General features: G+C 45.2%; 1 protein-coding gene, 2 long non-coding RNA genes and 2 pseudogenes across 3 annotated transcripts; all 5 read right to left on the minus strand.

The window, feature by feature from the left end:
* Positions 1 to 13,287: 13,287 nt before the first annotated feature.
* LOC147959534 (uncharacterized) lies at positions 13,288 to 15,504 on the minus strand. Its single transcript, XR_015611631.1, has 3 exons — positions 15,389 to 15,504; positions 14,269 to 15,223; positions 13,288 to 14,150 (listed from the first exon to the last, which is right to left on the minus strand). It is a non-coding gene; the product is annotated as an uncharacterized LOC147959534 (long non-coding RNA).
* Positions 15,505 to 17,978: 2,474 nt separating this feature from the next.
* Positions 17,979 to 19,864, minus strand: LOC147959535 (uncharacterized; annotated as a pseudogene).
* Positions 19,865 to 22,159: 2,295 nt separating this feature from the next.
* Positions 22,160 to 23,243, minus strand: LOC147959536 (uncharacterized; annotated as a pseudogene).
* A 383-nt stretch (positions 23,244 to 23,626) lies between these two features.
* Positions 23,627 to 24,475, minus strand: LOC147959537 (uncharacterized). The gene has a single exon (XM_087532705.1). It carries the CDS (start codon positions 24,473 to 24,475, stop codon positions 23,627 to 23,629), a length of 849 nt encoding a protein of 282 aa, XP_087388831.1.
* A 19,597-nt stretch (positions 24,476 to 44,072) lies between these two features.
* LOC147959538 (uncharacterized) lies at positions 44,073 to 48,480 on the minus strand. Its single transcript, XR_015612045.1, has 3 exons — positions 47,238 to 48,480; positions 46,406 to 46,499; positions 44,073 to 45,140 (listed from the first exon to the last, which is right to left on the minus strand). It is a non-coding gene; the product is annotated as an uncharacterized LOC147959538 (long non-coding RNA).
* Between the last annotated feature and the right edge of the window lie 23,609 nt (positions 48,481 to 72,089).

The following is a 72,089-nucleotide window of genomic DNA, read 5'->3' on the forward strand; positions in this document are numbered from 1 at the left end:
GTTTTATAAAATGCATAAATATTTTAAACTGAATTGAGACACAAGAGAAAATAAATAAAAGAAAGAAAATACGAAAAGGGTCAAGGCAACAAAAAAAAAGAGAAGAAGAGAAAAGCCCCCCCCTTCCCTGGGCCGTGGCCCAACTGAGCCAAGCCCACCTGGCCCAGCCGGCCAGCCCCTGGCCCGGCCCACCCCCTCACTCCCATAACCCCCCCCGCGGTCGGCGGAAACCCTAGCCGACCCCAATTCCCCCCCGATCCCCTTCTCCTCCCTCCCCCGCCGATCTGGATCGGGATCCGCCCGATCCCGTCGCCCCCGACGCCGGCGCCCCACCCCACCGGCGCTCGTCCTCCTCCCCTCCTCCCCGACCGGCCGCGCAGGACGCCCGAACCCCCCCCCCTCGTCGCCTCGGGACCGTCCCCGACTCCCACCTCGCCGGATCCGCATCGCCGGACGGCCGCCGCCTCGACCTCCTCCCCGCCGGACGCCCCCGACCGCCCCGAGCCCGTTTCCGAGACCCCACGCGTCCCCCCCCGTGAGCTCTTCCCTCCCCTGCTTCGCTCTGTAGCCGTAGGGGTCGACCCCCGCGCTCGGTCGCCATGGCCGGAGCTCGCTCCGGCGTCGCGCTCGTCGCGCTCCGGCTCGCGCCGACTCACCGCGCCCCACGTACCCCCCCTCCCCTCGCGCCTCCTCCGCTCGGTCAAGGCCCCCCCTCCTCTTCCCCCTCGTTCCCCTCCGTACCCGAGCGCCCCCGTCGCGGATCTCGTCGCCGGCGCCCTTCCGGTGACCAAATGGTCACGGGGCCGAGCCCCTGGTGCTCAGCGCGTCGCGCAGCCCCCCTGGCCTTCCCGTTAGCCCCGTAGCGCGATCCCGACGCGGTCCCGAATCCCACCGCCGCCTCCGCCGCTCGCCGGCGTCGTTTCCGGCCAAGTCCGGCCGTGCCTCTGCCACCGTTGGACGCGGCATCCCCTCCACGTTCGAACGCACCCGCCCGCGGCCATTTTTGCCGCCGGACGGCGAATCCCGGCGAGGTCCGGCGCCCCTCCGCCGCGGGAACGCTCCCCGGAGCTCCCCAACGCCGGCCGCCGACGTGGCCGACCTGGGGCCACCCCTGGGTCACTAACCCGTGGGCCCTAGGGGCCCGGCCGGCCTGTTGACCCGGTCAGCCTTGCTGACTGGACCGGCCATGCCACTGACCGCAGGCCCCCCCCCCAGAACGTTAAAAATAAAAATAAATGATAATTAAAATATTAATTAATTAATTAAGTAAATACTTAATTTAATTAATCCTGATTAATTAACCTAATGGCTAATTAACCTAATTAACTATTGTTAATTAACTAACAGAGTATGACGAACGGGACCCACCTGTCAGGTTGACCAAGTCAACCCTGTTGACTGCTGACGTCAGCATGACATCATGCTGACATCATAAATTCATTTTTCAAATTAAATAATTAATTAATTAAATTCCAGAAATTAATAAAATCTTTAGAAAATCATATCTTTTAATCCGTAACTCGGATTAAAATATTTTCAACATGAAAGTTGCTCAGGACGACGAGACGAATCCGGTTTCGCAGTCCGTTCGTCCGCCACACACCCCTAACCTATCGAACCCGCAACTTTCCCCCTCCGGCTCCTCTGCCCGAAATCACGAAACACCGGGAATACTTTCCCGGATGTTTTCCCCCTTAACCGGTACCACCTCATACCACGTTAGGGAACGCCTAGCATCGTTACTTGTCATGTCATGCTTCACTATGCATATGCTTGCATTATATTTATTGTTTCTTCCCCCTCTTCTCTCTCTAGACACCGAGACCGACGCCGCTGCTACCCCGTACGACTACGGTGTTGACGACCCCTCTCTCTTGCCAGAGCAACCAGGCAAGCCCCCCCCTTTGATCACCAGATATCGCCTACTCTTCTCTATACTGCTTGCATTAGAGTAGTGTAGCATGTTACTGCTTCCCGTTAATCCTATATTGATGCATAGCCTGTCCTTGCTACTACTGTTGTTACCTTTACCTGCAATCCTAATGCTTAGTATAGGAGGCTAGTATTTTCATCAGTGGCCCTACATCCTTGTCCGTCTGCCATGCTATACTATCGGGCCGTGATCACTCGGGAGTTGATCACGGGTATATACTATATGCTTTATACATGATACATGTGGTGACTAAAGACGGGTCGGCTTGTGGAGCACCCGCGAGTGATTCACGGATTGGGGGCTGAAAGGACCTTTGTCCCAACGGCCCTCTGTGTGGATCTTTGAGGCGGAGCGACAGGGCAGGTTCCGACCACCTAGGAGAGAGGTGGGCCTGGCCCTGGTCGGCGTTCGCGGATACTTAACACGCTTAACGAGATCTGGGTATTTGATCTGGGTCTGGCCATTTGGTCTATACGCACTAACCATCTACGCGGGAGTAGTTATGGGTATCCCGGCGTCGTGGTATCAGCCGAAGCCTTCTTGACGTCAGCGACGGAGCGGCGCGCGCTGGATTGGACTGGAACGCCACTAGGCTAGGTCTGCTTCCGGCCGCCCACGCAATGTGCAGGTGTGCTAAGGGCGATGGGCCCAGACCCCTGGGCGCTTAGGTTTAGACCGGCGTGCTGACCTCTCTGTTGGTCTAGGTGGGGCTGCGACGTGTTGATCTTCCGAGGCCGGGCATGACCCAGGAAAGTGTGTCCGGCCAAATGGGATCGAGCGTGTTGGGGTATGTGGTGCACCCCTGCAGGGAAGTTAATCTATTCGAATAGCCGTGATCTTCGGTAACAGGACGATTTGGAGTTGTACCTTGACCTTATGACAACTAGAACCGGATACTTAATAAAACACACCCTTCCAAGTGCCAGATACAACCGGTGGTCGCTCTCTCACAGGGCGACGAGGGGAGGATCATCGGTTAGGATTATGCTATGCGATGCTACTTGGAGGACTTCAGTCTACTCTCTTCTACATGCTGCAAGACGGAGGCTGCCAGAAGCGTAGTCTTCGATAGGACTAGCTATCCCCCTCTTATTCCAGCATTCTGCAGTCCAGTCCACATATGATACCCTTACTCCATTTGATACCCATGCATATGTAGGGTAGCTTCTTGCTTGCGAGTACTTTGGATGAGTACTCACGGTTGCTTTCTCCTTCTTTTCCCTCTATCCCTTCTACCTGGTTGTCGCAACCAGATGTTGGAGCCCAGGAGCCAGACGCCACCGTCGACGACGACCCCTACACCGGAGGTGCCTACTACTACGTGATGCCCGCTGACGACGACCAGGAGTAGTTAGGAGGATCCCAGGCAGGAGGCCTGCGCCTCTTTCGATCCGTATCCCAGTTTGTGCTAGCCTTCTTAAGGCAACCTTGTTTAACTTATGTCTGTACTCAGATATTGTTGCTTCCGCTGACTCGTCTATGATCGAGCTCTTGTATTCGAGCCCCCGAGGCCCCTGGCTTGTAATATGATGCTTGTATGACTTATTTTTATTTGTCGAGTTGTGTTGTGATATCTTCCCGTGAGTCCCTGATCTTGATCGTACACGTTTGCGTGTATGATTAGTGTACGATTGAATCGGGGGCGTCACAAGTTGGTATCAGAGACGACTGCCTGTAGGAACTCCCCTTCCACACTCCTTGGCCGAAGTCGAGTCTAGACATTGTAAAAACTTTTACTAACTTGGCTGTGTGCCTTACGGGCCCACGTCGCCATCGGGTGGTACTAGGATCTTTTACTCCTCGACCTTTACTCTGGGACTCTGAACTCTCTTCTACTCGGGTTAAACGAATTTACTAACTCTGACACTAGGATCCCGTTACGACATTCACCCCAAAGTTGGATAAGCCCTAGTTATTCTTTAGGAATGTATTTGAACATTATCCACATTGTCATTTGACTCCAGTGAAAACATCTGTGTTTTCAGATGGAACCCACGAGGCAGGTCGTGCGCCACACGACGGCCATTGGTGCCTCAGGATCACCTGCTGTGTTGGCTGAGATGATGACCTATCTGGGTTATCGCTGGCACCCTGAGTACACCGTCTATGAGGAGTACCAGGACTTCAACCAGGAGCAGTACCGTGCCATCGTCCACCTCTACTCTCGAGAGTATGACTCCACTACCGTGCTGCACACTGCTCATGGTGTTGGAGTGACTATCGATATGGCGGTCCACGATGCTGCTTATGCTGCTCTGACACGTCTCCGTGGCGAGTATCAGGAGTTGGACACCTCCCCCATCAGGCACATTGCTATCGCATCCGATGATGGTGCGGAGGGATACTACACTGCTGCCTACTCCACTGTCACCCGAGAGCCCTTCTACCATCAGAACCTGGTTCTGCATGCTGATGGGCTGGATAGAGCTAACCGAGCTCTTCGCCACGAGTTGTACACCACCCGTCAGCAGTGTATCGTGCTCTGACGCTGTTGCACCCCTCTGTCCGCTCTGGTGATCTGTCGCGTTCTGCGATCTACCCTGGCCGGACCGTGATGCCCCAGGGCGTCGGCTGGCCAGATGTGGGAGGCTACTCTCCTGCACTTGGTCCTCTCCTGCCACCTGCGCATCGGGTTCCGCACCAGAGTATCCGCGGACCCCAGGCTACTCGCGTGGAGGTCTTCCCTTCGCGTCACTACCAGCTGTCGCGCTACACCTACCTCCGCAGTACCGCATGGGACTGACGTAGACTTGCTTATTAGGGTTAGATGCATTCGCCGCGAGCCTGTGTGCCTCCTATGATGTCTTAGCCTATGTACTGAACACTGTGTAACGAACTCTATGCATGATCTCTTCTGTAAGATATGCCGACTACTATGTGGTGTCTATCGTGCTGCTTTCGTTGTGCATGTTTCATCATGGATGACTCTTGTTTTTTGCAAATTTCTCAATGCTGAACTACCCCTGTTAAATATTAGCAGGATGGTTAGACCAGGTGGTCGTGGTCGTGGTGGCAACGCCCCACCACCGCCTGAGTACATGGCTGGTATGATCCAACAGCTTGAGATGAATCGCCAGTTCATGGAGAATATGATGGCTCAGTTTCCTCGCCCCAATATGAACCAGCAGCCAACCCCAGTGACTCTGCAGGATTTCATGCGCCTGAACCCAACTGTGTACCGCAGCTCAACTCAGCCTCTGGATGCTGATGACTGGCTCCGTGACATCACCTATGAGATGGAGTCTGCTGATGTAGCCCCTGCTAGCTATGTCACCTTTGCTTCCTTCTTCCTGAAAGGACCCGCAGCTCAATGGTGGTACAGCCACAGGCGTACAGTGCCAGTTGGAACAATCATCACCTGGCCAGACTTCCAAGCTGCCTTCCGTGCTCGCTTCATTCCTCAGGGAGTCATGGACCGGAAGAAGCGTGAGTTCCGCAACCTCACCCAAGGCAACAAAACTGTGGAAGCTTATCAGCGGGAGTTTCTTGACTTGTCCCGCTATGCTGAAGAGGACATTGCAACTGATGCACGCAGACAGGAGAAGTTCCGGGATGGCCTTCAAGCTGACATCAAACTCGCACTTCTAGTGCATGATTTTGCTGATTTCGCCACTCTGGTGAACAAAGCCATCAATGTCGAAACTGGTCTGCAGGAATACCAGAGCTCTCACAGGCGCAACCGTGACACGGGCTCATCTTCGGGCCCGTCCTCGCAGAAGCGCAAGATATGGATTCCCAATAGCTTGTACCAACCGGATGCACCTACCCCAAGGCAGACCTATGCTGCACCTCGTCTGCCTACTCCTCCGACTAGGCGGCCAAGACTCCCAGCTCCACCACCACAAGCTCCTGTTCCCACTCCCAATAATGGATTGTGCTTCAGGTGTGGACAACCAGCGCATCGTGCTAGGGAATGCAACCAGAACCCGAATCAACTGGCCCTTCCAGCAACTGGCCGTGGAAGCAACCAGCCCCGCAGCAACAATGCCAAGTCTTATGGTCGTGTTCATGCCAACCACGTTGATCTGAGCGAAGCTCAAGACCAGCCTGCTACTGTGATGGGTACCCTCCTCGTAAATTCAGTACCAGCATCCGTTTTATTTGATACAGGTGCATCGCATTCATTCATGTCAGAAGGTTTTGCATGCTTGCACGACATTAAATGTGAGAACATGGATGCTTCACTATTAGTACACACCCCTGCGGGCCAATGTCGAACCTCCATGATTTGCAACGACGTCCCTGTAGAAATCGAAGGACTGGAATTCCTTGTCTCTCCCATCGTACTGAAGTCCTGTAGCATTGATCTCATTCTGGGAATGAATTGGTTAAAAGCGCATACTGCTTCTATAGTTTGCGCCACTAAGGTCGTCCATTTGCTACACCCTTCTGATGAAATAATAGCTTATCAAGCTCATCTAGTTCAGAACGCCGAGGCACGACTTTATGCCTTGAACGCGTTGAACGCTGCACCACTCGAGGGCATTGAAAACGTTCCCGTCGTTCGTGAATTCCAAGATGTATTCCCTGAAGAACTTCCAGGGATTCCCCCTGCTAGAGCTGTCGAATTCATCATCGACTTGAAACCCGGCACTACCCCTATAGCTAAGCGACCCTACAAGATGCCGCCGCATGAACTCCTTGAGCTTAAGGAGGAAATCGACAAATCTCTTGTCAAAGGTTTCATTCGCCCAAGTTGCTCTCCTTGGGGAGCACCTTCTCTCTTTGTTAGGAAGAAGGATGGAACAAACCGATTGGTCCAAGACTACCGTCCTATAAACCAAGCTACCATTCAGAATAAATACCCTCTTCCTCGGATCAATGATCTTTATGATCAACTGGCTGGTTCATCAGTGTTCTCCAAACTCGACTTGAGGTTGGGTTACCACCAGATCCGTGTTCGTGAAGAGGACATCCCAAAAACCGCCTTCGTGACTCGGTATGGATCATATGAGTACACAGTCATGTCATTCGGCTTAACGAATGCTCCCGCCACCTTCTCTCGTCTGATGAATTATATATTCATGGATTACCTCGACAAGTTCGTCGTGGTTTATCTGGACGATATCCTTGTATTTTCCAAGAACGAGGAAGAACATGCTGGACATCTGCGTCTTGTGCTAGAGAAGCTTCGAGAACATCAACTGTATGCTAAGTATTCCAAGTGTGAATTCTGGCTCCCCAAAGTAACCTATCTTGGGCATGTCATCTCCAAGGATGGTATTGCCGTCAACCCTGAACGAGTTCAAGCTATTCTCGATTGGACTCCTCCGAAGAACGTCAAGCAAGTCCGAAGTTTCCTCGGTCTCGCCAGCTACTGCCGTCGATTCATCGAGAACTTCTCCAAGATTGCCAGGCCCCTGACTAATCTGTTGCATAAGGGTGTCAAGTTTGACTGGACAGACAAGTGTCAGGAAAGTTTCCAGGCGCTCAAAGACAAGTTGACTTCTGCCCCCGTGCTTGCACCACCTGATACTAAGAAGGACTTCGTCATTTACTGCGACGCTTCCCGCCAAGGATTAGGCTGTGTCCTAATGCAGGAGCGCAGAGTGATTGCTTATGCCTCTCGTCAATTGCGCCCTCACGAAGAAAACTACCCGGTTCACGACCTCGAGCTTGCTGCTGTCATTCATGCACTGAAGCAGTGGCGACATTACCTTCTCGGTAATCGTTGCGAGATCTTCACCGACCATCAAAGTCTGAAGTATCTGTTTACTCAGCCAGATTTGAATCTACGTCAGCAAAGATGGATGGAGACTGTTGCAGACTTTGACGTGGATATATCATATACCCCCGGCAAGGCTAATGTAATGGCTGATGCCCTGAGCCGCAAGTCTTACTGCAACCACCTCCAGGTCCACAAAGTTCAGCCCTCGCTTACCGAAGAATTTAGAAGGCTGAACCTCCATATTGTTCCTCCGGGATCACTCGCTCCCCCTCCCGAAGGTTTCCCCAAACAGAACCTCCATGTTGTTTCCAAGGGTTCTCTCAATACCCTGGTTGCGAAACCAGATCTTGTGGACACCATCAAATGGATACAGAAATGTGACGATGAAGTCCTCAAGATTAAGCGCGACCTCAAAAGGGGAAAGCCCTCATTCTTCACGATCGCCGACGATGGCGCCTTGTATTTCAAAGGCCGCTTAGCGGTACCATGTTCGAAGAAAAACCTAGATAAGACTAAAAGGGTTATGCAAGAAGCTCATGATACGCCTCTGTCCATCCATCCTGGTAGTACAAAGATGTATCAGGATATTCGTCAAAGATTCTGGTGGTCTAATATGAAGCAGGACATTGCTCGTTATGTTGCTGAGTGTGACATTTGTCGCCGAATCAAAGCAGAGCATCAAAGGCCTGCTGGGACTCTGCAACCTATCTCTATTCCTGAATGGAAATGGGACCATGTTGAAATGGACTTCGTCACTGGATTTCCCAAATCGCAGAAAGGTAATGATGCTATTCTTGTCGTCATTGACCGGCTTTCCAAAGTTGCCCATTTTCTGGCGGTCAAAGAGACAATCACTGCTAGTCAGCTTGCTACTCTCTACATGGCCAGAATTGTTTCACTTCACGGTATTCCACTGGTTATCAGTTCAGACCGTGGCAGTTTATTCACTTCAAGGTTTTGGGCGAGTTTCCAAGAAGCTATGGGGACTCATCTGTCGTTCAGTACTGCGTTCCATCCTCAATCGCAAGGGCAAGTTGAACGTGTCAACCAAGTTCTCGAAGACATGCTTCGAGCTTGTGTAATCTCATTCGGCAAGAAATGGGAGGAATCTCTTCCATATGCCGAGTTCTCTTATAATAATAGCTATCAAGCTAGTCTGAAGATGTCCCCCTTTGAAGTGCTATATGGACGAAAGTGTCGAACCCCTCTGAACTGGTCAGAAACTGGGGAACGCCCATTCTTCGGTCCGGATATTATCCAACAGGCCGAAGAACAAGTTTGCATTATTCGCGAGAATCTCAAGACTGCTCAGTCACGTCAGAAAAGTCAGTATGACCGTCATCACCAAGACATGGTCTATCAACCTGGCGAAAAGGCTTATCTTCGAGTTACCCCAATGAAGGGTGCTCACCGCTTCGGGATCAAGGGCAAGCTAGCTCCTCGCTATATCGGTCCCTTCACTATTCTCGAAAGGCGTGGAAAGGTGGCATATCAACTGGAGCTTCCGCCGAACCTTTCTCAGGTTCACGATGTGTTCCATGTGTCACAACTCCGCCGTTGCTTCAAGGATCCAATCCGAGCGGTGGATCATGAAGTGCTCGAATTGCAGCAGGACCTCTCCTATAAAGAGCATCCGGTCCGCATTCTCGACCAAGCTGAACGCCGCACACGTCAGAAGGCGATCAAGTTCCTCAAAGTCCAGTGGTCGAATCACTCTGAAGACGAAGCCACTTGGGAACGCGAGGATCGCCTGCGTGAAGAATACCCCGCGTTGTTTCCTTCTACCTCCTAAATCTCGGGACGAGATTTCTTGTAGTGGAGGAGATTTGTAACGCCCGGGTAATTAAGCTACAGTAATCCCACGCTAATGGAGCCATGTTACCTACGTTACTGTTGCTAATCGGTCGTTAGATCAAAACCGGACCAAGATTCAAATTCAAACTTTGGTAAATAATAAAAGTTTTCAAACATTGAAATAAAAATGTTCGGTTTGTACTAAATATTACATAGATAATTGTGGTGTAGGAGCCCCAGTTTTATAAAATGCATAAATATTTTAAACTGAATTGAGACACAAGAGAAAATAAATAAAAGAAAGAAAATACGAAAAGGGTCAAGGCAACAAAAAAAAGAGAAGAAGAGAAAAGCCCCCCCCCTCCCTGGGCCGTGGCCCAACTGAGCCAAGCCCACCTGGCCCAGCCGGCCAGCCCCTGGCCCGGACCACCCCCTCACTCCCATAACCCCCCCCCCCCCCGCGGTCGGCGGAAACCCTAGCCGACCCCATTCCCCCCCCGATCCCCTTCTCCTCCCTCCCCCGCCGATCTGGATCGGGATCCGCCCGATCCCGTCGCCCCCGACGCCGGCGCCCCACCCCACCGGCGCTCGTCCTCCTCCCCTCCTCCCCGACCGGCCGCGCAGGACGCCCGAACCCCCCCCTCGTCGCCTCGGGACCGTCCCCGACTCCCACCTCGCCGGATCCGCATCGCCGGACGGCCGCCGCCTCGACCTCCTCCCCGCCGGACGCCCCCGACCGCCCCGAGCCCGTTTCCGAGACCCCACGCGTCCCCCCCGTGAGCTCTTCCCTCCCCTGCTTCGCTCTGTAGCCGTAGGGGTCGACCCCCGCGCTCGGTCGCCATGGCCGGAGCTCGCTCCGGCGTCGCGCTCCGGCTCGCGCCGACTCACCGCGCCCCACGTACCCCCCCTCCCCTCGCGCCTCCTCCGCTCGGTCAAGGCCCCCCCTCCTCTTCCCCCTCGTTCCCCTCCGTACCCGAGCGCCCCCATCGCGGATCTCGTCGCCGGCGCCCTTCCGATGACCAAATGGTCACGGGGCCGAGCCCCTGGTGCTCAGCGCGTCGCGCAGCCCCCCTGGCCTTCCCGTTAGCCCCGTAGCGCGATCCCGACGCGGTCCCGAATCCCGCCGCCGCCTCCGCCGCTCGCCGGCGTCGTTTCTGGCCAAGTCCGGCCGTGCCTCTGCCACCGTTGGACGCGGCATCCCCTCCACGTTCGAACGCACCCGCCCGCGGCCATTTTTGCCGCCGGACGGCGAATCCCGGCGAGGTCCGGCGCCCCTCCGCCGCGGGAACGCTCCCCGGAGCTCCCCAACGCCGGCCGCCGACGTGGCCGACCTGGGGCCACCCCTGGGTCACTAACCCGTGGGCCCTAGGGGCCCGGCCGGCCTGTTGACCCGGTCAGCCTTGCTGACTGGACCGGCCATGCCACTGACCGCAGGCCCCCCCCCCAGAACGTTAAAAATAAAAATAAATGATAATTAAAATATTAATTAATTAATTAAGTAAATACTTAATTTAATTAATCCTGATTAATTAACCTAATGGCTAATTAACCTAATTAACTATTGTTAATTAACTAACAGAGTATGACGAACGGGACCCACCTGTCAGGTTGACCAAGTCAACCCTGTTGACTGCTGACGTCAGCATGACATCATGCTGACGTCATAAATTCATTTTTCAAATTAAATAATTAATTAATTAAATTCCAGAAATTAATAAAATCTTTAGAAAATCATATCTTTTAATCCGTAACTCGGATTAAAATATTTTCAACATGAAAGTTGCTCAGGACGACGAGACGAATCCGGTTTCGCAGTCCGTTCGTCCGCCACACACCCCTAACCTATCGAACCCGCAACTTTCCCCCTCCGGCTCCTCTGCCCGAAATCACGAAACACCGGGAATACTTTCCCGGATGTTTTCCCCCTTAACCGGTACCACCTCATACCACGTTAGGGCACGCCTAGCATCGTTACTTGTCATGTCATGCTTCACTATGCATATGCTTGCATTATATTTATTGTTTCTTCCCCCTCTTCTCTCTCTAGACACCGAGACCGACGCCGCTGCTACCCCGTACGACTACGGTGTTGACGACCCCTCTCTCTTGCCAGAGCAACCAGGCAAGCCCCCCCCTTTGATCACCAGATATCGCCTACTCTTCTCTATACTGCTTGCATTAGAGTAGTGTAGCATGTTACTGCTTCCCGTTAATCCTATATTGATGCATAGCCTGTCCTTGCTACTACTGTTGTTACCTTTACCTGCAATCCTAATGCTTAGTATAGGAGGCTAGTATTTTCATCAGTGGCCCTACATCCTTGTCCGTCTGCCATGCTATACTATCGGGCCGTGATCACTCGGGAGTTGATCACGGGTATATACTATATGCTTTATACATGATACATGTGGTGACTAAAGACGGGTCGGCTTGTGGAGCACCCGCGAGTGATTCACGGATTGGGGGCTGAAAGGACCTTTGTCCCAACGGCCCTCTGTGTGGATCTTTGAGGCGGAGCGACAGGGCAGGTTCCGACCACCTAGGAGAGAGGTGGGCCTGGCCCTGGTCGGCGTTCGCGGATACTTAACACGCTTAACGAGATCTGGGTATTTGATCTGGGTCTGGCCATTTGGTCTATACGCACTAACCATCTACGCGGGAGTAGTTATGGGTATCCCGGCGTCGTGGTATCAGCCGAAGCCTTCTTGACGTCAGCGACGGAGCGGCGCGCGCAGGATTGGACTGGAACGCCACTAGGCTAGGTCTGCTTCCGGTCGCCCACGCAACGTGCAGGTGTGCTAAGGGCGATGGGCCCAGACCCCTGGGCGCTTAGGTTTAGACCGGCGTGCTGACCTCTCTGTTGGTCTAGGTGGGGCTGCGACGTGTTGATCTTCCGAGGCCGGGCATGACCCAGGAAAGTGTGTCCGGCCAAATGGGATCGAGCGTGTTGGGGTATGTGGTGCACCCCTGCAGGGAAGTTAATCTATTCGAATAGCCGTGATCTTCGGTAACAGGACGATTTGGAGTTGTACCTTGACCTTATGACAACTAGAACCGGATACTTAATAAAACACACCCTTCCAAGTGCCAGATACAACCGGTGGTCGCTCTCTCACAGGGCGACGAGGGGAGGATCATCGGTTAGGATTATGCTATGCGATGCTACTTGGAGGACTTCAGTCTACTCTCTTCTACATGCTGCAAGACGGAGGCTGCCAGAAGCGTAGTCTTCGATAGGACTAGCTATCCCCCTCTTATTCCAGCATTCTGCAGTCCAGTCCACATATGATACCCTTACTCCATTTGATACCCATGCATATGTAGGGTAGCTTCTTGCTTGCGAGTACTTTGGATGAGTACTCACGGTTGCTTTCTCCTTCTTTTCCCTCTATCCCTTCTACCTGGTTGTCGCAACCAGATGTTGGAGCCCAGGAGCCAGACGCCACCGTCGACGACGACCCCTACACCGGAGGTGCCTACTACTACGTGATGCCCGCTGACGACGACCAGGAGTAGTTAGGAGGATCCCAGGCAGGAGGCCTGCGCCTCTTTCGATCCGTATCCCAGTTTGTGCTAGCCTTCTTAAGGCAACCTTGTTTAACTTATGTCTGTACTCAGATATTGTTGCTTCCGCTGACTCGTCTATGATCGAGCTCTTGTATTCGAGCCCCCGAGGCCCCTGGCTTGTAATATGATGCTTGTATGACTTATTTTTATTTGTCGAGTTGTGTTGTGATATCTTCCTGTGAGTCCCTGATCTTGATCGTACACGTTTGCGTGTATGATTAGTGTACGATTGAATCGGGGGCGTCACAGCGCCTTGGGAAGATCGCCGCGCTGCGGACACATAGTGCTCTTGTGCCCTTGCCCACGGCAAATCAAACATAACCGGCTCCTTTTAGCTGGCTGTTCATATGGCGCTTTCTCATGGCTTGTCGTAGGTCGCCCCGCTGGTCTCTTCTTTGATGGTGCCCCAAAGCTATCTGAACATTGCGAGACACTCTGTGCCTGATTTGTTGGACCAAAATGTTGCTTGTGCGCTATAGATGAACCTGCAGAATCACCCGACAACTCTCTGTCAGATAACCCCATGCCATCACGTACAATAGCCATCGGCTCCGCAATGCTTTCACATTTCTTAGCTGCTCCATGGCAAGAGTATATGCATCCACATTGTTGTCACCAAGTCTAACAATTTCAAGGCAAAGCAGATGCAGATTGTTATGTCGCCGTGAGGAGTACTTGAGAGGGCCTTGGTCTTTCTGGTAACGGAGAAGCTCTGGAGGCGGTATATCCATTGCATCCCTTGTCCAACGCTTCAACACGTGTTTGACTGGAACCTCCTGCAGACCAAGTTGGATCATCACTTGAGAATAAAAAGGCTCAGTGTCAAAATGTACCATTTTTTCTGATCTCGGTAATAACTTGTCTTGCAGACATAACAAAACAACATCATCAACAACAAAAACCACACCTTTAGTGCATGGCTGCACACCATGCCGAAATGCTCAAACATTCCACATTCACACTTGAATTCATCAGCAAGCTCATTGACCTGGACGAGGAATTCATTTTTACACCATTTGTCTCGAGAATCTTTCTTTACATGCCTTGCTATGTATTCACGGCGAGGCACAATTTCAATCAGAACACATGACCCACCCTCATATAGCATCTCGCCAAAATTTTCAAGCATAGCGCTTGTGTGGATGCATGAATCTCGATAGGTAGGTTCTGAGCTAGGACAACACCACCCTGCGTGTGGAGACATATAATTAGCACGTGCTGCACATGATGTTCATCACCATGAGGGCATGATTCATGGTAAGATAGAAAATGCATGTGGGTGAACATATAAACATTGTACTCTTACCAGTTTGGTTCTTTTCTCCTGATAACTCTCCTCAGAATCTCTGTCAAATTGCATCTTCTCATATTGCCTAACAAACAGGTGCATCCGCGATCCTGGTGGCACATATCTCCAGCCCGCATTGCGTTGAACACCTCTATTGTCTTTGTGGCATCATTGTCTGATTACTCTCTGTTAAGTTTTCCACAGAGTCTTCAGAGATCTCTTTGTGAATGGCACCTCCTTCACCGATCCAAAAAAACCGCCCACTAAGCTGTAAACCTTGCTTAGGCTTAGGACTCTGCTTGGGTTGGCGTCCCTCTCTTCTGCCTTGTCAATCCTAATACTACAATCTTCCAAAAATGGTGTTAACTGTATTTTCTAGCAATCCAGACCGAGATAAGAAGAGTAATTCTTAAAAAAATAGTACTAACCATTCATACAAAATCATGCATTAATTGTGGTTTAAAAATTGTGGTTTCAAGCTAGCATCAATACTATAAGAGGGGAATATTTTTTTCGTTTCTCCATGGGCAAACTCTCTTTTTTCTGACGGAGGGGCGAACTCTCCCATGGGGTGTGTTTTTGCTACAGGAAGTGCAGGAAGCTAGAATCACTGGTACAAAAGAAAAGTACTGACAAAACGACCATGTGTTTGTTACCGTCGACTCCAGCAGGAGCCCTTTGAATTGTTGACGATGACACCCTCCGCATCTCCATATTCTCTCACAGATGCAGCCATCGCACACTCAGGAGCCATGTCGTTTGAGTCACCAACGACCTCACTTTCGCCGTTGCAGTATAAGCCAACATTCGCCTCCACATCTCGGGACTGCTCTTCGTCGTCACTGCCATCCATGGATTCAGAAGAGATCACATGAGCGGAGCGCCCGCGAGCTTCATGGATAGAAGCAACCACAGACTCCACAACATCGATTCCGCCACCCAAAATATCACCCGCATCTACCCTAGGAACAATCTACAACACATACACGATACCCATCCAGTCAGATCCAACAAAACAAAGGGAGAAGAAGAACTCAAGAACCAATACCAAAATCAAGTAGCAGAATACCAAGTCAAAATAGATCTCCAATCGGAAGAAGTAAGAGCAAGATAAATAATATGGCAGTTTGGTTCTCACCCAGATTCTGATTCCTCAAAGAAAAACTCAAGGCCCTCCATGGCAAATCGCCGCTCCGCACAGCTACCACGGGAAGAGACGGATGTCCTGACGAAGGGAAGAAAAAAGACGGCTTCTTTGGTTAAACTAGCTGCAGCGCCAAATCGTCCCATCAAAGCGAGCATTAATATCGCACCAGCCACCGCTCCAGCTACATGTGCTATTTTTAAATCAGCCCAGCAGATGCATGAGGTGCCTGTACCCCGCGTGCCCCCGAGGCCCACGTAGAACGGTAGCACACCAGCCCATGGCACGCGTGTATTTCAACATATGAGCCATCGTATAAAATGAGCGAGAAAATAGGAGCACACATCGCGGTGCTATATTGCACGGTGCGAGATTACGGCCTGGAGGGTGCTCGGCCACCAAAACGCCACTCTCTCTCTCTCTCTCTCTCTCTATATATATATACATATATATATATAGTGTTACTATTCATCATCCAGGGTGCAGAATAAGTTATTCTTCACCCGAGGTAATCTTACGATCATTTCATAATTAAATTACGTTTCGAATTCAAATATTTACATTCCTATTGATTCACTACGTAAAATTTGACATAAGAAAATAAAAATATAAGTCATAAGACAAGAAAATTTGCAGTTTATGTGTATTTTAGACTATGTTTTTATGTTTGTAATTTTACATAACATAAAATATTTTTTACGGCGATTATATATTTTCTTACGGTTCCTTTTTGCGTCGAAAATAAGACAAAATTTACGGAACATAAAATTACGGTGCATTGATGGTAAAATAGAGGGGGGTGAAGAATAACTATTCCTCACCCAGGGTGACGAATAGCGCGACCCTATATATATATGATCGGTTCTACGAGAAATTCTATTTATATATATGCATAACGTGTACAATATGTAACATCGTAAAATACCAGCAAACGAAAAATAATTAAATGAAAAACAAAAATTAAAGGAAAAAGCTACCATGAATCCAAAACCCCCCAAACATCTTAGTACCGGTTGGTGTTACCAACCGGTACTAAAGGGCTCCTCGCCCCCGGCGCAGGCTCGTGCGACGTGGTGGCCCTTTAGTGGCGGTTCGTGCGGAACCGGTACTAAAGGGGGGGGGACCTTTAGTCCCCACCCTTTAGTGCCGGTTACAGAACCGGTACTAAAGGCCCTTACGAACTGGTGCTATAGGCCAGTTCTACACTAGTGCTTGTTCTTCCCCTCGCGCACGCCACGCCAAACCCGAGCGCGTCCAGAGCGCCGCCACGGTTGCAATCCTCGTGGGATCGTGCTCTGAAGCCGCCCCTCCTCCAAGACTTTGACCTATAAATAGCCCACGGCGTCCTCTTTCAAACCCCCCAAAACCCTACCTAAAGTCCCACTGTAGCCCACGCTCACCTCGAACTGATCTCGCCATCTGCCGCCGGCGTTCGCTACCCCACCCGCCTCCGGTGAGCAAAACCCTACCCTCAAAACCGGTCAGCACCACCCCTATATCCCGCGCACCCCGCTGGCATCTTTTCGCCACCCAGGACCCACAAACACCGCCGCCCCGATCATCACCGCACTTCACCGGAGCCTCGGAGTACCCGAGCTTCTTTGTCCTTGCCCCGGTCATCTCCGATGTCCCTGAGCGCCACCTACCCCACCCTCGACCTCGCATCACTCCTCCGCATCACCCGGATGCCTCCATCACCTTCCACGACGACCGGAGCCGCCGCACCGCCATCGCCCGAGTCACCGCCGTCATCTCCGTCTGTCGCCACCGTTCGTTGTAAGCGCGAGCTCCCCTCCACCGTTAGATCACGCATGTACGGATTAGATTAGATCCGTGAAGGGTTAGGTTATTTTCAATAGACCGGTTTAGTTTACGTTTTTCCCCGGTTTAGATCTAGTCAGTTTTACAAATCGGTTTTATTTATTTAGGTCGTATATGTTTCAGTTAAAGTTCGCTCGCGCGTTAGATAGTTTCAGACCGCCCACCTTTCGTCCCAGTAGCGCCCGTTAGTTTTTTTAGTTTTATTTTCGTTCTGTTTTAAAAACAGAAAGTTCCAATCTTGTAAAATATGTTTCTCTTAGGTTATTTAATATTTTTAGTTGATTGTTTTGTTTCGTAATTTGCAGATTTCCTAAAGTTTCTGTATAAAATAGTTTCGGCCATGTTTTAGTTTTTATTTATTTTTATTTATTTTTGAACAAAGCAAGGCACCCAGAGGGTGCCCAATTTCATTTCCAGCATTGACCATAGTACAGGAGATATTACATTGGCCTAAAGATTAGAAGAGGAGAACAGCCAAAACAGAGTTGCTGGAGGAAGAAGCAAAGATAGGTTGAAAGGAGATCAACCAGATGAACATCTACTAGCTTGGAAAGAAAAAAAGAAACATAGGGAGTGCTAAAGATACATAAAGTCCTTCACATAGAGACCATCTGATCAGAAGGAAGCACATGTAGCGCAGAGTGACAAGTGATCTCTCGGAGAAATAGCGAATCCTCGTCCTGTTAAATGTGGTAGCATCCTGAGAATATCTTTTGGAAGGAAAAGTCATAGAGATTTTAATCTGCAAAATTAGTACAGGATATTAGAAGCAGTACACCTTATGTAGATGAAAACCTGAAAGAGCAATGTTCTGCAAGGAAGAAATAACAGGGCAAGGAGCATTTGTATGGGAATTATGGGAACAGTCCATAAGCGCTCCGTAGTTGTTCTGAAAGACCTGCTTGGCAAGATTATGAGCCACCCCATTGTTATTCCTAGAAATATGAAAAATCTGAGCCTGCATATGAGACGTTAAGTTGAGAATATCAGCTAGATTTTTCCTAATATTCCAGGGCGCAGCAGAATGCAAGAAGTTCCTGGCAGCAATCACAGAAGCAAGTGTAAGACAATCTGTTAAGAAGACAGGATGTTGAATCTGCAGAATGTTCGTCAGATGTGATGCAAACTCCAGTGCAAGCACTTCTGCATGGAGAGGACTTGTTGTTGGCAGAGCTGAGGCTTGGACCTGAATGTTTATTTCTCCTTGGGATAAAGGAAGACAGAAATACACCCCAATGCCTGTTCGAGGCTGCCCATAGTAAATGCCTGGAGCTTTTTTAGTTTTAAAAGCAGCATCAGTGTAGATTTTTGGACCTTTCAGGAGGATAACAGACTTAATGGTGCTACCTTGAGGGGGCAAATGTTGCAACACATTCTGGTTGTTGAGGTTATTAGGTTTGCTCAAATCTAGCAGGGAATCATATTGCAAGTAATGATCCAAGGCAGCAGCTAAAATATGAACCTGGTAAGGTTGGTGCTTCTTACGCTCAAACAGGAAGTCGTTTCTAATTTTCCACATGCACCATAAGAAATTAAGAATATTTTTTAAAGAAGCATGAGGGTGATTAAAGGAGAGAAGACGAGCAATAACCAAATGCACAGAATTGAGGCCCTGAACTATAGCATGTGATCTAATAAACCAGGGCTTAGAGAACCAGGCTGCCCTAGCAAAGTCACAAAGGAAAAAAAGATGCAAATCATCCTCCTGCATGACACGTCTGGAGCAAATCTGAGAAATATGAACAGAAAAACGACCTGCTCTCATACCTGTTGGCAGAGCTCTTCTCAACAGTCTCCAAGCGAAAGTTTGAACCTTTGGCAATAGGTTTTTATCACGCCAAATAGTCGTAAGCAAGTTCTTGACCTCCGAGGACACCTGCATTGGAGCTGTAACAGAATTGTTGTGTATCTCCTGCAAACAAAGCTTGTAAGCAGATTTAGGAGAACAAAAGCCATTAGTGGCCAAAGGCCAGCAAAGAGGATCGTCGATGTCGTCGTGGATAATGTCTATAGCAACCACCTGAGAAGCAAAAGTTTGATCAAACAGATTAAAAATAAGGTCATGGTTCCAAGCTTTCTGTCCTGGGAGCCACAGGTCATTAACCAAAGAAGGATAAACAAATCCTGTGGTTTGAGGAATAAGAAAATCATGAATAGATCTCCAAAGAGGACACCAAGGCATGCTCCATAAAGAAATGTTGCCTTTAGTAAGCTGATAGAAGGAATGCTGAGTAAGCCTGGGAAGCATTTTTAAAATTGAAGCCCAAAAACCAGACTTAGGAGGAGAAGAAATTGCCCTCCAGATTGTAGTAGTAGGGAAATACTTAGCCCGAAGAATATAGTATAAGTGAGAAGAGGGGTTGTTTGCTAACCTCCAAGCTGCCGCAATGATGAGACTTTCATTGATGGCTTTAAGATTTCTAATCCCTAGACCTCCTTCTTCTTTTGAATTTGCTATATCTTTCCAAGCTCTGAGACACAGTCCTTTCTTGAGCCATCTTCCCTAATACCTGTCCACCAAAAAGTTCTAATGATAGCTGTGAGCTTAGCAATAAGCTTTTTGGAGAACAAAATGTTTGCCATGTAATAGACCGGAATAGCAGAAAAAACAGACCTAATAAGTTCCAGACGAGCTGCATGGGAGAGCATATTAGCTTTGTAAGAAGGCAGCTTGTTAGAGAACTTGTCAATCACAAAGTTGTAAGCAGAGGCTCTATTTTTAGCAGGTAAAATCAAAGGATGACCAAGGTGGATGAATCTATCATCAAGATTAGCAACTCTGAAAATTTGTTTAATATTAGTAATAACATTTTGAGGAGTATGAGTGCTAAACAGAATAGCAGATTTGTCCCAATTAGGAGTTTGACCGGAAAGGGAACAAAAGTGCTGAATCAAATCTGACATAGTCTGAGCCTCCTGTGTAGTAGCGTGACCACAGACTAAAAGGTCATCTGCAAAAAGGAGAGAATGAATAGGAGGGCAATTTGGGCCTAGAGAAATGCCTTGCAAATGATTGTCCTGAGCAGCTTCATTAAGCATGATAGAAAGTTCATTGATGGCAAGAACAAAAAGGTAAGGAGACATGGGACAACCCTGTCTGATACCTCTGTGAGACTTAAATTTGGGAGACGGCTGACCATTAATGAGGACAGAGAAAATGGGTGAGGAAATGCAAGCATGCACAAGATTGATGAAATGACCATGTAGCCCTTTACGAGAAAGAGCCGAGACAATGAAGTTCCATTCTAGACGGTCAAAAGCTTTAGCCAGATCTATCTTTAGCATGAAGGCATTGTGTTTCCAAGAGCTAAGAGTAAAAGAGTGATAAATTTCTTGAGCAACAATAATGTTGTCAGTAATCCGTCTACCCTCAATAAAAGCTTGTTGAGCTGGATCAACATAATCTGGAAGATGGGGCTTAAGTCTGTTTGCCAGAGATTTAGCAATAATTTTATAAATGACATTGCAAAGGCTAATTGGTCTATAATCCATGGGAACAAGAGAGACTAACTTCTTAGGAATGAGAGCAATGTTAGTGTCATTAATGTGTGGAGGCAGAATACCTGTGGCATAGAAAGAAGACACCAACTGCGTTACATCATCACCAATCCAGTCCCAAGTTGCCAGATAAAACTCCACATTGAAGCCATCAGGACCTGGTGAAGCATTTAGTTTCATATCCTTAAGAATCTGAAAAATTTCAGATTTATCAGGAACGGAATAGGTGAAGTCATCATTATGTTCAAAGGAGTTGAGTTGAGGAAAAGGCCTGCACACCACATCATTAGGAGAGGAGAAAATGAATCTGAAATAATTAACAAAAGTTTGCATGATAGCAGCAGGTTTATAATGAAGCACATTATTCTCATCTTTAACAGAACAGATTGTATTTCTTTTTCTATGCTTGATAACAGCCTGATGGAAAAACTTAGTGTTTCTATCACCTTTGGACACCCAATTCTTTTTGCCACGTTGTCTGTAATATTGATTCAGTTGATTGAGAGTAAACTCGTACCTGGCAATGAGGGATTGCTCCAAGTCTTGACTCTGATGGTGAAGAGGCAATTTCTGCAAATCATTGATTTTGGCCTCTAACATACTGAGAGTCTGCTGTAAAGGCTTCTTTTTTTACACCATGCCTTTAGAGTATTTGCCAATGAAGTTGATTTAGCTGTAAAAGAGTTAAGAGTAGTAGCTTTCCAGGCATTTTTAGCAAAAGAATTGAAGTCATCTTCAGAAAGCCACCAATTTTCAAATTTGAAAGACTGCTTAGGCTTGACAAAGTGACTATCAGTGGAAATCAAAATAGGCGCATGGTCACTAAGAATAATGGGGAGATTGAGCACTTTAGTGTTAGGAAAGTGAGCGCACCAATCAGAATTAACCAAACAACGATCTAGACGATGATGAATAGGCTTGGAAGTATTTTGTCTACCACGCCAAGTGTAAGCAGGACCACTATAACCAATATTGAAAAGGCCACAGTTCTTGACAATAGAACGAAAGGCATGCATACGGTAGTAGTTGATATTGCCATTACAACCGTCGACTTCATACAGGATATCATTCAAGTCTCCCATACAAACCATGGGCTTACCTAGATTATCATAAACAAAAGACGCTACTTGGTCCCAGATGACATTAATCTGCTTATGATAGGGGTCACCATATATACAAATGAGACAAAAGCTGACCCCAGACGCCACGTGAACTACATTAGCTAAAATATAGTGAAAAGCAGCAGTATGCACAGTAACTTTGAGCTCATCGGTCCACATAATCCAAAGCCCCCCTGAAGCACCTCTAGAAGGAACAACACAAGCATTAGCTACATCAAACCTATTAACAAGATCAGTAGAAGTAACCTTAGAAGATTTAATTTCAGAAACAAAAGTTACCTGAACTCTCGTAGGCCGCATAAGATTAGCAAGGTAAAGCATCCTTTCACTGCCAAGGCCCCTGCCTATACCTCGGCAGTTCCAAGCAATAGCTTTCATGGCGGAGGAGGCGCGTTAGGGCCTTGCGCCGCTTCCCAAGAAAGGTTGAAATGCATCCCTTCGCCTTGCTGAATAGAATTGGAGTTGTTAGGCTGTTGCTGATTTTCACAGAGATAATCTGCATCCCTTTGGCCAGTGGAGCTAATGTTATCTTGATCTTCCACCGCGGCTTCACCTCTGGCGCCATGTGTACAAGCACGAACATCCAGATCCATGTGGTGGAGGCGATCGATCCCAGGAGGAGAGATAGGACCTTGATAGGAGCTGTCCGCATCTGCACTAAGAGAATTTGAAGGCGTCCTGATTGGGCAAGGATCATAGCTTGCTCCTGCTTCATTGCCATGTTCCTGAGAGATTCTGCCTTGGTCAGCATGAACAGCGACACCCAGATTTTCCACAAGTTTGCCGCGGCCTCTGCACATAGAATTGCTGCCATCCAATGGACCGGTGTCACTGTCACGGTGCCAAGTGGTAGCACCATAGCTACGGCGATGAAACCCACCAAAAGAAGGACGCATACCTCCAGATCGCCCGACTGGGGGAACATCCCATTTACTAGCAGCAGATCGGCGGCGGCCTGTCGACTGAAATGCGCCGGCTTGTTGAGAGGATCCAGATTTGATTCTTGAGACGGAGTAAGCAGGTCGGTCTGCTCGAGGAGATCCTGCGGAGAGGTGAGAGGCGGAGCCCATAGGGCTAAATCCAGCCGGAGCTTCACCGGCCGGCCTGCCACCGACCGTGGGAAAGGAGGCCGCTCCGAGCGGTGGTGCTCCAAGGAGGCCCTGCCCAGCGAAGGCTGCGCCGGGCGCCAAAGGTGAGGCTCCAAGCAGACTCGAAGGAGCGCCCCCGACTGGTTCCTCCCTCTCGGATGACTCGAGTCGTTCTCCATTAGTGGAGAGCTCAAACCTTTTGGATGGGGGCAGAGGTGGATTTGGGAGCGCAGCAAGAGGTCGTTTGGGGAAGCATTTTGGTGGAGAAGGATTCTGTGGGTGGGTAGTAGTGATGGTGGCAGAGACAGAAAAATTCTCCATATTGGCAGTGAAAGCAGGGGAATAGCAGAACTGGGAAGTGAGAGGAGCAGACTGTGTTTGCAGAACTTGCAGATTTGGGGAGGAAATAGGATTTGCAGGATCGTGCTGACGAGCGGTATTCAGGGTTGAAGACAAAAGGGCAAGCGATGTGGTAGTGGTGAAATTACCGAATCGTCCTTTTGAAGACCGGACACCTCCAACAGGCTGTTGGGCCAAAAGTGGCCCAGAAGTAACTGGCAAGATATTCCTCTCCTTTCCAGAATTGGACTGTGGGCCGATTGGGTGGATCAAAAATGGGCCTGAAACTGAAACATTTGCCTTCTCCAGGACCGGCAAGTCGGCAGTCAGTTGAGCTGCTCTGTCAGACGCTTGAATAGAGTTGTCTACCGCTCTATCCCTGGCAGAGAAATAACTGCAGTAGGTAAGTGAGCAGTACCTCCACCGCCCTGAGTGTGAACAGTAGCTGTAATCTGATGAACAGTACTGCGAAGCTGCTCATCTTGTTTCTGAATCTCCTCTCTGGAAGAACTCCCTTTCTGCATGAACTGAATCTGCATGTTAGCTTCTGTCACAGAAAAATCATGATGCTTAGAGGTCTCCTTCATTACATCCTTTCCTTTCTCCAGAGATTGCTTCTGCAGCCTGACCAACTGAGGATTCTGAAAAGTTGAGAAAGCAGTCTGCTGTTCTTGAGCAAGATCATCTAAGACTCTAGGAATAAGCTCAGATTTATTCATCCAAGGACCCAGACGAGCTAAGGGAATGTGCTCCAGTTGAATTTGCAGTCTCTGCCTAGAGATTAGGAGATTATTCCTAGAAGCACAGTGCTGCACACTATGGAACATCAGACCACAGAAAGTACATATCCGTCCGATTTTCTCATAAAACAGATAGATCCAGGCAGCTGAATCTTTATGAAAAGAAACCCAAACTTTGTCTCTAACTGGATTGGCAACTTTCATTTTAACCGTACCCCACATATAGTCGGATTTGGCAGAAAGCATAGCTTGACTGAAAGGGTGAAATTCAGATTGCTGACCAAGACTATCTAAAATCTTGTACATAAGCTGCTGAGATCTGAACCGAGGAGGAACACCATACACTCGAATGGTAACGAAAACAGAATCAAACTTGTAATCCTGAATATCTTTTGTTCGATCATCAGGATCCATAAACTCTACCAAAAGATTGTCAGAACCCAGACTCCAAGGCTGACGAGTGAAAACAAACATGGCAGCATCCATGGTTTGGAAATGAGCAACAAAGATGTATTTAGAAAGCTGTGATATACCTTGATAATTATCCCTCCAAGCTCTTGCCATTGATTGCTATAGCATGCTGAGAGTGATAACTCTTGGGGATCCTCCTGTGACTGCTAGTTTCATCAGGATATTGTAATGAGAATCTTGCGGCTGCTCCTCTTTTTCTTCTTGGTGCATCTGGATCTGAAGAACTTGAGGATCTTGCAGCGATGCACTTTGCATGTCTATCTCAATCCCCGGATCTGGAGGTAGATTCTGAGCAGACAGCATAGGAACACGAATCAGCAGCTGGCTTCGTGAGTCTTGGCCTTCCATCTACAGACAGACAGGAGCGAAGGAGAAGAAGGGAGAGAGCAGAGGAACTAGGGATGTGCTTAGTGTTTCGGTCGAATTGGGAAGCTGGAGAGAAAGAAAGCAGGGGAGGTGGCAGGAGAAAGAGAGAGGGGAAGCGGCATGACGCCAGTCCAGAAAGTCCTATACACATGTTTTAGTTTTTAAAAATTGTTTTATATGAGTTTTAGTCAGATTAGTATTTCTGCTACAAAATGAGCTAGAATTAATATTTGGAGGCGGTTCTTTTTGCCACTACTTTGTTTTGTTATTGCCTAGCAGTAGGATTTTTGGGTATTTATAGATTTTGTTAAAATTAGTTTTACTCGAAAACAACTCTGTTTTAATTTATTTCACCTTATTGTTATTTTCTGTTGTTCTAATTACTCTAAAAATTATTTCCACCTCTGTTGTATTTTATTTCAGATAAGTTTTTGTAGTTTTAGAAGGTGAACTTTTATTTACAGAAAAATAAAATTTTTATTTCTTTTCTTCCTAGTGTTCTTTTAGTCATAATTAGAGTTTAGAAATAGCTTTTAATGTAATTCTTTTTGCACAAAGTTTTTATAATGTTTTCCCTTCTGTTAGTTAACAAAGCTTTTGTTTTGGCTCTATTTAAGAAAAAAATTGTGGAAGAAAATTATTATTTTTAAGTTGTCTTACTTGTAGTAAAAATCTTACTTTGATTCTTTAACTTCTTTGGTTTTATTGTTGAATTTCTTTGTGTGTATGATTGTGTGTTATTATAATTTACTTGCTGTTGTAGTAGAAATTTTATGATGGTATGCTTATTTGTGCTAAGTTTGACTCGATAGAATTCCCGGAGTGTGAAGCTTGCTATCACGAGTCGCTAGCGTTCGAAGACAGTCAGCCAGGCAAGTCTTGATCATGAAATTATTTACCTGTGTTTTATTGCATTAGTAGTATTTCCTCCCCACCATGCATGCAATAGGAGAAATTGAATAAGTCTTGAGCAGTATCATGTGGCAGGTTGAACCCAATTCCCCTTGTTACCATTACCCGGGACGATGTAGTCAATTGCTATGCTTTCGTAGACGGGGTTGGTTGAGAGACTCGTAAGGGAGATGTGAGAGCCAAGATGATACAACCCCATGACTTCAAGCTCAAGATGGACTTCAAATTCACTACTGGGTGGAGGACGGTTGACGGGCACCGTGGAGCAACCAGCGGATGGCCGGGATGCATGGAGAAGTGCCATGACATCTTGCGGAAAGCTTCACCCAGCCACGAAGAGATGGATGGATACACCATGACTGGAAGCTTACCTGTGCAGCCGCAAGCCATTATGGGCTCTGGCTTGGTCGACCCTAGGCGTGACTCTGGCCGGATGGTGCTACAAGATGTAGAAGAATAGTAGGATTGGATGGGCACCGACAGTGGACCAGACGAACTCTACGGAAGACCCTGTTTCGTTCATCCCGTCTTCAAACACTAGGCAGAGCAAGGACATAAACGAGGGAACGATTCTTGCGGGTAAAGTGCACAAGAATCTGCAAAGTGGAAAACTAATCGATTAGCCGTGTCCCCGGTTACGGACAACTAAGCCTCTGGAATTAGAGTATTTCAGAAATCACAACACTAAACATAATTAATTAATTTATGGGTTATTAATAATTTCGGGTATGAGACACTAGTTGGCGGAACCATCTCATTAACAACCAACATTTGGTAGTAGTTGCAAGCAAGTCCTTTGTTGTAGGGAAAATTGGCTTTTTCGCAAAAACATAAAAACTTAGAGCCCCACAACCAAATTGCATATAGTTTTAGAATTATTATTGTTTTTCTCTCTATGACTTGATGACATATTCAAAATGCTGACAACACGGCTGCAACGTCTCATGTTGTAGAGGAGTTTTCTGACCAGGAGTGAGGCTACGATCTACGCTCGGTGATTACCCTATGGAGTTGGATGGACTCTCTTATCGTCTACGCTTCCGCAACATTTAGTTTTTGTCATGAGTTGGCCTTCGGCCAAATTTATTCTATTGTAATAAAGACTCGATATGAGAATAGTGTAATAAATCAGGTGTGATTGTACTTTGAATTTTTCATCAATGTACTGTGTGTGCCAGCATGATCTTGGGATGGTACTCAGACACAGAGACTTGACCGATTTTGGATCGGGTCGCTACAGAGATGGTATCCGAGCACACGTTAACCGTAGTACGAAACCCCTAGGATCGGAAAGCCATAGGAAGAAACTATTTTATTTTATGTCCTTATTATTCCGTAATTCTCCCCTGTTCAATTCTAACTTCCCTCTAATTTTCAACATTCTAGATGGCCGTCGAGTTCACCCCAGTTCTGCTACCGGAGTTTTGCCAGCCGGATGAGACGATGCTTTTCGGCAAGAAGCTGGTTCAGATCGTAAAGAAGCTAAAGATTGCTCTGCCCTCTATCATCGGGAATCCTACCAATGCACTTCTGATGGATACCCGCTATAGGATTGAGGTGCACATTCCAGGGAGGACCTTCTATGACGCCCCAAGACCGGAGCTTCAGATGCCTTCCAGGGTTTCCGGGTTTCGTCGTGTGATTTGTTTGGTTCGTTGCATCATCTGCATTGCAACATGTCATCATGCCATCATCTCATAAATCTTTTGCAACTCAACTAAATAAATTGCATGGATCTTCGGTCCATTTAAATCGAGGGAATTCACATGGTGATTCTCTTTATAACATATCCTCCCAATATTACGGAGCTAAATAAAAATATTCCATTCATTTGGATTTACCGCAAACACACTTGCAAAATATCCCAATGCCTTTGTTATCTTAATTCTCAGTCTCCAACATGGCCATATATTACATTCATCATATTTCGGAGCTCTACCAAAAATCCGAACATTTTTGGACACCTCCATTTCCTAGCCCTTGTTCAAACCATTTGAATTAAATTTAAATGACTTTGAATTAAATCCTTGCAATCTTGCCTCTCCTATTTTTTGTGGACCATGCACATTTTGACGAGTCCATGAAAATTATCCACATGTCCAACTTTTTCCCCTAACCTCTCTTTCTTTTTCTTTCATATCTCTGTTTCGTTTTTTTCTTATTTTGTTCTTTAGAGTGAGAGAGAGAGAGAGAGAGTTAGCCCAGCTGCAGCCTCAGGCCTACCGGCCCAAGGTCCAGCTAAGGCCTCCCTAGGCGCATCTCCACCCTCTCTACTAGGCCTCTTGCGCCGGCCCACCAGTCCCGCTGCTAACCCTAACCCTCTCCCTGCCTGATCCCACGCACTCTCTCCCTCTCGTCCTCATCCACCGCCGCCAACACCCATTTGCACGCATCGAGCCAGGACCGTGCTCGATCCCCCCTCTTCGATCTCCCAGCGCCGCCTCCCACCTCGTTTTCCCTTCCTCTTGATCCCTCTCCTTCGCCCCGTGCTTCCTCGCACCAACGCCCGCTGACTCTCGCTCATCTTGAGCGCCCCAACACCAACGAGCTCCGTCGCTAGCAGCCTCGCCTCCGATCGCGCCAAGCGCCGCCAAGAGCCGCCTGCCCTCTGGTCCGTCGTCTCGTGCTGCTCTCCTACTGCGACTCCGCGAGTCCTGCCACTGGAGCGCAGAGCCCCTTCCTCGCGCGTCAGCCCCCGACGCGGTCTCCTGCCGGCCTCACCATGACCCGATGCCCGAGCGCCTCCTACTGCGAGCTCCACCAGGACCACGTCGCCGCCCCGCCTCCAAGTTCGCTGCCGCCAAGCGCCGCTGTGGCCATGCCCGATGCCGCCGGCAAGGCCCCGTTCCCGTCTCCGGCGCCTCAAGAGCCATGCCTGAGCCCTCTGCTCGAGCAGGAGCTTCGCCTCCTTGCTTCGCGCCAAGGCCGACGCCGGCCACTTCGCCTTCGCCTCCTATTGCCGGTGCACCGCCGGACCTTTGCCTCGCCCCATCCATCATGCTGCCTGTTGACCCTCCGTTTTTTTCTCGCTGTGAGCTTTTTCGGCCATGGACGGTTTGAGCCGTTTGCCTCCTACACATGTCGTGTTTCCTCCAAATCCACCGAAGTCCACCATGCAAAATAACCAAGCATCCAGGGACGCAAGGCCGCCTTTGGAGATCCCTTTCGCCAAGTACCACGCCCGGTGAAGACCAAGACAGAGACCTCCTTGAGCAGGAACGTTTTTGGGATCGTCAAGGCCACCTCAAGTTCGACTACATTTTGCCGCCTCGACCGAGACCAACAAGTACCACGACGACGCATCATGTTCATTTACCGCCGTCTTCGGAACCACTAAGAACGGCAAGTACCTCGGCTAGTACCTTGATGCCCGATGCATAGAAGAACGACCGTCACCGAAGACCCGGGTAGCAAAACGTCAAGTACCTATGACCGAAGAACGCCATGTACCTCTCCGAAAAACGAACATGTACCAATACATCCGGAGACCTCGAACCCGTCAAGTCCGACAACGATTGTGTACAACTACCGACGACGTGCATGTTGCCAAGTACCCTCTCCGGATCGTCATGTTCGACTACCGATAAACATGTACCACTACCGTCGCCGAGATCGCGAGAACCTCTACCGTCGACCCTAGAGCATGAGAGAACGACTAGTTCCACTACGAAAGTCCCGAGAACGTCTACTTCCCCTTCTCCACTTCGAACTTGATCCGTTCTGATAATGCACGCTCCGAAAGGTATAACCGCCGAGATGACCGCCCGTGAACTAATGCATGTGTGATGTATGAGATGCTCATGCTTGCTCCGTGCTCGAATTGTCGATGCACGTTGCCCCTCTTTTGCCTTGTTACCGTCGTCTCGTGGGACACCCGGTATCCGGGATCACTCCCCGTCACTCTTGCATGTTTTCGCGCACCCACACTTGTTCCTTTGCACTAGCATCTCATTTGAGTTGCCAGATCACCGGAATGTTGCCATGGTAACATTCCCGTTTCGCTGCCGTGGCACCCCTTTTCCTTCCGCCATGGCGACAAATGCATCATATCTTGTCATGTCTACTTTTCCTTAAAACTTGCATAAACTTGCACATGTCATCCGCATCATGATAACAACTTCAAGATTGGTTAAAATTGTTGTTTGCATTAAATTACTAATGCATATGGGGATTTACCGGGTTTGTTGTTTATTATACCCGGCCCCATTTAAATTGTTTTGTTTATTATACCCGGCCCCATTTAAATTACTAATGCATATGGGTATAGTTTTGTTATGTATCATCTCTTGACATGCTTAACAACATTTAATATTGGTGAGTACATAACCGAGAGAGAACTAAACAATTGATGTGGTGTTCCGCATATTGAGCTCCACTTAATTTGTAGTTTTGGTTGTTGCACTTTGCCATGTCATGCATATTCAAACCAGACATGCTCACTACAACCGGACATTAACAAATTCCCATATGCCCATAACCGCGGGCACGGCTTTCGAAAGATCAAAACCCTGCAAGGGTGTCCCAACTTAGCCCATCACAAGCTCTCATGGTCAACGAAGGATATTCCTTATCCCAGGAAGACCCGATCAGACTCGGAATCCTGGTTACAAGACATTTCGACAATGGTAAAACAAGACCAGCAAGACTGCCCGATGTGCCGACATCCCGATAGGAGCTGCACATATCTCGTTCTTAGGGCAACACCGGATGAGCGCTCCATACAACTAAAACCATCCCTCAAGTTTCCCCGAGGTGGCGCTGCAAAGGATTCTAGTTCGGACCAACACTTAGAGAAGCACTGGCCGGGGGGGGGGGGTTAAAATAAAGATGACCCTCGAGAGCGCGACTCCCAAGGGAAAAGTAGGTGGTGGTGAGGCAAACGGTAAAACCAAGGTTGGGCCTTGCTGGAGGAGTTTTATTCAAAGCGAACTATCAAGGGGTCCCCATAACACCCAACCGTGTAAGGAACGCAAAATCAAGGAACATAACACCGGTATGACGGAAACTAGGGTGGCAAGAGTGGAACAAAACACCAGGCATAAGGCCGAGCCTTCCACCATTTACCAAGTATATAGATGCATTAAAGTAAATAAGATATAATAATGATATCCCAACATATCCGTGTTCCAAACATGGACAAACTTCATCTTCACCTGCAACTAGCAACGCTATAAGAGGGGCTGAGCAAAGCGGTAACATAGCCAAACAACAGTTTGCTAGGAAAGGTGGGTTAGAGGCTTGACATGGCAATATGGGAGGCATGATATAACAAGTGGAAGGTAGCACGATATAGCGATAGAGCGATCAACTAGCAAGCAAACATAGAAGTGATTTCGAGAGTATGGTCATCTTGCCTGAGATCCTGCAAGGAAGAAGACCGAGTCCATGAAGAATACAAACAGACGTAGTCGAACGAATCCTCACAAACGCGACGTTATCGGAACTAACCCGAAGAAGCAACACCGGAAAGAAGCAAACAAATGGTAAACAACCATCACATAATCATGGCATGATGCACAACCAAGTATGATGCATGTCCGGTTAATGAGGCATGGCATGGCAAAGTGCATAAGAAAAACTACAAGTTAAGTGGAGCTCAATGTGCAACTCCGTTGCATATTGACGAAACACCACGTCAATTATTTAGTTCTCTCTCGTTTATGTACCCAACAATATTAAATGTTGTTAAGCATGGCAAGAGGTGAAGCATATGAAATCTACCTATCTAGGCAAGTTTAAATGAGGCCGGAACAACAAACAACAAGTCCGGAAAATCCTCATATGCAAATTATGGATTTGGTACTGTTCTGCCCTAAACCATATCTTAGATTTCTTAAACATGCTAAGTAAGGCCCCCATGTTAAACTAGGCATTTTTCTACCCCATTTACATATAAAGTTTGTTACAAACCGAGTTACGGTTAATTAGTTATGAAATAAATCATTTTAGCATGACATAGGGCAAATTAAACAAACAACATTTTAAACATTTTAAACATGCATGAAAGTTGGATATTATTAATCTACACAAAATTCTAAGCATTTTACATATAAAGTTTATTTAATTCCGATGCACGGTTCATGAGTAATTATATGCATGAAGGCTAGGGACTTTTCTGTAAAACTGCAGCTCACTGGATAATAGACAAATTCATTAAATGGGAATAAACATGGCATGGGATGAATCTTAGGCGGACTGGGCTATGCTCACATTGGGCCATTGGGCCGAAAGTGGAGAAAGCGGCTGGGCTGGCAGATCTGGTTGCTGGGCCGGCCCACGCGCTGGAGCTGGGCCTCACTGGAGAGGTCAACGCATGGCGTGGCATTCGTCGTCTCGTTCCAGCAGTTGCAGGAGGCAGCGGGACTTGCGGCGAGGGCAGACGATGGGAAGACCACCGGCGGCAGGGACGAGGTCGAGGGAGCCGGGAACGGGCGGATCTGGCCTGCGGCTCTCTAGATCCGGGCGACGGCGCGACGGGCGGAGCTTCACGCTGCACTACACACCGGGCGGCCATGGCGGGGCTCGGTTCCTGCGCGGGGAACAGAGAGCGAGATGAGGGAGAGGGAGGACAAAGGGAAAGAGAGAGAGAGAGAGAGAGAGAGAGAGAGAGAGAGAGAGAGGTGGATCTGGCCTAGATGTGGTCGCCGGCGGCGACTGGCACCGGAGATGGTCGACGGCAGGGGCGACGCGGAGGTGTGGTCAGACGGGAGGAGCTCAAGCTCTCCCGATCCTGAACAGGGACGACAGCGCGGTACGGGCGCCTCGGGCCCCGATCGGCCCGGGGCGAGCCGCACATGGGCCAGCAGGGCCACGGCGGAGTGGGGACTGAGGGGGTGAGGTGGCACGCCCTGACTGGTTGCAGGGGCGGCGCGGTTGACGTGGCGGCGACGCTGGGTGGCGGCTGACCGCTGGCGCGACGACAAGTGGCGGCGCATGGCTTGCTGGTGCTGAAAACGACACTGGCGGCGGCTGGAGGCTGGTGGAGGCACGGAAAAAAGGAGGGGGGGGGGTTAGCTGCTGCCCAAAATGGCAAGGGGGAGGTTTAAATAGGAAAGGGAGGTTAGGATTAGGGTTAGGAGGGGTTTCAGGGGTGTTTTCGGACCGTGCGATCACCACCGCACGGCTCCGGACGCAAGAAGGGGTACTAGGTGGGCTGTGTAGGAGGGTGTGAGATGAGAGGAGAGCAAAGAAGGCAGACCGGCAACCGTTTCCGGAGACCGAAAACGTCCAACGTTAGACTGACTATATTGTCGCTATAGTAATCCATTGGGGCATCAAACGGACTCTGAATGCGATGAACCTTGGGAGGCGGCCTAGTGACAACAAAACTACACCGCACGCCAACTTTCATCCCATTCCGAGAACATTTTCCGGCCACTTATAAAATACTATTTCAGAGGTGCCGCGGGCGCGTGCAAGTGTGTCTGGGCTCAGAACGGACAATGGAAGGAACTGGGAGACCCGGACAAATGCAAGTTTTGAAAACATGATGACGCAATGCACATGATGACATGGCAAGATGTGACACGCAAGCAAAAGACATGGCAACGACATCGAATAACTGGAAGACACCTGGCGCATCGGTCTCGGGGCGTTACAACACTCCACCACTACGAGAGGATCTTGTCCCGAGATCTAGGATGGCACCGGAGGGAAAACGGAAGCATGATCTAGGATGGCACCGAAGGGGAAGAGGTAAAACTAAGTTTCTTCTTTGATAAACGAGTGAAACCAATGAACCTTGAGAGGTTAAACAATTGGAAAAAAGAATACAATGGAGATGAACAAAGTTGAAAACACTCCGTTCAAAAAGAGGAACAAGGAACATTACTAGAGCCTTGTAGGTTGAAAGACATAAGAAAGGGTTGCAAAGACATGAATTAAGAGCTCTAGAAACAAGAAAGGGCATGTAGACACTCCGGTTGAAACAAGATGTACAAGGAACGATAAGGAACCATTACGACAACACTCCGGTTAAAACAAGATAGAGAAGGAATAAGGATGATATAATTTGGACAGCACTCCGACTGTAAATGGAAGGAATTGAACATGATTTTGACAAGATGAAAAGATACTTGATGAAATCAACAACACACTACCTCCGGAACTATTGAAAGAATGGCACAAGGGGTAAGAAAGATTTTCAGACAGCACTCCAGTTGAGAAGGGAGGCAAAACTTGATAAGATGAAAAGAACTTGAAAGGAGAACACCACACTCTGTTTAAATGGATAAGCAAGGAAAGGAACATGATCTTGAAAAAATAAAAGGATGGGTCGAAGAGAGCTACATCACAATGCCTCCGGAAGAAAGAATAGAAGATAGATCATTGGAATAAAAGAATGTAGAAGAAAATGCCAACTTCTGCCACAAAAGAGCTTGGAGAGTACCCTTCTAAGAAGGTTATAGCGGAATTGTTGGAAAACCAACAACAAAACGAATAAGCTTATAGTGGGCTTATGGAAAACGTCTCAAAATTATGAGGTGAAATTCTGCCACTAACGAAAGCAATAGATTGGATTGAGGTCAACAAGGAGATGAGAAACTTATTTCACCGGGACTATAAATGAAGAACTTGGGTCATTTATGAGCACCATAAATAGCAACAATCCTTAGGGAAAGCATCAGGTGAAAAATAACCCAATATAACTCCAACGAAGAGATTAATTGGTTGGAAAGATCTTGTGAACGAATTAAAAAATGATTGGTTTAAATATCTTATTCCTGACAACTTGTGAAGCATGAAACACGAAGGGAAATTATCAAGAATGACATAACACCACCTAAAAAGATAAGATAGAAAGAATTGCACTTCGGAAGGCAAGCTGAAGAATGCTTGAACTCCTCAAACAAAACATGTGTTGGGCACCATGTTTATTTTAGAGTATATCTTGGCGGATCTTAGCTCCGAGAGAAATCTTGAAGAACAATTGAAGAATGTAAAGTATCCTTGCAAACCATCATGTTGAGCCTTCTGAAGAACTTCGGTAATAAAAGAATGATAAAAAGGAAGTGAACGATGAAAAGGATAAGATTGAAGCCTTGCAATGATTGGATGGAGCTTTGTGATGAGATAAAGTGGAAACTTGGAACTCCGGAAGAAAAAGATAAAGCATCTCGAACCGAGAATGTGATATGATGAACCACTCCAAAAAGAAGAAATTATTATGCTTGGATGAAACAAGAATAAGAATTATGTTATGCGTATCCTTCACCAATTTAGATTGATGACAAGCAACGGATTTGGCATACTACTTATTCTAGTAGAAAGGATTAAGATAGATATAGCGCAAACTTTGGAAAATCTTCAATGAACCACCGGTAGGATTGAAACAATGAATTAATATGATAACGAAGGAAGAGAAATCTTGAATGAACCACCGTAAGAATTGAAAATGAAAGTAGCAAAGGCACAATTCACCGGGAGGAATTGGAAAACAAATGATGATACTTGATGGAATTTAGATACATGAGAACGAGGAGATCACGAGCGGATTAGAGAATAGTTGAACGATGCACCGGTAAGATTTGGATAACGAGAGTTGAAAGATGGAATGAATAATATTTGAAAAGATGGCCTTCGGAGGAAAGAAATGGAAACAACTCATGAAATGCTCCGGATGGGTGAAAAGAATTCTCACAATAAAAAATAATTATGGGAGGATGGCATAAAGCTAGCACCAAGAATCTTCAAGAGAACGGCTATGATTGCAGAGAAACTCTTCTTCGGTCTTCAAATGTTGAGAATGATGATGAGAACCACCACTGAGAATTTTTGAGGCACTCCGGAATGAAAATTAGAAAGGTTGAGCCAACGATGACAAGAATTTGAAAGATCATGGAGAAATACATATGACTGATGACAAATCATTCTTACGTCGAACTTTGAAATGAATTTGAAAAGATCCGGGAAAATTAGAAGAGTCAGGTAAGATCCTAGGAAAAGACCTGTGGGTTAGGGCCCACTCAAGAGAAACACCATTGAACAACTTAAGAGAGATTGCACCGATCGAATTAAATGGCTTGAATGAGATAACAACCTCAAAATAGGTTGAACGGATCTTGAATGAAAAGACGAGCCTTTTGAGATATCTTTAGCACTCCGGAACAAATGAATAGCGAGAAGTAAATGATTAAGAGGTGCACCGGCATGAGAAAGCATTTGAAATAAGGAAAGAGATATGATCAACACCGAAAGCTTGAATTGAATCCACCGGAGAAGAAAAGAATGAAGAATGATGAACTCGAAGCTCCCTTAGTATCTTCCTGAGAATCACCGGATAAGAACATTGACGGAAAAGAATGGGGAGACTTCACATCCATAAAAGGATACTTGATTAAGAAATCTAAGTCTTTGAAGAAAAAGGGGTGGGAGGGTGGGTAAAACAAAGGCAACTTGGGACGGATGAAGCAAATAACATTGAGAAGACTTTGAGTTGATCTTGCGGATGTAGAAATGATCGAATCCACTTGAAGAGAAACACGCCGGTTGAAAAGGATTGACATGGCAATCTCGATTATCATGAAGGATTAGTATTCACATAGAAATATGAGAACTCCACCTGGAAAAGGTATCCTATAAGGGGCTTGTTCGGGGTATCTTCACCCTGACCAGTAGAGCAAAGAGTTGCTCCTCAACCTACTGAACCTACTGAAAATAAAAATGTCTTCTTTGAAATTCCTTCGGGTATGATAGAAAAACTGCTAGCTAATCCTTTTGCAGGAGACGGAACAACGCATCCTGATGAGCACCTAATATATGTGGATGAAGTTTGTGGATTATTTAAGCTTGCAGGTGTACCAGGAGATGTTATTAAGAAGGTGTTTCCTTTATCTTTGAAGGAATATGCATTGACATGGTATAGGCTATGTGATGATACGGGGTCATGGAACTACAAACAATTGAAATTGGAATTTCATCAGAAGTTTTATCCTATGCATCTTGTTCATCGTGATCGCAATTATATATATAATTTTTGGCCTCGCGAAGGAGAAAGAATCGCTCAAGCTTGGGGGAGACTTAAATCAATGTTATATTCATGCCTCAATCATGAGCTCTCAAGAGAAATGATTATTCAAAATTTATACGCTCGGCTTTCTGATAACAATCGCACCATGCTCGATACCTCTTGTGCTGGCTCTTTTATGATGAAGACTATTGAATTCAAATGGGATTTATTGGAAAGAATTAAACGCAACTCTGAAGATTGGGACCTCGACAAAGGTAAGGAGTCAGTTATGACACCTAAGTTTGATTGTGTTAAATCTTTTATGGATACCGATGTTTTTCGTAAATTTAGCACTAAATATGGAGTTGACTCTGAAATAGTAGCTTCTTTCTGTGAATCTTTTGCTACTCATGTTGATCTCCCTAGGGAGAAGTGGTTTAAATATCATCCTCCCATAGAAGTAAAAGTAGCTGCACCAATTAAAGTTGAAGAAAAGACTGTCACTTATAATGATCCTATTGTTCCTACTATTTATGTTGAGAAACCACCTTTTCCTGTTAGGATAAAATATCATGCTAAAGCTTCAACCATGGTTCGTAAAAGTAATATTAGAACTTATACACCTCATGAGCAAGTTAAAGTTGAACCTAATATTGCTATTTTTAAAGATCTCTTGTCTTATAATATTGATGGGCATGTTATTTGTTTCAGTGATGAAACTGCTAGAATTGCTAAACCTAGTGCTAAAGATAAAACTAGATCTTTGGTAGGCATGCCTGTTATTTCTGTTAAAATAGAAGATCATTGTTATCATGGCTTATGTGATATGGGTGCTAGTGCTAGTGCTATACCTCATGACTTCTACAAAGAAACTATGCATGATATTGCACTTGTTGAGATAGAATATATTGATGTCATAATTAAACTTGCCAATATAGATACTATTTCACCAATTGGAATTGATAGAGATGTTGAAATCTTGTGTGGGAAAACTAAATATCCTACTGATTTTCTTGTTCTTGGCTCCCCACAATATAGCTTTTGTCCCATTATTTTTGGTAGACCCTTCTTGAACACAGTTAATGCTAAGATAGATTGCAAAAAGGATGTTGTTACTATTGGTTTAGGTGATATGTCTCATGAATTTAATTTCTCTAAGTTTCGTAGACAATACCGTGAAGAGGAATTGCCTAGTAAAGATGAAATTATTGGTCTTGCTTCTATTGTCGTACCTCCTAGTGATCCTTTAGAACAATATTTGCTAGACCATGAAAATGATATGTTTATGAATGGAAGCAGGGAAATAAATGAAGTATTCTTTAAACAGGAACCCATCCTGAAACACAATTTGCCTGTTGAAATCCTAGGGGATCCTCCTCCACCCAAGGGTGATCCCGTGTTTGAGCTTAAACCGTTACATGATATTCTTAAATATGCTTATCTTGATGAAAAGAAGATATATCATGTTATTATTAGTGCTAACCTTTCATAGCATGAAGAAGAGAGATTACTGAAAACTCTGAAGAAGCACCGTACTGCTATTGGATATACTCTTGATGATCTTAAGGGCATTAGTCCCACTCTGTGTCAACGCAAAATAAATTTGGAGGAAGATGCCAAACCAGTTCGTGATCATCAACGACGGCAGAATCCTAAGATGAAGGAAGTGGTAAGAAAGGAAATACTAAAGCTTCTTGAGGCAGGTTTAATTTATCCCATTGCTGATAGTCAGTGGGTAAGTCCTGTCCATTGTGTCCCTAAGAAGGGAGGTATTACTGTCGTTCCTAATGATAAAGATGAGTTGATCCCGCAAAGAATTATTACAGGTTATAGGATGGTAATTGATTTCCGCAAATTAAATAAAGCTACTAAAAAGATCATTACCCCTTACCTTTTATCGATCAAATGCTAGAAAGATTATCCAAGCATACTCATTTTTTCTTTCTAGATGGTTATTCTGGTTTCTCTCAAATACCTGTGTCAGCCAATGATCAATCAAAGACTACTTTTACTTGCCCTTTTGGTACTTTTGCTTATAGACGTATGCCTTTTGGTTTATGTAATGCACCTGCTACCTTTCAAAGATGCATGATGGGTATATTCTCTGACTTTTGTAAAAAGATTTGTGAGGTTTTCATGGACGATTTTTCCGTCTATGGATCCTCTTTTGATGATTGCTTAAGCAACCTTGATCGAGTTTTGGAGAGATGTGAAGAAACTAATCTTGTCTTGAATTGGGAAAAGTGCCACTTTATGGTTAATGAAGGTATTTTCTTGGGGTATAAAGTTTGTGAAAGAGGTATTGAGGTTGATAAAGCCAAGGTTGATGCTATTGAAAAGATGCCATGTCCCAAGGACATCAAAGGTATTAGAAGTTTCCTTGGTCATCTCAGTTTTTATAGGAGGTTCATTAAGGACTTCTCAAAAATTTCTCGGCCCCTGACTAATTTATTACAAAAAGATATACCATTTGTTTTTGATGATGTTGCGTAGAAGCATTTGAAATACTTAAGAAAGCATTAATCTCTGCACCTATTGTTCAACCACCTGATTGGAATTTACCTTTTGAAATTATGTGTGATGCTAGTGATTATGCTGTAGGTGCTGTTCTAGGGCAAAGAGTTGATAAGAAATTAAATGTTATTCAATATGCTAGTAAAACTCTAGACAATGCTCGGAAAAATTATGCTACTACTGAAAAAGAATTCTTAGCAGTTGTATTTGCTTGTGATAAGTTCAGACCTTATATTGTTGATTCTAAAGTAACTATTCACAGTGATCATTCTGCTATTAAATATCTTATGGAAAAGAAAGATGCTAAACCTAGACTTATTAGATGGGTTCTCTTGCTACAAGAATTTGATTTGCATATTATTGATAGAAAGGGAGCTGAGAACCCCATTGCAGACAACTTGTCTAGGCTACAAAATGTTCTTGATGACCCACTACCTATTGATGGTAGCTTTCCTGATGAACAATTAAATGTCATAAATGCTTCTCATACTGCTCCATGGTATGCTGATTATGATAATTACATTGTTGCTAAATTTATACCACCTAGTTTCACATACCAGCAAAAGAAAAAGTTCTTTTATGATTTGAGACATTACTTTTGGGATGACCCACATCTTTATAAAGGAGTAGATGGTGTTATTAGACATTGTGTACCTGAGCATGAACAGGAACAGATCCTACGCAAGTGTCACTCTGAGGCTTATGGAGGACACCATGCTGGATAGAACTGCACACAAGGTATTGCAATCTGGTTTTTATTGCCCTACTCTCTTCAAGGATGCCCGTAAGTTTGTCTTGTCTTGTGATGAATGTCAAAGAATTGGTAATATTAGTAGAAGTAAAGAAATGCCTAAGAATTATTCACTTGTTATTGAACCATTTGATGTTTGGGGCTTTGATTATATGGGACCTTTTCCTGCATCTAATGGGTATATACATATTTTAGTTGCTGTTGATTACGTTACTAAGTGGGTAGAAGCTATTCCAACTAGTAGTGCTGATCATAACACCTCTATTAAAATGCTTAAAGAAGTTATTTTTCCGAGGTTTGAAGTCCCTAGATATTTAATGACTGATGGTGGTTCACATTTTATTCATGGTGCTTTCTGTAAAATGCTTGCTAAATATGATGTTAATCATAGAATTGCTTCTCCTTATCACCCACAGTCTAGTGGTCAAGTAGAATTGAGCAACAGAGAACTCAAATTAATTTTGCAAAAGACTGTTAATAGGTCTAGAAAGAATTGGTCCAAGAAACTTGATGATGCATTATGGGCTTATAGAACTGCATATAAAAATCCTATGGGTATGTCTCCGTATAAACTGGTTTATGGAAAAGCATGTCACTTACCTCTCGAACTAGAACATAAGGCTTACAGGGCTATTAAAGAGCTCAATTATGATTTCAAACTTGCCGGTGAGAAGAGGTTATTTGACATTAGCTCACTTGATGAATGGAGAACCTAAGCCTATGAGAATGCCAAACTATTAAAAGAAAAAGTTAAAAGATGGCATGACAAAAGAATACAAAAGCGTGAGTTTAATGTAGGTGATTATGTGTTGCTATACAACTCTCGTTTAAGATTTTTCGCAGGAAAACTTCTATCTAAATGGGAAGGTCCTTACGTTATCGAGGAGGTCTATCGTTCCGGTGCCATAAAAATCAACAACTTCGAAGGCACAAATCCGAAGGTGGTGAACGGTCAAAGAATTAAACATTATATCTCAGGTAATCCTATAAATGTTGAAACCAATGTTATTGAAACCGTAACCCCGGAGGAATACATAAGGGACACTTTCCGGAACGTTTCAGACTTCGAAAAGGAATAGGTATGTGGTACGGTAAGTAAACCGACTCCAAAATAGTTCTAATGGCAATATTTCTTCGTTTTGGAATATTTAGAAAAATAAGAAGCAGTCCGGGAAGGACACGAGGGCTCCACGAGGGTGGAGGGCGCGCCCTACCCCCCTAGGCGCGCCCCCTACCTCGTGGGCACCTCGTGTGCTCTCCGGACTCCGTTTTCTTACACGACACGTATTTTGGTCGGTAAAAATTCATTATATAACCTCCCGAAGGTTTTGACTCCTGTATCACCCAAAAATCTCCTATATTTATTTCGAGCTGTTTTTCTGATAGATCCAGGTCGTCATGTCGTCTTCAAGTGCCCCCCAAGGACCAGTTCTTCGAGAAGGTCATCAACCCCTACCTCGCGGAGGTGCTGCAACACCCTCAAACCATTGAGATGCATGAGGGGTTGTTGCACATCCGCGATGCTGAGGGACCAAGGAAGACCGGAAGTATGGAGGCAAGGCTCGAGGCATTGGAGCAAGAAGTTTTCAAGTGTCGGGAGATGGTGGAGCGTGGAATCGATTCCAATCACATTATGATCACGGAGTTCACCAACAACCACAAGTTGGACGTCAAGCACATTGGGGAGGCCATCTTCAAGCTTCATGAGAAAATCGAGTTCCTCCAAGCCCAGATCTATGACCTGCAAAATCAAAACTGTGAGTATGAATATAGATTCAAGAGGATGAGTTTGCCTGCAGATTTGAGGTTTCAGGAGACTCGATCATCCTTCTATGATGGTGAGCCTATGCCTTGGAATAAGGACGACAAGCCTACGCCATCAACAAAACCATCACCCTCTCCACCTATAACGCCCTCGATGCGGCTATATCTCCCACGTGTCGAAGCACGACTTAGAGGCATAATCGCATTGAAAGCAATGTCGCAAGTGAGGTAATCTTCACACAACCCATGTAATACATAAGGGAAAGAGATACATAGTTGGCTTACAATCGCCACTTCACACAATACATGAAGAAAGCATTACATCAAGAATGACATAGCACCACCTCAAAAGATATGCGTGAAAGAATTGCACTCCGGATAGTAAGATGAAGAAAACTTGAGCTCCCTAGAAATGAATCTCGATGAAAACTTCGAGAAGGAATTAAATCCTTGATGAATCACCATGTCGAGCCTCCATGAAGAACTCCGGTAAACAAAGGAATGAAAAGAAAGAGAAATTGAAAACACAAGGTGAATCCTTGCAATGATTTAGATGGATCTCCGTGATAATTAGAGCTTGGAACTCCGGGAAAGAAAAAAATGAAACAATTGAAAACCGAGAGCTTGATGAGCCTCCGGAATAAGGAATTAATCACTTGGATGAACAAGAATAAGAATTACGTTATGCGTATCCTTCACCAAATTAGATTGATGGCAAGCAACGGATTATACATATTACTTATTCTTGAAGAAAAGATTAAGATAGATATTGTGCAACCTTGGAAAGGTCTTGGACGGTCCACCGGAAGGGTTGAAACAACGAATGAATAGATATGATAACGAAATTAAAGGAATCTCGCACGAACCACCGAAAGAATTGAAAATGATTGAAGAAAAGATAAAGAAACACCTGGAAGAATTAGAGAATGAATGATGATACTTGAGGGGATTTTGATACATGAGAACGAAGAGATCACGAGCCGATTAGAGATCACTTGAACGAAGCACCAGTAAGATTGGAGAATGATAACTGAAAGCTGAGAATGAATAAATTCTGAGATGATGGGCTCTAGAGAAACAAACTGAAAAGAATCTTGAATTGCTCCGGATAGGTGAAAAAAAATTCTCACAAACCAAAATAATTGTGGGAGGATGGCAGAGAATGGGGCAAGATTTAAAATAAACTCTTCTTCGGTCTTCAAAATCTGAGAATGACGATGAGATACATCACCATGAATTATTGAGGCACTCCGGAATGAAGAATAAAAAAAAGGTTGAACCAACGATGAAAATAATTTGAAAGATCTTGGAGAAAGACATTTGACTGAAGACAAATCATTCTTACGTCAAACTTTGAAAAGAATTTGGGAGTAACTCTTGGAAAAATTAGAAGAGTCAGGTAAGATCCTGGGAAAAGACCTGTGGGTTAGGGCCCACTCAAAAGAAACACCGTAGAAAGATTTAAAAGAGAGAATGCACCGGTAAGATTAAATGGCTAGAATGAGATAACAACCTCGAAAGAGCTTGAAAGGATTACGAAAGCAGAGTGGAAACACGAATCTTTCGAGATATCTTGAACACTCCGGAACAATTGAATGGCAAGCGGGGAAGATTAAGAGGTGCACCGGCATAAGTAAGCATTGAAACGAGGAAAAGATATGATCAACAAAGCTTGACTTGAAACCACCGGAGAAAAAAAAGAAGAATGATGAACTTGAGGCCCCGTTAGAATGACCATGAGAATCACCGGATAAGAACATTGATTGAAAATAAAGAAGAGGCTTCACAATAAAGGATACTTGATTAAGACATCGGATTCCTTGAATAAAAAGGGTGGGTGGGCGGGAAAACAAAGACAACTTGGGGACGGATGAAACAAACACCGTTGAGAAGAACTGATACTTGATCTTGCGGATGTTGCAATGATCGGATCCACTTGAAGAGAAGTACACCGGTTAAAAAGGATTGACATGGCAATCTTGATGATCATGAAGGATTAGTATTCACATACAAATATGAGAACACCGCTTAGAAAAGGGATGGAATCCACATTTGTCTCTGAAGCAACTCGAATACCACAACTCAAAACAAAACAAAGGATTGGCTTTCAAAATAAGCCAGAACAAACATATGATAGAGATTTCGTCTGAAGTTTTCGTGGTGGGGCCTACACGGGCTCGATTGTACAACACCATCATGTACAAGGCAGTGCACATGACATACGAAGCGTCCTCGAGTCGGCATAGCCAAGGACTCTTTAAGACACAATGAGACCACTGTAAAACCGACCGTGAATAGGCGGACCACTAGACGTCGAACCCCAATTTCATATCATACATCTGTCAGAAAGATATCCTAAGAGCTACTTGACTTCCCACTTATAAACTCCCGAAACTTTCCGGTTATGCAATCAGGTGTTGGGGATACATGGGAAGCATAACATCTCACCCAAAACTAGCAAATCCTACATCCAGCTATATCCATCCTTCAACACATAACCAAGAAACCTTCGGAAATCATCTACCTCAACCTTCGAAAAGCATCCGTTATACGAGTTATGGCAATACTCCCGAACTCCTGCCCCAGTACTGGGTGGTGTCGAGGTTATCTCACCAACAACTGCATAAAAGAGATTTTCGATGTCGGCGAAACTAAACTCAGGTATTCCAGAACTGCAACGATAAAATTGTGATGACAACACCTCGGAGCTCAACTCCCAGGGACACTGCCACAACCCCTAAATGTCAGGAGGCACCAAGAACAATGTTCTCGTCACAAAACCATCGGAACGATTCCAAGATACCCGCGTGATCCTAAATTTTTTTAGTGAAATTTTAGAAGAGAAGAGTCAAAACTCTACGTCAGGATGCCTCACCAGAGCGATGAAGGGACTGGGGAGTAAAAAGAAGTCCTAACTCTCCGATATATATAATTCCTAAATGACTCAAAACATTTCTAGACTCAGTAACGCCAGCTATTCGATCAAGCAGGGAGATCCTAAGGTCGGGGAAGGCTCTGATTACCAACTTGTAACGCCCTCGATGTGGCTATATCTCCCACGTGTCGAAGCACGACTTAGAGGCATAATCGCATTGAAAGCAATGTCGCAAGTGAGGTAATCTTCACACAGCCCATGTAATACATAAGGGAAAGAGATACATAGTTGGCTTACAATCGCCACTTCACACAATACATGAATAAAGCATTACATCAACCAGATACAATCAAGGTCCGACTACGGAACCCAAAATAAAAGAAGACTACCCCAAATGCTACACAGATCCCCGATCGACCCCAACTGGGCTCCACTACTGATCAACTAGAAAAACGGAACAACATAAAGGACAAGATCTTCATCGAGCTTCTCCTTGAGCTTGGTTGCGTCATATGCACGGTTCAACGGCACCTGCAAGCTGGTTTTGGAAGTATCTGTGAGTCACGGGGACTCAGCAATCTCACACCCTCGCGATCAAGACTATTTAAGCTTATGGGTAAAGGTAAAGGTATGAGGTGGAGCTGCAGCAAAGCGACTAGCATATATGATGGCTAACATATACGCAAAAGAGAGCGAGAAGAGAAGGCAAAGCACGTTCGAGAAATTTATGATCTAGAAGTGATCCTAGAACGACCTACGTCAAGCATAACTCCAACACCGTGTTCACTTCCCGGACCCCGCCGGAAAGAGACCATCACGGTTACACACGCGGTTGATGTATTTTAATTAAGATCAACTTCAGGTTTTCTACAACCGGACATTAACAAATTCCCATCTGCCCATAACCGCGGGCACGGCTTTCGAAAGCTCAAATCCCTGCAGGGGTGTCCCAACTTAGCCCATCACAAGCTCTCACGGTCAACGAAGGATATTCCTTCTAGCGGGAAGACCCGATCAGACTCGGAATCCCGGTTACAAGACATTTCGACAATGGTAAAACAAGACCAGCAAAGCCACCCGAATGTGCCGACAAATCTCGATAGGAGCTGCACATATCTCTTTCTCAGGGCACACCGGATTGTCCAAGGTTCCGATAGGCCAACCCAGAGTTGCCCCTGGTGGCCACCGGCAGCTGACAGGTTGGACCAACACTCAGAGGAGCACTGGCCCGGGGTTTAAATAAAGATGACCCTTGAGTCTGCAGAACCCAAGGGAAAGAAAAGGCTAGGTGGCGAATGGTAAAACCAATGTTGGGCCTTGCTGGAGGAGTTTTATTCAAGGCGAACTGTCAAGAGGTTCCCATTATAACCCAACCGCGTAAGGAACGCAAAAAACCGGGAACATAACACCGATATGACGGAAACTAGGGCGGCAAGAGTGGAACAAAACACCAGGCATAAGGCCGAGCCTTCCACCCTTTACCAAGTATATAGATGCATTAATTAAATAAGAGATATTGTGATATCCCAACAAGTAAACATGTTCCAACAAGGAACAACATCTCCATGTTCCAACAAGGAACAAACTTCATCTTCACCTGCAACTAACACGCTATAAGAGGGGCTGAGCAAAGCGGTAACATAGCCAAACCACGGTTTGCTAGGACAGGGTGGGTTAGAGGCTTGGCTTAACAATATGGGAGGCATGATAAACAAGTGGTAGGTATCGCAGCATAGGCATAGCAAAAGAGCGAGCAACTAGCAAGCAAAGATAGAAGTTATTTCAAGGATATGGTCATCTTACCTGAAATCCGCAAGGAAGAAGAACGAGTCCATGAAGAAGACAAACGGACGTAGTCGAACGGATCCCTCACAAACGCGACGTTAACGGAACTAACCTGAAGAAGCAACATCGGAAAGAAGCAAACAACATAGTAAACAACCACCACATAAACATGGCATGATGCACAACCAAGTATGATGAATGTCCGGTTTAAAGAGGCATGCCATGGCAAAGTGCACAAACAACTCTACAAGTTAAGTGGGGCTCAATATGCAACGAGTTGCATATTGACGAAGCACCTCATCAATTATTTAGTTCTCTCTCGTTTAGGTACTCAACAAAATTAAATGTTGTTAAGCATGTCAAGAGATGATACATAACAAAACTATACCATCTAAACAATTTAAATGGGGCCGGGTATAATAAAAAACAAACCCGGTAAATCCCCATATGCATTAGTAATTTAATGCAAACAACAATTTTAAACATTTTAATTGTTGTTATCATGATGCGGATGACATGAACAAGTTTATGCAATGTTTATTAAAAGTTGACAAGAGCATTATGAAGCATTTTGCCACGTGGCGGAAACGAAAAGGTGCCACGGCGACGAATCTGAAAATGATGCCACGACAACATATCGGTTATCCGGTAGCCCACGGGGATACCAGTGCAAAAGGAAGTTGGTGTGAGTGTGACATGCAAGATGATGGGGTGCTCCCGAATGCCGGGTTCCCACATGTCGACGGCAAGGCAGCGAGGAGCTCGCAAGGAACAACTCGGACATGGTGCAACCACGAGCATCTCATACATCACTCGACATCGTTCACGACCGTCGTCTCGGTGGTTATACCTTCCAAGGGAGCATTCTCGAGCGGTTCAAGTTCGTAGAGGAAGTAGTTGTTCTCATGACGGTAGCGGAAGTAGGGGTACACGACAACGGTAGAGGTACTCACGACGGTAGTTGTTCACGGCGCTTGTGACTCGGGGTTCTTCGGGCAACGGTAGTCGTACGCGTCCATAGATGTTCGGGGTCGCGACATGGAACTTGACGTCCACGGGGTCTTCGAGGGTCGACGGTAGTGGTACTCAGGTCGTCGACGACGGTAGTTGTTCTGTGCATCGGGCATCAAGGTACTTGTCGTTCTTAGCGATTCCGAAGGCGGCGGTAGTAGTACACTTTCGAAAAGGGACTTGACGCATCAAAGGTCTTCGGTGCCACGGTACTTGTCGGTCCAGTCCTGATGGAGTAGATGTACACGTTGTCGGGGCTTGTCGCATCACCGAGTGTAGTCGTACACTTGTCAGAAAGGATGGTACATCCAGAACGAAGCAACACCAACAAGGCCTCGGATCTTGGCGTGTCCAAAACATAGCAGAACAGTGGCCTCAGTTGCGGCCATGATCTTGAGGCGGTCAACAGGAGCTGGCAGCGCTCGGTCTTGGCGAGGCTGACAGCAGGCCGCGTGGCCCACGTACGAACAGCGAGGGCGAGGAGGCAGCCCTAGGTGCGGTCGATGCGGGCGTCCTTGCTACACTCCTGGACCTGCTCGATGCAGAGAACTTCGGGACGGCGCTTGCAGCTGCAGGAAGGCGATAGTGCGCACAAGGAAAGGCCGGCGAGGACTTGGCGCGGCTGAGCTCTCCAGCGAAGTAGCAAGGTCGTCGGGCAGCGCGCGGGAGCATGACAAGGACGCGAGGGAGAGGAGCGGTGCAAGGCGGCAGCCTCCTAGTGGTCGCCGACGACGACGGGTGGCGATGGGTCACCGGAGCGGGCGGTGACCGGACGGGTCGCGCAGGGGAAGGTCTGGTGGTCGCGGCCTGGTTCTGCGGGATCCATGGCCACTGCGGGCGTGCCGGCGCTGGAGGGAGAAGGAGGCGGGGCAGGGATGCGCGGCGGCGAGGGTGCAATGAGAGGGAGTTGGGTCGGGCGAAGGTGGCGCTCGGGTGGAGGGGATCGAGCAAGGCGCTGCCTGGCGTGGAGCGTGCGTGAGAGACGGCGCTGGAGGGAGGCGAGGGAGATGCCAGGGGATCGGGCAGAGGAGCGATATGGGATCGAGCAGATTGGATCGGGCAGCGCTTGGTCTCGCGGCGCTGGGAATGAATCGAGGGAGAGGGAGATCGTGAGGAGATGGGGGCTGGGCCAGGGAGAGGTTTAGGGTTAGGTAGGTAAGATGGGCCGCAAGATGGGCCTTAGAGGTCGGCTGGGCTGGCTCTCTTCTCTCTCCCTCTAATACTCTTTTAACAGAAAAAACAATTAGAATGAAGAAAAAGAAAGAGAGGATTAGGGAAAAATTGAGCAAGCAGATAATTTTTCCTGGACTCATAAAAAATGAGTTGTTCCGAGAAAAATAGAAAAGGCCAAGATTGAAGGATGTAAATTCGAAATCATTTGAATTTAATTCAAATGGGTTTGAACTAGAACTTGGATTTAGCAGTGTCCAAAAATGTTTGGATTTTTGGTGGAGCTCCGGAAAATGATGAAAGGACAAATGGCAAGGTTAGAGAGTCAACACTTGAAGAAGAAAAGACCAAGGGATTTAATATGAAAGTGTGTTAAGGTGAATTCCAAATAAATGGAATATTTTATATAGCTCCCTAAACATATTGGGAGATATGTTATAAAGAGAATTTCACCATGTGAATATCCCTCGATTTAAATGGACCGAAGATCCATCCGATTTTATTTGGTTGAGTTAAGAAAAAGAAATGACATGATGGGATAATGACATGATGCAATGCACACGATGCAAAGACGAATGCAATGAACCATACAAATCCCACGACGGAACCCGGAAACCCTGGAAGGCATCTGAAGCTCCGGTCTTGGGATGTTACACCACCAACAAAGAAGAATTGAGTGTCTGGTATGGGCACTCCTCTTGGCAACTGCCAAGCTTGGGGGAGTGCCCCGGTATCGTATCACCATCACTTTTATCTTTACCGTTTTTCTTAGTTCGATCCTTTTGATAATATCTTGATCTAGTAGCATAAAGCTTTTTAGTATGATCTAGTTGTGAGTTTTGCTTTATGATCCTTCTATGTAATCGAGTCCGTGAGCTATATATATAATAAAGATTAGTGTTGAGTCAAGGGCTTGATTATTTTGCCATGATCTTGAGTGAATAAAAGAAAAGAGAAAAAGAATAAAAACAAATAAAAGAGATCATATGGATCTTATGGAGAGTAATGAGCTCACATAGAAAGAGTATGACGAATAAAAATTGTTGAGAGTTGACAAACATAGTTTTGGTCATCGTTGCAATTAATAAGAAGTAATAAAGCAAGAGAGGTCTTCACATATAAATATACTATCTTGGACATCTTTTATGATTGTGAGCACTCATTAAAGTATGACATGCTAAAGAGTTGACGTTGGACAAGGAAGACAACGTAATGGGTTATGTTTTCTTACATCTAAGATAAATTATATTGTCATGGATTATCCAACATGGTTGAGCTTGCCTTTCCCCCTCATACTAGCCAAATTCTTTGCACCAAGTAGAGATACTACTTGTGCTTCCAAACACCCTTAAACCAGTTTTGCCATGAGAGTCCACCATACCTACCTATGGATTGAGTAAGATCCTCCAAGTAAGTTGTCATCGGTGCAAGCAATAAAAATTGCTCTCTAAATATGTATGACTTATTAGTGTGGGAGAAAAATAAGCTTTATACGATCATGTGATATGGAAGAAAATAAAAGCGATAAACTACATAGTAAAGGTCCATGTCACAAGTGGAAATATAAAGTGACGTTCTTTCACATTAAGATTTTGTGCATCCAACCATAAAAGCGCATGACAACCTCTGCTTCCCTCTGTGAAGGGCCTATCTTTTACTTTTATCTTCTACCTTGCATAAGAGTCATGGTGTTCTTCACCCTTCCTTTTTACATTTTATCTTTTGGCAAGCACAACATGTTGGAAAGATCCTGGTACATATGGCTAATTGGATGTGAGTTTTCATGAACTATTATTGTTGATATTACCCTTGAGGTAAAACGTTGGGAGGCAAAATTATAAGCCCCTATCTTTCTCTGTGTCCGACTAAAACTCCATACCCATAAGTATTGCGTGAGTGTTAGCAATTGTGAAAGACTATATGATAGTTGAGTATGTGGACTTGCTGAAAAGCTCTTATATTGACTCTTTCCTATGTTATGATAAATTGCAATTTCTCCAAAGACCGAGATTATAGTTTGTTAGTTTTCAATGAAGTTTATGATTCATACTTGAAATTGTGATTGAAATTATTACTCTAGCATAAGAGATCATATGACAAGATTTATATAAGTTGTTGTTCTAAGAATGATCATGATGCCCTCATGTCTGTATTTTATTTTTTATCGACACCTCTATCTCTAAACATGTTGACATATTTTTCGATTTCGGCTTTCGCTTAAGGACAAGCGAGGTCTAAGCTTGGGGGAGTTGATACGTCCATTTTGCATCATGCTTTTATATCAATATTTATTGCATTATGGGCTATTATTACACATTATGTGACAATACTTATGCCTATTCTCTCTTATTTTACAAGGTTTACATAAAGAGGGAGAATGCCGGCAGCTGGGATTCTGGGCTGGAAAAGGAGCAAATATTAGAGACCTATTCTGCACAGCTCCAAAAGTCCTGAAACTTCACGGAAGTCAATTTCAGAATATATATAATAAATATTGAGCTCAAGAATTTCACCAGGGGGGCCACACCCTGCCCATGAGGGTGGGGGCGCGCCCTACCCCCTAGGCGCGCCCCCTACCTCGTGGGCCCCCTGGTGGCCGTCCGATGGCCATCTTCTGCTATATGGAGTCTTTAGATGAGGAAAAAATCATAAGACATTTTCCTGGACTAGACTCCGCCGCCACGAGGCGGAACCTTGGCGGAACCAATTTAGGGCTCTGGCAGAGCTGTTCTGCCGGGGAAACTTCCCTCCGGGAGGGGAAAATCATCGCCATCGTCATCACCAACGCTCCTCTCATCGGGAGAGGGCAATCTCCATCAACGTCTTCACCAGCACCATCTCCTCTCAAAATCCTAGTTCATCTCTTGTATCCAGTTCTTGTCTCCAAGTCCGGGATTGGTACCTATGGGTTGCTAGTAGTGTTAATTACTCCTTGTAGTTGATGCTAGTTGGTTTATTTGGTGGAAGATCATATGTTCAGATTCTATATGCATATTAATACCCCTCTGATTATGAACATGAATATGCTTTGTGAGTAGTTACTTTTGTTCCTGAGGACGTGGGAGAAGTCTTGCTATTAGTAGTCATGTGAATTTGGTATTCGTTTGATATTTTGATGAGATGTATGTTGTCTCTCCTCTAGTAGTGTTATGTGAACGTCGACTACATGACACTTCACCATTATTTGGGCCTAGAGGAAGGCATTGGGAAGTAATAAGTAGATGATGGGTTGCTAGAGTGACAGAAGCTTAAACCCTAGTTTATGCGTTGCTCCGTAAGGGGCTGATTTGGATCCATATGTTTCATGCTATGGTTAGGTTTACCTTAATACTTTTGTTGTAGTTGCGGATGCTTGTAATAGTGGGTAATCATAAGTGGGATGCTTGTCCAAGTAAGGACATCACCCAAGCACCAGTCCACCCACATACCAAATTATCAAAGTACCGAACGCGAATCATAGGAATGTGATGAAAACTAGCTTGACGATATTCCCATGTGTCCTCGGGAGCGCTTTACACACTAGTAGAAAACGGAGCTTTAGCGCCGGTTCGTAAGGGCCTTTAGTGTCGGTTCCATAACCGGCACTAAAGGGTGCGCACTAAAGCCCCCCCCCTTTAGTACCGGTTCGGCACGAACTGGCGCTAAAGTGCCACCACGTGGCGTGAGCTCGCGCCCTGGTATGGGGGACCTTTAGTACCGGCTAGTGTTACCAACCGGTACTAAAGGTTTTTTTTTGATTTTTTTTGAAAATTTTGGAATTTTTTTGGTTTTTTTTGATTTTTAATTTTTCTGAATTATTTGATGATTTAGTCTCTAATCACCTCTCTTAACTGCTCAAGTGTGGATCACTCATTCCAAATCGTCTGACTTCCCGGCTGGTCACCCATCCTCTCACTCCCCCAGCCTGAGCACGCTTAACTTCGGAGTTCTATTCCCCCTACATTCCAAGTCTGCACTTGTTGTTTTCCTGACAAATGTAAGCTGTCAATCCTATTAACCCTCAGCAGTTTAGCTTGAGCATTAGGTCACACGTTTAACCGTTTGAGTTTGAAACTATTATTCTAAAAAACAGTAATTATTTAGTAACACTAATATTTCTTGAATAAGTTTGACCACAGTTTGACCATAGTTTGACCAGATTTGACCAAAATTTAAAAAATTGAAATAATTATTTAGTAACACTAATATTCTTGAATAATTATGTAGTAACATTAATACTTCTTGAATAAGTAGTTTGACCAGATTTAACCAATTTTTTTAAAAACTGAAATTTGAGCATATCTTTTTTTCCTTTTGGAATTTGAGGATTCTAAAAAATTGCAAACAGGCCGTAGGCAGTCTCCATCGGATGCGGATTTTCGTGCTGAATTTTTTGTTATATTATACGTTTTTTTCCGACATCGTATGCAAAAGTTATAGCCGTTTTACATTTTCCCTACACTTTTTGCAAAACATGTCCAAATTTAAGTTTTCAAATTTTCCTAACTAGTAGATGTAGTAGTATAACTACCTCTCGAAGGATTTTTATTTTTTGAAGTTTTTATCATTTTCTTTTGATTTTTTCAGAACTGAAATGGCGACACACGGGGGGGGGGGGGGGGTAGAGTTTGAAAATTGCCCTATAGTGCCGGTTTGTGTCACAAACCGGTACTATAGGTCAGACCCCTTTAGTACCGGTTCGTGGCACAAACCGGTACTAAAGGTTAGCCCTTTAGTACCGGTTTGTGACACGAACCGGTACTAAAGGTGATCGTGGGGCCCCGGCCTGACGCCAACCTGCCATCACCCCTTTAGTACCGGTTCGTGGCACGAACCGGTACTAAAGGTTCAACATGAACCGGCATTAATGCATAGCCGTTCGAACCGGCACTAATGGTACCATTAGTACCGGGCTAAAATCAAACCGGCACTAATTTGTCTCACATTAGGTCCTTTTTCTACTAGTGACATCATATAAGAGTTTGTCCAGGCTTGTCCTTTGCTACAAAAAGGATTGGGCCACCTTGCTGCACTTTATTTACTTTTGTTACTTGTTACTCGTTACAAATTATCCTATCACAAAACTATCTGTTACCTATTATTTTAGTGCTTGCAGAGAATACCTTGCTGAAAACCGCTTATCATTTCCTTCTGCTCCTCGTTGGGTTCGACACTCTTACTTATCGATAGGACTATGATAGATCCCCTTTACTTGTGGGTCATCAATGGGAATCGGAAAGATCGCAACTTCTCCAATAAACTGCTAAGACACCTGCCCCACGGTGGGCGCCAACTGTCGTGGATGTAAGACTGACAGTAGAATGGGGGGTAGGTATGAGGAGGCAAGATCATAGATATGGAGAAGTTGTACACACAAGTTTTACGAGTTCAGGCCCTTCTCGGAAGAAGTAACAACCCTACGTCTCGGTGCCCTAAGGTGGCCGACTGGATTATATGTGTGTATGAGTTTACAAAAGATGCGAACCCTTGTGCTTGTGGAGGGGGGTGGCTTATATAGAGTGCACCAGGACCCCAGCCGGCCCACGTTACAAAGGGTTTAAGGTACATTAAAGAAGAGACGTTATTGGTAACGCTAGTAAATAAAGAGACGTAATGACTATTAAAGCTACGAGGTGATGTCCGACCGTTGTACTTCAGAGCGACTGTAGACCTTCTGGTGGTCGAGTGACAGTTTCCACTGTCGAGTGACTTCAAGTCTTCCGAGTGGAAGTCCTCATGGTCGAGTGGACGATGACTCCTCTTCGAATGCTTCTGGTTTTAGGGTGACGTCCTAGGGGAGGGTGTCTAGGTCAGGCCTATGACCCTACCCTAGGTACATATCTTCATCACTAGTTGACCAAGTTTGAAGGAAACATCGACTGTGCCCGCAAGACAATTTTGCTCACCACCCCGGAGCAGAAGAGGATCAAGTATGTATCTAGACGCACACCGATGAAGAATCAGGTGAATTCCCTCACGGAAGTTGTTCAGGAGGAAGTGCCTGTAGTGTAAGATTTTCCCGATGTATGTCCAGAAGAATTACCAGGAATGCCACCGGATAGAGATATTGAGTTTTTGATTGAGTTATTGCCCAGCACAGCCCCAATATCCAAGAGACCTTATCGGATGCCCCTGAACGATTTGGAAGAGATCAAGAAGCAAATTAATGAGCTATTGGAGAAGGGATATATTTAGCCAAGCTCGTCACCTTGGGGAGCCCTAGTTCTTTTGGTAGAGAAGAAGGATGGAACCCTGAGAATGGTTGTGGATTATCGTTCATTGAACGATGTGACCATCAAGAACAAGTACCCTCTGCCGATGATTAATGATTTATTTGATCAACTAGTTGGATCCAAGGTATTCTCCAATATCAATCTTCGATCGGGGTATCATCAGTTGAAGATTCGTGAACATGATATACCCAAAATAGCTTTCACCACCAGGTATAGTTTATATGAGTATACCGTCATGCCATTCGGATTGACTAATGCCCCTGCGTATTTTATGAGCATGATGAACAAGGTGTTTAGGGAATATCTGGACAAGTTTGTCGTGGTGTTTATTGATGACATATTGGTTTTCTCCAAGAGCGAGGAAGAACATAAGGAACATTTGCGTCTAATTCTGGAGAAACTCCAAAAACATCAGTTATATGCCAAATTCACACTACTAGGAAAATGCTTATAGATAGAAGTTTACCAGTAGCACTTGTTTTTGATCCCACGCTACAAGTAGTTAGTAGTAGCACTTGCTAGGAAGCTCTACTGTTATCTGTTAGCAGCTGCACTTGTTATCTAGTCCCACGCTACTGCTAAGTGTAATACATCACACCCCCCGATCAATAAATATTAGCAGCGCCGGTCGCCAAACCAGTGCTACTGTTAGTTTAGGATCTATATCGCCTGTTGAGATAAACGCGCTACTGCTATTTTTTCTATGTATAACATTTTACCAGTAGCGTGTTTTTCTAGCCCGCGCTATAGGTATTGCAACACTAGCCGTAGATATTGCTATGGTGACCTGCGCTACTGCTATGCCCGCCAGCCACCTACCACCTTTCGCCTTCTTCCTCCCCTCTCTTCTTCCTCTCCCCTTCCTTTCTCCCCCTTTCCTTGCACCTTGCTTGTTCCATTCAATGCCCCCCCTCCACCAACCCTCCATTAGAGCCCTCCCTTCCCCTCTTCTTTTCCCTTCCACCACCCCCTCTTCTTTTCCCTCCACCACCCCCTCTTCTTTTCCCTCCACCACCACCCCCTCCATTAATGCCCTCCCCCCCTCTTCTTTGCCCTCCACCACCCCCTTCCATTAATGCCTTCCCTCTTCTCCTCTCCCTCTCCTCCCACTCTCTCCCTAGCTCTCTCTCCCTTGATAGCTAGCTAGTTAGAGCTATATATCTAGAGGTACTAGGTAATTAAGAATAAAGGTGCTCGATATACCTCTCGACACATAAGTGAGCAAAAAAAATGTTTGTTCGGATTGGACCAAAACTATATATATATATATATATATACCAAATTGCATCATATGATTGCATCATATGTTGGAATGAGCACGCGGAAAAAACCATATGTCCAAAGTGCAATGCTTCACAATATAAAAATGATAGAAAGAAAGCTCCACAGAAAGTTGTATGGTACTTTCTGATCATTCCGCGTCTACAACGTTATTTCGTAGATCCTAAGGAAGCAAAGCTTATGCGCTGGCACGTGGAGAGGGTGAAGCTAGATGGAGGAGATGATCCGAAGCTTAGACACCTCGCAGATGCTAGCCAGTGGAGAGCATTAAATGCTGAATTTGATATTCTCGCAAATGATCCAAGGAACATCGAGCTTGGCGCTAGTAGTGATGGCATGAATCCGTTTGTCAACCAGAACACCAATCATAGCACATGGCCTATGTTTGTATGGATGTACAACCTCCCCCTGGTTGTGCATGAAGGAAAATACATACACATGGCTATGCTTATTCAAGGGCTGAGACAACCAGGAAATGATATAAATCTGTATCTCGGGTTACTGAAAGATGAGACCTTATGGACAACGCCGGCAAAGACATGGGATGCAACCAAAGGAGAGTATTTCTACATGAGAGTCGCGCTGATCATGACGGTGCAGGACTATCTCGGTTACGGCTATCTCTCCGGACAAGTGTGCCATGGATATTGTGGATGCACGAGGTGCATGGATGATACAACTTCTCAGCAGCTATCGAAACATGGCGGGTCTTTGAAAATCATGTACATGGGGCATCGAAGATGGCTCAAGAAGGATGACCCATGGAGAAAGCATGGAGATCTATTCAATGGTAAGGTTGAGCATCGAGGTCCTCCACGTAGGCATAGCGGTGTAGAAATATATGAGTTATCGAAGAACTAGGAAGAGCGCCCCTCGCCAAGAAAGACGAAGAAAAAGACACCGGAGCCCCTGCTGAATGTATGGAAGACAAGATCTGTTTTCTAGGACTTGGAAAACTGGCCCAAACTCGACACGCCTCATAGCCTTGATCAAATGCATATCACAAAAAATATCCTTGAGAGTTTGCTTGGAACATTGATGAACATGCCGGAGAGGACCAAGGATGTGCCGAAGGCAAGAAAAGACTTGGAATTTTTGAATATCAGAAAAGATCTCCAAATGCCCGGTAAAAAGTCATCAGAGGAGACCGAGACGGAGATGGAGACGGAAGATAGAGGCAAAAATGTAAACAAGAAGGAAGAACAATATTGCCTCCCCTCTTGATTCACCTTAGATCCAAAGGAGGTCGATCAATTGTTCAAGTGCCTTGCCAGAATCAATGTTAGTTCCGGATACTATGGGAAGATAAGCAGATATCTGGACACTAAGAAAAAAAGGTTCAGCGTGATGAAGTATCACGATTGTCATGTGATGATGACGCAGTTACTCCCGGTTGCACTTAGAGGGATTATGGACACACATGTGCCTGAGACGCTTACTGACCTAATCCACTTTTTTGATGCTATCTCTCGAAAGTTAATCATTGTGAAGCAAGTCCATAGGCTACATGAAGAGATCGTTGTCATACTGAGAGCTAGAGATGTACTTCCCGCTCGCGTTCTTTGATGTGATGGTGCATCTATGTGTCCACATCGTGGAAGACATCATCGACCTAGGGCCAACATTCCTGCACATCATGATGCCGTTCGAGAGGATGAATGGGGTCATTAAAGGATTCATTCGTAACATGTCGCATCCAAATGGAAGCATAGCCCAGGGATATCTGACCAAAGAGTGCATCTCTTTCTATGAGAGTTATCTAGTAGGCACCGGAGATCCTGTTGTTGGTTTGCCCGTCAACAAGCACTGTGGAAGGCTCGAAGGCGAAGGTCACACCAACGGTCACAGGGATGTGAATGTGTTACGCTTGGGCCGACAAAACAACCTTGACAGGGCAAACTTAGTAGTGCTACAACACCTAGATGTGCTAGAAGATTTCTTGACACTGTACAAAAAGACCATCGCAAAGAAGTACCGTGACCGAGGGGTGCACAGGATGGACGCTGAAGTTATTATAGAGCACAACTCCACTTTCTTGCGTTGGGTCAAAGAGCGAGTTCTGGCTAATCCCCCGAAAGAGGGTGGTCTGAACGGAGCGCTCATATACGCCTTAGCACATGACCCCTCGACCAGCCTCGTGACTTATCAAGCATACGATATCAGCGGATACACGTTCTATACGGAGGAGAAAGATATAAACAGTGATGACCAAAACTCAGGGGTGACGATTGAAGCCATGACCAGGAATGTAATTGAAAGATATTATGGAAGGGTCGAAGAGATATGGGAGCTTAACTACTCTGGATTGCATAGCGCGACGATGTTCCGTGTCAGATGGGCTAAGAATGTACAGAGAGAAAACCAACATTTCACTACCATGTGTATACCCGACTGCGATAGCGGTACCGTCAACGCCATCGCCAAAAATGAGCCATGGGTACATGGTAAACACGTGACACAATGTTTCTTCATAACTGATCCGATCAATCCCAGTCGTGTTGTCATGAGGAGAAGCAAAAGGAGCATCGCCGGAATGGATGGAGTCGCCAACGAGGAAGACTACGGCCAGTACAGTGATCCGATGAGGGAAGATGATGTTGATGACGATGGAACATACATCAAAAGAAGAATGAAGACTACATTAACTACGAAAGATCGTAATCCCTGGAGAAGGAAAAGTCACGACCATGGGCTCAATTATTCGACAACGAATAAAAGAGGAAGAAGATCAGTCTGAAGCGTTGTCGTCACCCAAGCTGACAAACTAATCCACAAATTTTGTGGGTGTCTATTTTGTATACCGCTGTTAGTGGTCAAATGATGTAATATATATATATATTATACTAATTATTATCTGCAGGGTAACAGTGCTATTGCTCCAACGACAGACCAAATTAAACCCTAGCTAGTTAGAGCTATATATACCCCTGCTATACAAACTTGTACAAATGCAAATGAAAGATAAGAAAAAGAAAAGTGCAAATGAAAGAAAAAGCAAAAGAAAAAGAAAGGAAGTTTTGCAAAATGAAATGAAAGAAAAAGGAACTAATAAGTTGTGGAAAATGAAATGAAATAAAAGGAAAAGGAAAAAGAAAAAGGAAGAAGTTTGTAGAATATGAAATGAAAGAAAAAATGAAAGAAAAATAAAAAAGGAAAAGAAAAAGAAAAAGAAATAGAAAAAAGAAAAAGAAAAAGGAAGGAAGTTTGTGGAATATGAAATGAAAGAAAAAGAATAAAAGAAAAAGTTAGCAGTAGCGCGGTTTGTGTTGGGCAGCGCTATAGCTAACTTAGCTATAGCGCGTTTTGCCTCGCCGCGCTATAGCTAAGTTGCCTACAACACCGTACGGGCCATATCTCTTTCCTCTCTACACTCTAGCTCGTCGATCGATCCCCTTTTCTCCCATGCCACCATCGATGCCGCCGCTGGACTTGACCTCAGCCCCGACCTCGACGCCGCACCACCCACGCGCCGCCGATGCCGGACTCGACCTCAACCCAGACCCCGATGTCGTACGTCACCCCCTCCCCCTATGGCAACCCCTGGCCCGGCCCCTCCCCCCGTGCCGCCGCTCCCCTGACCACCTCAGCCGCTCCCCCGATGCAGGTCTCCCTCCCTCCCTCTCCCTCCCTCTCTCTCTCTCTCTGAAAAAATTTGGTCTGTGTAGATTGACCCCGACCCCCTCAGCCTCGGTGACCCCGACCACGACGCCGACATCCTCAACCCCGACGCCGCCCCCCTCAGCCCCGGTGACCCCGACCCCGACGCGCGGTGAGCCACCTCCTTCCTTTCCTGCTGTTCTTAAATTAGCATGTAGGTGTGACGCCCCAAGACCGGCGCTCTAGATGCCTTCCATGGATTCCGAGTTTCTTCGTGTGATTTGTTTGGTTCGTTGCATTCATCTTTGTTTCTTGTGCATTGCATCATGTCATCATGCAACCTTTTAAAAAAACTCAACTAAATAAATTGCATGGATCTTCGATCGATTTAAATCGAGGGAATTCACATGGTGATTTCTCTTTATAACATATCCTCCTAATAATTATGGAGCTATTATAAATATTCCATTAGTTTGGAATTAACCGGAACACACTTGCAAAATAATTCCCATGCCTATTCCACTTTGAGTTTGACCTTCAAATCTTGTCCGCAATTCTTATCACTTTTATCGAGGTTCCTCCAATAATCCTCATCATTTTTGGGCTCTTCTAAATAGTGTCCTAGTTCAAACCATTTGAATTTAAATTCAAATGAGTTTGAATTTAAATCTTGCAATCTTGCCCACTCCTATTTTTCATGGACCGTGCACATTTTTGTGAGTCCGAAAAAATTATCCGTGTGCTCAAATTTGTTCCCTAAACGCCTCTTCCTTTTTCCCCCTTCTCTCTAATGCTTTCTCTTAAAGTAGAACTAAGAGAGAGAGATACAGAGAGAGAGGGCAGCTCAGCCACATCCGGCCTAGCCTTGCCGGCCACTTGGGCCTCCTATAGCTCAACAGCCCAACCAAGAACCCAGGCCGGCCACCAATGGCCAGAGCCCAGCCGGCCTCTAATCCCGAAGCCCAGCCGGTGCCCCCACCAGTTCTAACCCTAACCCTCATCTCCCCGATCCCCTCAGCATCTCTCTCCCTCTCGTCCTCCCCCACCGCCGCCGCTTCAAACCCGCGCCTCGCGCCCGATCCCTAGCGCCCCTGTTCCCCGCGCCCATGGCCCTGGACGTTCGCCGGAGCTGCAGCTCCTCCCCATGCCAGCGTGACCCCATGCGCCATCGTCGAACTTCACCGTCCTTCTGCACATCGTTGTCGGCCCCGCTTCACCTCGCTGTGCCTACTGCCCCGCCGGCGAGCCTCTACTCTGCCGCCCCTGCCTCGACCTCCTCTGCAAGGGGTAAGCCTCGCCACCCCCTCGACCCGCCTCGTCCTCGCCTCTCCGGCCTCGTTCCCGACCCCAGCCGCTGGATCCGGACGGATCGAGCCGGCCCGCATCCACCATCACCACCACCTTGCTCCGTAGCTCGCCTCCCTCACGACCTCGCGTCGTCCTGCTGCATGAGCCATCCTCTCCGGCCAACTCTGTTGCTGCCGTCACCCGGACCTGCTCGCGTCCACCTGGTTCCGAGCGCCATCATGCCCGTTTCCCAGATCCGCCTCGTCCATGTCACGCCCGCGGCTTGCTCTCCTCCTGAGCGTCCCCTATGCAATGTACGAGCCGAGCTCGGCCACCCCATCGAGCTCCTACACAAGCTGCCCGAGACCTTGGCCAGAACCGCCCAAGTCGTCACCTCTGTGCACCATGCAGTGTTACCATGGACGCATGCACCCCCAGATCGGAATCGCAAGCACTAAGGACACCATCGGTAAGACCCAGACTCAGAACGCCAAGTACGACTACCAACCCGAAAAACTCGGATGCATCAAGTTCCCCTACGGCCCGTGTACGACTACGTGACGACCATGGATATGGAACTGCAAAACGCAAGAAGCCCTTCGAGTTGACGAGACCGGCGAGTCCGAAGACCCCAAGTACCATGACATTGTCGGACCTACAAGTTCAAATACGGTTACCGTGTACGACTCCCGTCGACCCTCGAAGACCCTGTGGACGTCAAGTTCCTATCTATGACCCCAAACATCTGCGGAGTGTGTACGACTGCGAAACGTGAACCACTACTTCCTCTATCGTTGCCGTGTACCACTACTTCCACTACGATCGTACCGAGAACGTCTACTTCCCCTACACTGCATCGAACCTGATTGATACGTCCATTTTGCATCATGCTTTTATATCGATATTTATTGCATTATGGGCTATTATTACAAATTATGTCACAATACTTATTCCTATTCTCTTTTATTTTACAAGGTTTACATAAAGAGGGAGAATGCCGACAGCTGGGATTCTGGGCTGGAAAAGGAGCAAATATTAGAGACCTATTCTGCACAGCTCCAAAAGTCCTCAAACTTCATGGAAGATGTTTTTCAGAATATATAAAAAATACTGAGCGCAAGAAGTTCACCAGGGCGGCCACACCGTGCCCATGAGAGTGGGGGGCGCGCCCCTACCTCGTGGGCCCCCTGGTGGCCCTTCGATGGCCATCTTCTGCTATATGGAGTCTTTCGATGAGGAAAAAATCACAAGCCATCTTTCCGGACGAGACTCCGCCGCCACGAGGAGAAACCTTGGCGGAACCAATCTAGGGCTCCGGCGGAGCTGTTCTGCCAGGGAAACTTCCCTCCGGGAGGGGGAAATCATCGCCATCGTCATCACCAACGCTCCTCTCATTGGGAGAGGGCAATCTCCAGCAACATCTTCACCAGCACCATCTCCTCTCAAAACCCTAGTTCATCTCTTGTATCCAATTCTTGTCTCCAAGTCCGGGATTGGTACCTGTGGGTTGCTAGTAGTGTTAATTACTCCTTGTAGTTGATGCTAGTTGGTTTATTTGGTGGAAGATTATATGTTCAGATCCTATATGCATACTAATACCCCTCTGATTATGAACATGAATATGCTTTGTGAGTAGTTACGTTTGCTCCTGAGGACATGAGAGAAGTCTTGCTATTAGTATTCATGTGAATTTGATATTCGTTCGATATTTTGATGAAATGTATGTTGTCTCTCCTCTAGTGGTGTTATGTGAACGTCGACTACATGACACTTCACAATTATTTGGGCCTAGAGGAAGGCATTGGGAAGTAATAAGTAGATGATGGGTTGCTAGAGTGACAGAAGCTTAAACCCTAGTTTATGCGTTGCTTCGTAAGGGGCTGATTTGGATCCATATGTTTCCTGCTATGGTTAGGTTTACCTTAATACTTTTGTTGTATTTGCGGATGCTTGCAATAGAGGTTAATCATAAGTGGGATGCTTGTCCAAGTAAGGGCAGCACCCAAGCACCGGTCCACCCACATACCAAATTATCAAAGTACCGAACGCGAATCACATGAACATGATGAAAACTAGCTTGACGATATTCCCATGTGTCCTCAGGAGCGCTTTACATCATATAAGAGTTTGTCCAGGCTTGTCCTTCGCTACAAAAAGGATTGGGCCACCTTGCTGCACTTTATTTACTTTTGTTACTTGTTACTCGTTACAAATTATCCTATCACAAAACTATCTGTTACCTATTATTTCAGTGCTTGCAGAGAATACCTTGCTGAAAACCGCTTATCATTTCCTTCTGCTCCTCGTTGGGTTTGACACTCTTACTTATCGGAAGTACTACGATAGATCCCCTATACCTGTGGGTCATCAAGACTCTTTTATGGCACCGTTGTCGGGGAGTGAAGCGCCTTTGGTTGGTGGAATTTGGTAAGGAAAATTTTATATAGTGTGCTGAAATTTACTATCACTTATTACTATGGAAAGTAATCCTTTGAGGGGCTTGTTCGGGGTATGTTCACCCCGACCAGTAGAGCAAAGAGTTGCTCCTCAACCTACTGAACCTATTAAAAATGAAAATGTCTGCTTTGAAATTCCTTCGGGTATGATAGAAAAACTGGTAGCTAATCCTTTTGCAGGAGACGGAACAATTCATCCTGATGAGCACTTAATATATGTGGATGAAGTTTGTGGATTATTTGAGGTTGCAGGTGTACCCGGAGATGTTATTAAGAGAAGGTCTTCCCTTTATATTTGAAGGAAGATGCATTGACATGGTATAGGCTATGTGATGATACGGGGTCATGGAACTACAAACGATAGAAATTGGAATTTTATCAGAAGTTTTATCCTATGCATCTTGTTCATCGTGATCGCAATTATATATATAATTTTTGGCCTCGTGAAGGAGAAAGCATTTCTCAAGCTTGGGGGAGGCTTAAATCAATGTTATATTCATGCCCCAATAATGATCTCTCAAGAGAAATGATTATTCAAAATTTATATGCTCGGCTTTCTGATAACAATCACACCATGCTCGATACTTCTTGTGCTCGCTCTTTTATGACAAAGACTATTGAATTCAAATGGGATTTATTGGAAAATATTAAACGCAACTCTGAAGATGGGAACCTCGACGAAGGTAAGGAGTCAGGTATGACACCTAAGTTTGTTTGTGTTAAATCTTTTATGGATACCGATGTTTTCCGTAAATTTAGCACTAAATATGGACTTGACTCTGCGATAGTAGCTTATTTCTGTGAATCTTTTGCTACTCATGTTGATCTCCCTAGGGAGAATTGGTTTAAATATCATCCTCCCATAGAAGTAAAAGTAGCTGCACCTATTAAAGTTGAAGAAAAGACTATCACCTATTATGATCCTATTGTTCCTACTGCTTATGTTGAGAAACCACCTTTTCCTGTTAGGATAAAAGATCATGCTAAAGCTTCAACTGTGGTTCGTAAAAGCAATATTAGAACCTATACACCTCCTGAGCAAATTAAAGTTGAATCTAATATTGCTATTATTAAAGATCTCTTGTCTAATAATATTGATGGGCATGTTATTCATTTCCGTGATGAGACTGCTAGAATTGCTAAACCTTGTGCTAAAGACAAACCTAGATCTTTGGTAGGGATGCCTGTTATTTCTGTTAAAATAGGAGATCATTGTTATCATGGCTTATGTGATATGGGTGCTAGTGCTAGTGCTATACCTCATGACTTCTACAAAGAAACTATGCATGATATTGCACTTGTTGAGATAGAATATATTGATGTCATAATTAAACTTGCCAATATAGATACTATTTCACCAATTGGAATTGATAGAGATGTTGAAATCTTGTGTGGGAAAACTAAATATCCTGCTGATTTTCTTGTTCTTGGCTCCCCACAATATAGCTTTTGTCCCATTATTTTTGGTAGACCCTTCTTGAACACAGTTAATGCTAAAGACAAACCTAGATCTTTGGTAGGCATGCCTGTTATTTCTGTTAAAATAGGAGATCATTGTTATCATGGCTTATGTGATATGGGTGCCAGTGCTAGTGCAATACCTATTGACTTATACAGAGAAATTATGCATGACATTGCACCCGCTGAGTTAGAAGATATTGATGTCACAATTAAACTTGCCAATAGAGATACTATTTCACCGCTGGGAATTGTAAGAGATGTTGAAGTCTTGTGTGAGAAAACTAAATATCCTGCTGATTTTCTTGTTCTTGGTTCCCCACACGATAGCTTTTGTCCCATTATATTTGGTAGACCCTTCTTGAACACTGTTAATGCTAAGATATATTGCAAAAAGGATGTTGTTACTATTGGTGTAGGTGATATCTCTCATGAATTTAATTTCTCTAAATTTCGTAGACAACAGAGTGAAGAGGAATTTCCTAGTAAAGATGAAATTATTGGTCTTGCTTCTATTGCCGTACCTCCTAGTGATCGTTTAGAACAATATTAGCTAGACCATGAAAATGATATGTTTATGAATGAAAGAAGGGAAATAGATGAAGTATTCTTTAAAGAGGAACCCATCCTGAAACACAATTTGCCTGTTGAAATCCTAGGGGGTCCTCCTCCACCCAAGGATGATCCCGTGTTTGAGCTTAAACCGTTACCTGATACTCTTAAATATGCTTATCTTGATGAGAAAAATATATATCCTGTTATTATTAGTGCTAACCTTTCAGAGCATGAAGAAGAGACATTATTGAAAACACTGAAGAAGCACCGTGCTGCTATTGGATATACTCTTGATGATCTTAAGGGCATTAGTCCCACTCTGTGTCAACACAAAATAAATCTGGAGGAAGATGCCAAACCAGTTCGTGATCATCAACGATGGCTGAATCCTAAGATGAATGAAGTGGTAAGAAAGGAAATACTAAAGCTTCTTGAGGCAGGTATAATTTATCCTATTGCTGATAGTCAATGGGTAAGTCCTGTCCATTGTGTCCCTAAGAAGGGAGGTATTACTGTCGTTCCTAATGATAAAGATGAGTTGATCCCGCAAAGAATTATTAAAGGTTATAGGATGGTAATTGATTTCCGCAAATTAAGTAAAGCTACTAAAAAATATCATTACCCCTTACCTTTTATCGATCAAATGCTAGAAAGATTATCCAAACATACTCATTTTTGCTTTCTAGATGGTTATTCTGGTTTCTCTCAAGTACCCGTGTCAGCCAATGATCTATCAAAGACTACTTTTACTTGCCCTTTTGGTACTTTTGCTTATAGACGTATGCCTTTTGGTTTATGTAATGCACCTGCTACCTTTCAAAGATGCATGATGGGTATATTCTCTGACTTTTGTAAAAAGATTTGTAAGGTTTTCATGGACGATTTTTCCGTCTATGGATCCTCTTTTGATGATTGCTTAAGCAACCTTGATCGAGTTTTGCAAAGATGTGAAGAAACTAATCTTGTCTTGAATTGGGAAAAGTGACACTTTATGGTTAATGAAGGTATTGTCTTGGGGTATAAAGTTTGTGAAAGAGGTATTGAGGTTGATAAAGCCAAGGTTGATGCTATTGAAAAGATGCCATGTCCCAAGGACATCAAAGGTATAAGAAGTTTCCTTGGTCATGCCGGTTTTTATAGGAGGTTCATTAAGGACTTCTCAAAAATTTCTCGGCCCCTGACTAATTTATTACAAAAAGATATACCATTTGTTTTTGATGATGATTGCGTAGAAGCATTTGAAATACTTAAGAAAGCATTAATCTCTGCACCTATTGTTCAACCACCTGATTGGAATTTACCTTTTGAAATTATGTGTGATTCTAGTGATTATGCTGTAGGTGCTGTTCTAGGGAAAAGAGTTGATAAGAAATTAAATGTTATTCAATATGCTAGTAAAACTCTAGACAATGCTCAGAGAAGTTATGCTACTACTGAAAAAGAATTCTTAGCAGTTGTATTTGCTTGTGATAAGTTCAGACCTTATATTGTTGATTCTAAAGTAACTATTCACATGGATCATGCTGCTATTAAATATCTTATGGAAAAGAAAGATGCTAAACCTAGACTTATTAGATGGGTTCTCTTGCTACAAGAATTTGATTTGCATATTACTGATAGAAAGGGAGCTGAGAACCCCATTGCAGACAACTTGTCTAGGTTAGAAAATGTTCTTGATGACCCACTACCTATTGATGGTAGCTTTCCCGATGAACAATTAAATGTCATAAATGCTTCTCATACTGCTCCATGGTATGCTGATTATGCTAATTACATTGTTGCTAAATTTATACCACCTAGTTTCACATACCAGCAAAAGAAAAAGTTCTTCTATGATTTGAGATATTACTTTTGGGATGACCCACGTCTTTATAAACAAGGGGTAGATGGTGTTATTAGACGTTGTGTACCTGAGCATGAACAGGAACAGATCCTACGCAAGTGTCACTCCGAGGCTTATGGAGGACACCACGCTGGAGATAGAACAACACACAAGGTATTGCAATCTGGTTTTTATTGCCCTACTCTCTTCAAGGATGCCCGTAAGTTTGTCTTATCTTGTGATGAATGTAAGAATTGGTAATATTAGTAGACGTCAAGAAATGCCTATGAATTATTCACTTGCTATTGAACCATTTGATGTTTGGGGCTTTGATTATATAGGACCTTTTCCTGCCTCTAATGGTTATACACATATTTTAGTTGCTGTTGATTACATTACTAAGTGGGTAGAAGCTATTCCAACTAGTTGTGCTGATCATAACACCTCTATTAAGATGCTTAAAGAAGTTATTTTTCCAAGGTTTGGAGTCCCTAGATATTTAATGACTGATGGTTGTTCACATTTTATTCATGGTGCTTTCCGTAAAATGCTTGCTAAATATGATGTTAACCATAGAATTGCATCTCCTTATCACCCACAGTCTAGTGGTCAAGTAGAATTGAGTAATAGAGAACTCAAATTAATTTTGCAAAAGACTGTTAATAGATCTAGAAAGGATTGGTCCAAGAAACTTGATGATGCATTATGGGCCTATAGAACTGCATATAAAAATCCTATGGGTATGTCTCTGTATAAAATGGTTTATGGAAAAGCATGTCACTTACCTCTCGAACTAGAACATAAGGCTTATTGGGCTATTAAAGAGCTCAATTATGATTTCAAACTTGCCGGTGAGAAGAGGTTATTTGATATTAGCTCACTTGATGAATGGAGAACCCAAGCCTATGAAAATGCCAAATTATTTAAAGAAAAAGTTAAAATATGGCATGACAAAAGGATACAAAAGTGTGAGTTTAATGTAGGTGATTATGTATTGCTATACAACTCTCGTTTAAGATTTTTTCCAGGAAAACTTCTCTCTAAATGGGAAGGTCCTTACGTTATCGAGGGGGTCTATCGTTCCGGTACCATAAAAATCAATAATTTCGAAGGAACAAATCCGATGGTGGTGAATGATCAAAGAATTAAACATTATATCTAAGGTAATCCTATAAATGTTGAAACCAATGTTATTGAAACCGTAACCCCGGAGGAATACATAAGGGACACTTTCCGGAACGTTTCAGACTCCAAAAAGGAAAAGGTATGTGGTACGATAAGTAAACCGACTCCAAAACAGTTCTAATGGCAATTTTCTTCAGTTTTGGAATATTTAGAAAAATAGAAAAATAAGAAGTAGTTCGGGAAGGACACGAGGGCTCCATGGGGATGGAGGGCGCGCCCTACCCCCTGGGCGCGCCCCTACCTCGTGGGCACCTCGTGTGCTCTTCGGACTCCGTTTTCGTACACGACACGTATTTTGTTCGGTAAAAAATCATTATATAATCTCCCGCAGGTTTTGACTCCTGTATCACGCAAAAATCCTCTGTTTGTGTTTCGAGCTGTTGCTTCTGCAGATTAGAGGAAGATGTCTTCATAAGAGTCAGTCGGGGAGAGCCGGGTGTCTCATCCGGCACCGAGATCAATGACAAACAACAATGTTGACCACTTTGGGCCAGCAACGGAGGAAGAGATGGAGGATGATTTGAAGAGAATAGATGCCATGGAGGAGGATCAAGAAGTACTTCTCGCTTCCGAGCTGGATTCACCATGGGGGAACTGCAGAGCTCGGCTATTCCAAACTCGGTTATCCCTTCCAATGTTAGATTTCTTTCTTATGAGAATATGAAAAAGAGTGTCACTGGTTCTCCCGCAGCTATGCAACACCCTTGGGTGCAGGGAGCTTTGGCTGTTACAGGAAAACGTCGAAAGGAAATAATGGACCTCAAGCAACAAGTTAATAAGTAGGAGGAGGAGAATCGTATCCTGAGGGGCATCATCGCCAAGAATATCACATCACCATCCCTGAAAAAGGAAACATAATCACATGGGTATGGGCACTCCCCTTGGCAACTGCCAAGCTTGGGGGAGTGCCCCGGTACCGTATCACCATCACTTCTATCTTTACCATTTTTCTTAGTTCGATCCTTTTGATAATATCTTGATCTAGTAGAATAAAAGCTTTTAGTATGATCTAGTTGTGAGTTTTGCTTTATGATCCTTCTATGTAATCGAGTCCGTGAGCTATATATAATAGAGATTAGTGTTGAGTCAAGGGCTTGATTATTTTTCCATGATCTTGAGTGAATAAAAGAAAAGAGAAAGAAATAAAAAGAAACAAAGAGATCATATGGATCTTATGGAGAGTAATGAGCTCACATAGAAAGAGTATGATGAATAAAATTTGTTGAGAGTTGACAAACATAGTTTTGGTCATCGTTGCAATTAATAGGACGTAATAAAGAAAGAGAGGTCTTCACATATAAATATAATATCTTGGACATCTTTTATGATTGTGAGCACTCATTAAAATATGACATGCTAAAGAGTTGACGTTGGACAAGGAAGACAACGTAATGGGTTATGTTTTCTTACATCTGAGATAAATTATATTGTCATGGATCATCCAACATGATTGAGCTTGCCTTTCCCCCTCATGCTAGCCAAATTCTTTGCACCAAGTAGAGATACTACTTGTGCTTCCAAACACCCTTAAACCAGTTTGCCATGAGATTCCACCATATCTACCTATGGATTGAGTAAGATCCTTCAAGTAAGTTGTCATAAGTACGAGCAATAAAAATTGCTCTCTAAATATGTATGATTGATTGGTGTGGAGGAAATAAGCTTTATACGATTGTGTGATATGGAAGGAATAAAAGTGGCAGACTGCATAATAAAGGTCCATATCACAAGTGGCAATATAAAGTGACATTATTTCGACCTAAGATTTTGTGCATCCAACCATAATAGCGCATGACAACCTCTGCTTCCCTCTGCGAAGGGCCTATCTGTTACCTTTATCTCCTACCTTACATAAGAGTCATGGTGATCTTCACCCTTCCTTTTTACATTTTATCTTTTGGCAAGCACAACATGTTGTAAGGATCCTAGTATATATGGCTAATTGGATGTGACTTTTCATGAACTATTATTGTTGACATTACCCTTGAGGTAAAACATTGGGAGGCAAAACTATAAGCCGCTATCTTTCTCTATGTCCGATTAAAACTCCATACCCATAAGTATTGCGTGAGTGTTAGAAATTGTGAAAGACTAAATGATAGTTGAGTATGTGGACTTGCTAAAAGCTCTTATATTGACTCTTTCCTATATTATGATAAATTGCAATTGCTCCAATGACTGAGATTATAGTTTGTTAGTTTTCAATGAAGTTTATGATTCATACTTGACATTGTGATTGAATTATTACTCTAGCATAAGAGATCATATGACAAGAATGATATAAGTTGTTGTTCTAAGAATGATCATGATGCCCTCAAGTTCGTATTTTATTTTTATCGACACCTCTATCTCTAAATATGTGGACATATTTTTCGATTTCGGCTTTCGCTTGAGGACAAGCAAGGTCTAAGCTTGGGGGAGTTGATACGTCCATTTTGCGTCATGCTTTTATATCGATATTTATTGCATTATTGTAACGCCCTCGATGCGGCTATATCTCCCACGTGTCGAAGCACGACTAAGAGGCATAACCGCACTGAAAGCAATGTCGCAAGTGAGGTAATCTTTACACAACCCATGTAATACATAAGGGACAAAGATACATAGTTGGCTTACTATCGCCACTTCACACAAATACATGAATAAAGCATTATATCAATCAGATACAATCAAGGTCCGACTATGGAACCAAAATAAAAGAAGACTACCCCAAATGCTACACAGATTCCTGATCGACCCCAACTGGGCTCCACTACTGATCGACTGAAATGAAACAACACAAAGGACAAGATCTTCATCGAGCTCCTCCTTGAGCTTGGTTGCGTCATCTGCATGGTTCAACGGCACCTGCAAGCTGGTTTTGGAAGTATCTGTGAGTCACGGGGACTCAGCAATCTCACACCCTCGCGATCAAGACTATTTAAGCTTATGGGTAAGGTAAAGGTATGAGGTGGAGTTGCAGCAAGCGACTAGCATATATGGTGGCTAACCTATTCGCAAAAGAGAGCGAGAAGAGAAGGCAAAAGCACGATCGAGAATCTATGATCAAGAAGTGATCCTAGAGCAACCTAAGTCAAGCATAACTCCAACACTGTGTTCACTTCCCGGACTCCGCCGAGAAGAGACCATCACGGTTACGCACGCGGTTGATGCATTTTAGTTAAGGTCAACTTCAGGTTTTCTACAACCGGACTTTAACAAATTCCCATCTGCCCATAACCGCGGGCACGGCTTTTGAAAGTTCAAATCCCTGCAGGGGTGTCCCAACTTAGCCCATCACAAGCTCTCACGGTCAACGAAGGAAATTCCTTCTAGCGGGAAGACCCGATCAGACTCGAAATCCCGGTTACAAGACATTTCGACAATGGTAAAACAAGTCCAGCAACACCACCCGAATGCGCCGACAAATCCCGATAGGAGCTGCACATATCTCGTTCTCAGGGCACACTCAGATGAGCTCTCCATACAACTAAAACCAAACCTCGAGTTTTCCCGAGGGGGCGCTGCACAGGGCTCTAGTTTGGACCAACACTCAGAGGAGCACTGGCCCGGGGGGTTAAAATAATGATGACCCTTGAGTCTGCAGAACCCAAGGGAAAGAAAAGGCTTGGTGGCGAATGGTAAAACCAATGTTGGGCATTGCTGGAGGAGTTTTATTCAAGGCGAAC

This window comes from Triticum urartu, chromosome 7A (assembly GCF_056163025.1).
Source record: "Triticum urartu cultivar PI428250 chromosome 7A, HENAU_Tu73, whole genome shotgun sequence".
NCBI lineage: Eukaryota > Viridiplantae > Streptophyta > Magnoliopsida > Poales > Poaceae > Triticum > Triticum urartu.

Bases quoted from the DNA above. Each gene is read 5' to 3' on its own strand.
- LOC147959537 (XM_087532705.1), bottom strand. From the start codon at position 24,475: ATGTTTGTTTTCACTCGTCAGCCTTGGAGTCTGGGTTCTGACAATCTT.